The 62,174-nt window shown below is 40.5% G+C and overlaps 5 protein-coding genes and 1 long non-coding RNA gene across 11 annotated transcripts; 3 read left to right on the top strand and 3 right to left on the bottom strand.

Moving 5' to 3' along the window:
* Positions 1–5,293: 5,293 nt before the first annotated feature.
* Positions 5,294–7,006, top strand: kcna10a (potassium voltage-gated channel, shaker-related subfamily, member 10a). The gene has a single exon (XM_076276738.1). It carries the CDS (start codon positions 5,294–5,296, stop codon positions 7,004–7,006), a length of 1,713 nt encoding a protein of 570 aa, XP_076132853.1.
* A 19,857-nt stretch (positions 7,007–26,863) lies between these two features.
* LOC143114783 (apoptosis facilitator Bcl-2-like protein 14) lies at positions 26,864–35,104 on the top strand. 4 transcript variants are annotated; one of them, XM_076276544.1, is made up of 6 exons: positions 26,864–26,971; positions 28,118–28,785; positions 29,273–29,416; positions 29,537–29,616; positions 29,954–30,220; positions 33,703–35,104. In XM_076276544.1, exons 2-6 carry the CDS (start codon positions 28,134–28,136, stop codon positions 33,751–33,753), a joined length of 1,194 nt encoding a protein of 397 aa, XP_076132659.1. In that variant the 5' UTR covers positions 26,864–26,971; positions 28,118–28,133; the 3' UTR covers positions 33,754–35,104. The 4 variants fall into 4 exon arrangements, with proteins under 4 accessions (XP_076132659.1, XP_076132660.1, XP_076132658.1 ...); XM_076276545.1 differs by having other exon boundaries at positions 26,864–26,976; positions 29,540–29,616; XM_076276543.1 differs by having other exon boundaries at positions 26,864–26,976.
* An 832-nt stretch (positions 35,105–35,936) lies between these two features.
* pnpla1 (patatin-like phospholipase domain containing 1) lies at positions 35,937–43,943 on the bottom strand. Its single transcript, XM_076276737.1, has 7 exons — positions 43,808–43,943; positions 38,796–38,969; positions 38,040–38,272; positions 37,889–37,954; positions 37,582–37,791; positions 37,354–37,414; positions 35,937–36,103 (listed from the first exon to the last, which is right to left on the bottom strand). The coding sequence occupies exons 1-7, from the start codon at positions 43,941–43,943 to the stop codon at positions 35,937–35,939; spliced, it is 1,047 nt and encodes a 348-aa protein (XP_076132852.1).
* A 2,155-nt stretch (positions 43,944–46,098) lies between these two features.
* On the bottom strand, positions 46,099–51,466 carry etv7 (ETS variant transcription factor 7). 2 transcript variants are annotated; one of them, XM_076276048.1, is made up of 9 exons: positions 51,218–51,466; positions 50,679–50,769; positions 50,138–50,302; positions 49,776–49,919; positions 48,867–49,013; positions 48,507–48,677; positions 47,725–47,867; positions 47,526–47,626; positions 46,099–47,314 (listed from the first exon to the last, which is right to left on the bottom strand). In XM_076276048.1, the coding sequence occupies exons 1-9, from the start codon at positions 51,251–51,253 to the stop codon at positions 47,173–47,175; spliced, it is 1,140 nt and encodes a 379-aa protein (XP_076132163.1). In that variant the 5' UTR covers positions 51,254–51,466; the 3' UTR covers positions 46,099–47,172. The 2 variants fall into 2 exon arrangements, with proteins under 2 accessions (XP_076132163.1, XP_076132164.1); XM_076276049.1 differs by having other exon boundaries at positions 48,867–48,974.
* LOC143114445 (putative methyltransferase YdaC) lies at positions 50,698–54,651 on the top strand. 2 transcript variants are annotated; one of them, XM_076276051.1, is made up of 3 exons: positions 50,698–50,781; positions 52,277–52,712; positions 53,081–54,651. In XM_076276051.1, exons 2-3 carry the CDS (start codon positions 52,277–52,279, stop codon positions 53,275–53,277), a joined length of 633 nt encoding a protein of 210 aa, XP_076132166.1. In that variant the 5' UTR covers positions 50,698–50,781; the 3' UTR covers positions 53,278–54,651. The 2 variants fall into 2 exon arrangements, with proteins under 2 accessions (XP_076132166.1, XP_076132165.1); XM_076276050.1 differs by lacking the exon at positions 50,698–50,781 and adding an exon at positions 51,844–51,938.
* Positions 54,652–55,071: 420 nt separating this feature from the next.
* On the bottom strand, positions 55,072–56,570 carry LOC143114442 (uncharacterized). Its single transcript, XR_012984916.1, has 3 exons — positions 56,539–56,570; positions 55,277–55,334; positions 55,072–55,126 (listed from the first exon to the last, which is right to left on the bottom strand). It is a non-coding gene; the product is annotated as an uncharacterized LOC143114442 (long non-coding RNA).
* Positions 56,571–62,174: the final 5,604 nt, after the last annotated feature.

The following is a 62,174-nucleotide window of genomic DNA, read 5'->3' as shown; positions in this document are numbered from 1 at the left end:
GGGTTTACAAACACTGGTCAGGCTCAATGACAAGCATTTGGGGTGAACCAATGCAGAATTGCTAAGCTGAAGTCTGAACGTAACTAAATAAAGCATGTTGTCACCATCCACATTGCCTCATTCTGAGAGGAAATTCCTGTCAATTCATCACTGATTAATGCTCCTGTATGGCAAATAATGTGTCATATCATCAACAATTTGTCAAATCACTCTTGATTATGTTGTATAATATGTAATAAACTGTAATGGAAAAGCTGCATACCTTTATATAACATAAACAGTTCTTCTGCAGTGTTAACAGAAATGAGGCAGTTAGTCCCTGCCATTTGTGATGTACGTGATGAAACACATATACCAATGCCCTTTGACACTGCTGCAGAAAGTCCATTATAGCAGCTGCTCTTTTCCATTAAGGATACTAATATTGTTACAGGTTGCCCTACTCACAGCCCCAGGATATAAATAGAGCAAGCTCAGTAGAGGACAGAGGTTGCTCTGTTTTATGGCAGGTCAAACAAAAACCCTGCTGTTGGTCATTACAGTGCCATTATGCAAGCTTTTCCTACTTATCATTGTTTAGTTTTATTCATTTGGGTTGTACATGGTCACATTAAGAAGAGATAAACATATTTATCATCTCCATCTGCTCAGGCCATGTGTAATCTAATATGGAAACCTCACAAAAATGTAAATCCAATGGCAAAATACAATAGTTAGCTAGTGTAAAATGTTCTATTTAGAAAAAGTAAAAAGTAAGACAACCATCTAATATAAAATATTATGAAAGTTTGGGGTCGTGCCACATGTGTTAAGAATGTAGGGCACCGTTTTAGACAGAGGCCCTGGATTGAGTGACTGTGCTTCTCATAGTATCCCCAAGGCTTGAATTTCTCAGTTCTTTTATTTACAGGGCAACAACTTCCATTCCCCTCCTTGCATAAAAAGAAAAGCAGTTCGCCAATAGTTTCCTGTGGTGTTTGCTGTCATCTTCGCTCCCAGTCTCCTCTCAAACCACTTATCACCGCTGATTTAATCATCTTGTTAAAACATTAAGAATTTAGAATGAATTCGTTAGCAATTCAGGCGGTGCAACCTGTAAGTAAGTGGTTCCAGTCTGCAAGGTTTTATGTACAATGTAACCGATCAGGTAGGTTTTGGTGTTGCAGGAGCTAGGATACTTGCTCACTGTAGCCTCATTAAAACACATACAATTATTTAGACTTCAGTGGCCTTCCCTGGCACTGTGCCCAGGCAAAATATAGACTCTCCAAGCTGGGGAGATGTGTTTTTTGTTGTTGTTGTGTCCTGATTATTGATGCGCTTTATTTTCCAAAGTGAGAACAAAGCATGTTGATGTGCATGCATATTGATATGTTTCTTCAGGTGTGGAGATATCAGGCTGCTGTGTAAATCCTAGACCTCGGAAAGTCATCAAATGATCAAGAGCACTGAAATGGGTACCCTGCATCTCAGCCCAGCCAACGTGCCAGGTGAGACCCAAACTTTCTCCACGCCAGGAAAATATGTGTGATGTCCTTGATATGTGTGCATGATTGTGTGTGTGTGTGTGTGTGTGTGTGTGTGTGTGTGTCCAAGCGTGTGTTGAGACGGGAGTTTCTTTGTTTGCGTGTACGTACTTGTTTGTGTGTGCATGTGCTAATGAGTGTGTGCCAGTGAGTGCAAGTGTGTGTGTGTGTGTGTGTGTGTGTGTGTGTTGCCAGCTCCTCAGCTCTGGTTTCCCCTCAGCGTAGAGTTACCCAATGGTGGCTTTAATAGATTAAGCCAAACTGAGCCCAAATAAAGAGATAGGACACGCATGTGGGATCAACCCTTGCACTTCAGGGCTCATCCCAGTGCCACTTGGGTCAGTCCCTTAGCCCAGGAACCCACTCCACTCAGGTGAGGAGGTGTTCGGGCTGAGCCCAGGGCTTTGGCAAGCACCAGGGTTAGGCTACACCATGTGAGTGTAAGTAATGCACCCTCATTCTTTTATTTACTGTACCGATGTGCGTGGTGTTTAGGCAGCTGCCTGTTGTGATTGTGAGCAGGTGTGAGAGAGAGGGTGATGATATGATTTTTTCCATGGGTAGTGTATGGGTGTGTGTGTGTGTGTGTGTGGGCAATTGGCACTGAGAGCTAATGATTTTGCTGTAGTTGGGTGACAGTGTGTGGTGTGTTGATTGGCAGGGCCATTGATGCAGATAAACATTGTAGGATTATTCATAAGTTTGAACTGAGAAACATTTACTGCTGACCCGCTGGCACGCATCCAATCGGAATAGTTTCATGGATTACGTTGCACAGGTATCACTTTTGTATTACGTCAAAGGCTTTATTCAATCCGATAATGGAAACCGTTAAATTAGGACACTGTGGTCTAAGAGTGTGAAATGACTGTGAATATGGTATCAGATGCAAAGCATTTTTCTTTAAACAATCAAACTTTTTTAACCACCTGTCATTTTTTTAGTTGAAAGCTAACAATTCTAAGTATAGTATAGACATTATCTGCTGTATTAATGCTGTAATATTTTGTCTCTTCCCACTATCTTCCCATGTCATCTCATTAAAACTTTCCTGTTGCTAAGTTCCTCAGAAAAAAAAAAAACATTAGCCTGAGTTCCTTGTGACTTCTCTCCAAACAAGCGTGCGTCAGATCCTCTAAATACCTGTATCGTTTCCCTCGGTTCGTTCTCCCTCACTCACTCTCTCTCTCTCTCTCTCTTTCCCTCGAGTGTTTCCTTCTCTGTCTCCCACGCAGAGACTGTAACCCTCTAATCTCGTCCCCTCTGTCTGACCTACATGTTCCCCGTCCTCCCTTCCGGCATCGGAGCAATGGATGATGACTCATTTTTGGTGGCTTTAATTAAACATCTGTTGGCTTCTCTTTTTCTCACTGGCTCTATGCTACTGTCAGATTGGGTGCTGAGTTTAGCCATGTTGATGATGATCTCATAGGCTCTTTTCTCTGCTCTAATTGATATGAGAGAAAATTGTAATAGCCTAATCGTGTCACACAGTTCATTCTTCTGCAATACATACTTCTATGGGTTCAGCTGGACTGCTATTAGAAGAAGAGACTGTATCTTAGAAGCATTCTATCTTAATGACTTCTTAGCATTCTTTCTAGATGACATCTTTATTTGTATTCTTATAAAAGAAATCTGAAAGAAAAAAAAGAGAGTAAGTTAGAAAATAAAAAAGGGGAAATAAAAAAGACTAAGGGGTTGTTGCAGGATTGGCCCAGACCCTGGCAAAACAAGTATATTTCTAATCTACTAGGTGCTTGATAAACAAAGTGTGTGTATGTACACTTGAACTTCATCTGCACTTGTGCAAAACATGTGCTGCTGGTAGACAGCAACTGTTAAACACAACAACCTGATGGCCCAACCCAAAAATTTAAGCAGCAAGCCTCTAGAAGCCTCTGGTTAGAAAACATATTTTTTCTAAAAGCACAAATGTTGATCTGAAGATATATATCTGAATACACAAATACAGTTTCATGACTGGTTTCATGTAAAGAAATGAGAAGTATGCCACTGTCTCAGTGAAGCCTAAACACTTAAATACAGAGAGGTGAGTGGAGATTATTCTCTGAAAAGTTTCTTTGAATCTCTTACTGTTGGTCAATTCCAAAATACCTTACTTATAAAAAATATAAACAGTAATTAGTGGATACTTTAGAAAAGCAAAAGGTGTACACGCAGGAAGAATCTATAGTCAGTAGGTCAGATCTCTAGGTCTCGGGCCACGTGTGTGCTCTTAAGTGGGTATCTGTGTGCAGACCACTTAAATAATGTACAGTAATAATGTATTCAAGAGTCCTTAGAGACAGAGTTCTACTAACCCCACAGTGTTCATGCATCAGTTTAGAGGAGAGTCATTGGAACAGTGAAAGAGGAGTAAATGGAAGCTCTTGAGCCTGTCATAGAGCCTGATGGAGAAACCAGGACTGTGGTGTCAAGTGAATGGCAGTGGTGATGGCTGTGAAAAAAAGGAGGTTGGGAGTTCAGCTGATGGACGTGTCAGAAAAGTCATCGCCGGCTCTGGCGGCTCTCTGAAGTGCAAGATCTAAAGGCTGTTTCAACACACCCGCTCCTGTGTCAGCAGTCTGTGCTGGGGTAGGCCAAGGATGGGGTTTATGGCACTCTCAGATGTCTACGGTGATGGCAGCGTAGACTTTTACTGTCTCCAGCTCCAGAGCCAGACAGAGTAATAGAGAATGGACAGATACAGAAAAGAGGATCTATTTTTATCTATCTGTTTGAGATCTATTTGTCCTGCACGTTTTTTTTTTGTGCTTTTCCCAGAGGCATTCAAAAATATGTGTAAACGGGTAGTATTTTGCAGAGCTATTAACAAATTAATATGAAGAGTGCTTTGAAGGATCAGAGAGAAATGAGTCTAATATCTGTACATTGCAATATACATTACCTTACATTTTTTCCAGATCTTCTCTTTGTTGTACTGAAACGCAGAAATGTGCAGATGCACTTCATTTCATATGTGTTGTTATTAAACCTACATCTAAAAATGTGCACACAATGCTGATGAAAAGGCATAACCCTTTTCACATGCTTTGCCTCGTAAGTCATTTTTGGAAATGCTGTCAGGCTCACACCTCCAGAAATATGTGTCCTCACCCTCTCCCAGCTGCCCTCCTCTGGTTTCCAGAGAGACAAGTATCCAAGGAACGAGTTATTGGCCTCATAAGTGCCTTCAGACGCCATGTTCCAGAGGCAGCTAATGACTCTCTAAGCCACAAAGCCATGACTCGCTCATTCATCCACTCTCTTTCCCTCTCTCTCTCTCTCTCTCTCTCTGTCTTTCTTTCTGTGTCCTACTACTTTTATTCCTCTGTGTCTTGTTTTCACTCACTGACTGTTTATCTTCATGGCTACTCACTCTTTTCCTTACTCTCACTCCCTTTTTTTTCTTTCTCTAACCCTGTCTTCCTAAAAAACTATTTTGGTCTTTAGTCTGTCCCTCTTTCTCACGATCTCACACACTGTCATCTTCTTTCTCTCACTCACTAACAAACACACACACACACACACACACACACACACACACACACACACACACACACAGCCACAGACACATAGACTGTCTGATTTTTCCTTACCTCTCTCTTTACAGATTTTTAGAGAGGCAGTGCCAGCTGAACTGGTGACCATCTGAATGCTGTTGAACTACCTCTTTGCCCTGGTGGAGCGGTTTCTAATCCAGTTTGGGACTACTGAAATCCTACGGCTCTGCGATCCTGGGCCTGAAGAAGGCAACAGGTACCATGGAGGTTGCGCTGGTAGACTTTGAGAACGTGGACGATGTCGACTGCAACATGGAGGACCTCGATGACCCTGAGTACCCAAATGAGAAGACGGCTCTGGCGGTGGACATGCCCGAGTGCAGTGTCGGCAGCAACCACCTGTGCTCCCAGCAGTCCTCACCCAAGGGGAAGCAGAGTCTGCACGGCCAGACCCTGGGGCTGCCCCCCTCGCCCACTCTGCCACCCTGTAACTCGAGGGGACGCGCCAGCTGTGCCAGTCTCATATCCAACTGGAAACTGCTCCTGAACAGCGAGGGCACCCAAAGCGAGACCATCTTCAGCAAGCTGGCCAAGGAGTGCTGCGAGGACCTGTTTGTGGACAAGCGGGGCATGGACCATGGAGAGCAGAAAGTGATCATCAACATCGCTGGCTTACGGTTCGAGACACAGCTAAAGACTTTAGACCAGTTTCCCGACACGCTACTCGGGGACCCAATGAAAAGAATGGACTACTTTGACCCTATGAGAAACGAATACTTTTTCGATCGCAACCGACCGAGCTTTGATGGCATTTTGTACTACTACCAGTCTGGAGGCAAGGTACGCAGACCTGCAAATGTACCCTTGGATGTGTTTGCAGATGAAATGATCTTCTACGAACTGGGGAACGAGGCAATGGAACAGTTCAGGGAGGACGAGGGTTTCATCAAAGAGGCAGAGGTGCCTTTGCCAAGCAATGAGTTCCACAGACAATTCTGGCTGCTCTTTGAGTACCCGGAGAGTTCCAACGCGGCTCGTGGAGTTGCACTGGTCTCTATCTTTGTCATCACCATCTCAATTGTCATTTTCTGCATGGAAACCCTGCCGGAGTTCCGAGATGACCTGGGCGTCCCGCCCACTACTGGTTTGCCCTTGAACCAATCCAAAGGCAACTTCCCCTCCCTGTCCCCACCAAGTGCCACACCCAAAACTATCACCGCCACCTTCTCGGACCCTTTCTTTATAGTTGAGACCGCCTGCGTCATCTGGTTCTTCTTTGAGCTGTTTGTGCGCTTCATTGTGTGCCCCAGCAAAAAGGAGTTCTTCAACAACATCATGAACATCATCGACATCATCTCCATCATCCCATACTTTGTGACGCTGATCACCGAGATGGTAAACAATCCGGACATTATTGCCAGTGCCCAGAACCAAAACATGTCACTCGCCATCCTGCGAATAGTCCGGCTGGTGCGAGTCTTCCGCATCTTCAAGCTCTCTCGACACTCCAAGGGCCTGCAGATTCTGGGCCAGACTCTCAAAGCCAGCATGAGGGAGCTGGGACTGCTCATCTTCTTCCTCTTCATCGGAGTCATCCTCTTTTCCAGCGCCATCTACTTTGCGGAGGTGGACGAGCCAGACACGCAGTTCACCAGCATACCGGACGGATTCTGGTGGGCTGTGGTGACCATGACGACTGTGGGCTATGGCGACATGTGCCCCATAACATTAGGTGGCAAGATGGTTGGGACTCTGTGTGCCATTGCTGGCGTGCTGACCATTGCTTTGCCTGTTCCCGTCATCGTCTCGAACTTCAATTACTTCTACCACCGGGAGACTGAACAAGAGGATAAGCAGCCCGTCGCCGAGGCGACAGACAAGAGCATGAAGTCAGGAGCGGCAGCCAAACTTGGCAGCAACACCTCTCTGAACAAAGCCAATGGTAACTGGCAGAATGATAAGGACAAGTACTGATGACTGAACTAGACATAAGGGGGGATTCACCACTGTATCTCAAGGTATTTAAAAAGGATCAGGCAATTTATTTATTGTTTGTATTTTATAAAGTTGTATACATGACACCAGCACATAAATTGTAGGTTAGACATGGATGTTTTTTTTTAGAGTTTAGAATTTCAAAGAAATCTGCACGTGCTGTGACTGTTCTGTTATCGCTACTACATTAGTTCAATAATTTGTTTAATTATTCAGTATGGAAGCAACATTTGTAACTAGTTAAACTTATCACATGCTCTACCCAATATCAATGGCATAAGGACTTCATCCAGTGTCCTTGCAGAGTAAGAAGTCAGAAAAAGGAAAGATTCCTAAAATTTCAGTTTACGTCTGTCGGTCAAAATACAATACATTATTTGACAAAGTGGCAAGTATAATGATCTAACTACCTATCATTTGCGTTAATGTGTATAATTTATGTGCATTTAATAGTGATTTGATTTACAATAATGTATTGTTGCTTTAACAATGAGTGAAATTACATATCTCATTCATATAATTATTAATTGATTAAGTTAATCAGTTACAGTAATACATAAAGTGCTGTATTTCGTATGATGGTATTTTCTGATGTCATCTTGTTATAGAATCTTGATTTTTGTAATGGCATTCGGCTGTAAGTGGTAAAAGAACGACATTATACTGTTATTTTGGAAATTAACTGTCTCTTAAATGTTGAAAAAGCTTTTTGACTGTTAATTTTCCTCTCGTTTTCTGTTCTTCCTCTATCTGAAGTGCCTTTCATTGTACATAAATATTAAGTACCGTGATGATCTCATTCCTTCACACAGACAAATAGCAAATTAAGGGTAGAAAGAAAGAACTGGATTCTATCTTCTATCATTTCTGTCATCTTAATTAGTTGGAAGGACTCTTATTGGATTGAAACTGACCACTGATCCTGTGGACTAATTCAGATGTCACATTGTCATAAACTGAAGGTTTGTTGTTGGACCTGAGAAAGGATTATATAAACAGAGAGAGTCTGTCATAATTACATGATTTTTTGATAAAAGTTCACTGTAACCCAGGGAGGTGATCCAGTTATGTGTCTGTCCACTATTGTGTTAATTTATTCATCATTTAAGCAAACTATAACAGAAAGAAAGCATACATTTTATCATTGCCTGTGCTCCTTTTTAATTTGGAGATTTTCTTTTGTTTGTTGACAGCAGATTTCAATGGTGAGAATGGAAATGTTTTGAACCTTTGCCATGGGACATCATTTCTATGTTTTTTTTTTTTTACTGGATTATCTCTCTCAACTTCACCACCGGAGATGGGATTACTGAGAACTATTTTGCTTGCATAACAGACATATGTGTTTGGAAGTAGTACTGTATATATCATATATATGCATTGTGTACTTGTTAAGATGCTGCTGCTGTGTCTGCGATAAAATGCAATACATGCTATTTTAAAAGGTTGCCACATTCCTGTGTTTTTATTATTTGACATCTGTCTGTGGCTGGCTCAACATCTTAATAATATATTGTCTGCAATGCAGCCAATGCCAATACACTGGGGGGGACAGGGACATGGGAAAAATGTGGGTATTTCACTGTAGAAGGGGAGTGGAGCCCACAGACCCTGTGCTCCATTTTGCCGATATGCTGCGAGCCCTGAGAGCATAACAAAGTTATGTCACGAGGAGATGGGGACTGAGATCACAGGAAAAGGCAAAGTGCCAGTTACTCAGCCAACATAACAAAATGGGCCACAATTAGTCAGCAGGGGCTTTCATGTTGTGACACAGACCTTGACAAAAACACATGCTGTGGGGTTGGATTGTGGGACAGAGAGTCAGTGTGCAGAGCAGAGTTTTTTTTTTTTTTACTGTTGTTGTCAGGTAGACAAGTGGACATGGTCCTTGCATTGTCATCCATATCTGAGCTCTGAAGAGGGCCTGCCCACAGAATTTAATGTGATCCAGTCGCGGGAGGAGAAGGCATTGATTGTTTCTAAGCAGAGAGAGAGGGGATTATGCAGTGGGAGGGATCTTTAACCTGCTGTTTAATTGTTACTGTCTGTCCTCGTGCTCCGACTATCTGCGGTTTATGACACCACTAAGTGACATATGTATGAAGTGAACTGGCCATAGGCTAGTGACTACTGTCTGGAAGACGGAGATCCCCTTGGAACCCCCAGGCTGCTTGGAAACCCCATTAGCTCTTCATGTTAAGATGCCGTCATTACTATCGGTAACCATTCTCTCCTTTCACTGTAATCCGAGTGCACCTTCATTTTCCCCTCCCGAGTAGGGAGTGTGCATGGAGTGGACCCAATCCTCTGCTACTTACACTCTCCCTCGTCATGCTTCCTGATGCATTGTGGGAGATGTGGCGCAGGCCCAGGTAGTGAAAGGGGATTTGCCCAGTTTGAAAAAGGGGCACTATGTGACTGACAGGCTACCTGATCTAACCTACCTGACCGTCCCTTCGCCTTAGCACCACCAAACAATAGCCTTGCGTTGCATTAGCACACTCTGCCTGCCGATCGCATGGAAAAGATTGAGCTGTCATGCTCTGTTGCCCCCATTATGGGTTTTCATAATGCCCTTATGTGTGTGAGGTAATCTGACAAGGTGCCTGGAATCATGGGCATGATCAGTTAACTCAGTAACTTAAGCCCATATCAGCACACCAGGCTGCTAAGAGGCTAACAGGGTAGGGAACAATGGCCACCGGTCAAAGAAGTAGACCAGTGTCCAGTGGATGTATGAAATATAGCATGACGCATGTGAGTGAAACAGAGCTTGTGGGTGTTAGGGGAGAGCTGTTGAGTGATGTTGTCACTCCTGTGGATTGTGTGCTGTGTATTGTTGAACTGCGCTCACCTCAGCTTCAGGTCAAGGACAATATGTGTTATTATGGCGCCTGAGAAACATTACCACCATGACTGTATGGAATGATACAATGAAGGTTCCATTCCATTCTGTTCCACGTCTGTTGAGTAACACCGTGTACTTTTTTGAATATCACATTAAGCTGCATGCAAGTTCCCAGGATGTTAAAGGAAACAAAAAACACAATGCAATAACCTGTTAAAAGAAAAAAAAAGTGTGAATAGACATTTGATGCCAAACATTTTTGGACATTATTAGGTAACACTTTACTATAGGTTTCTACGTAAGAGTGACATGACACTGTCACAACCCATAACCCTAACTTGTCATGACAAAAACCGAATGACACTTGACAGAAACGAGTGACAGTGAAGTGTTATGTCATAAACCTTTATTACTTGTTTAATGTTTATGACACATTCATGACAGTGTCATGGCATTCTTATGTAGATACCTTCAAGTAAAGTATAACCCATTATTATGTTAGGGATAATGTATTGTCCGCCGGTAATTATCAGAAAATAAGACCCGACAGGGAGAAAAGAACCCCGACGGGCAGCGGCTACTTGCCAAAACGAGAAAATAAACTTAACACAATGGGTCTTTAAAAATTATTTTGCTTCCGCTGACAAAATAAATAGTTTGCAACACAGAGAACTTGACAGTTTTACTAACTGACTTTCACTTTCAATGAAATTCCATTGCAATAAGCGAACGGACTTCTTGCAGAGTGATATGAAAGACGTTAATCAGAAGCACAAAACCCGTTGCCATTGACAGCGGTGATTATATACTTAGCCAGTGATTATATAGATTTAACAGACCCCCGCACGTTGGGAAGGCCCATTCATGTGAATGGAACTTTCTGCACCACTCTGAAGAGCCGTGTAATAATACAGTTATACTTAATTACCTGGCATCAAATTCAGTATGATTGTGATACTTGTGGGGGGTGGGGGTGGAGATAGGGGCGTTGGCACAGGGCAGGGCCCTTGGAGCAGACCACACAGTGTAGAGTTTAAAAAATATATATTTTGCACAAAGCGGTTGACATCAGGGGTTTCAGAATCTCTAAAAAAAAATGGTGTCACATTTACATATTATGCATCATAAAATACACACCAACTGATATCAGATCAGATGGCTAATCACAACAAGACACATACAAAGGAATTACAACACCCTTTGTCTCTCCTCTGAAAACACAAGGAGCTAATTAAAATTGCAACAGCCACTTAATGTTTTAAACCCATATCAATCTGGACTTGTGCAAGTCCTCATGGATCCACACTGTCTCTTCTTTCTTCAGTGAGACTCAAACCTTTATTTTATTTACTTTTTTACACCCGTTTTATTTATCCTTTATTTAACCAATGTAGTCACATTGAGACAGAGGTCTCATCGTCTATGATGCACCGTAACGGAATACATACATGCCCCGAGCGGAATGTGTGAAGGTACCAGATTTCTGACACAGGAAGAAAATCCAGTGTGTTTACAGGTATCTGCCGATGCGCTTGCACCTCCAAAACACAGGACATGTGGGTGCACCGGTGTGCCCATGTAGTGCTGAATCCATGTAAACGGCTCTGTATTCTTTCAGCTGTTGGAAATGATGCAACTCTCACTACATATAATTGTATGGTGGGAGCAGGCTTCACTCAGTCTCTTATTTGTGTTTTTAGAGTACTAGGCCAAATTTATAACTGATAAGAAAGAAGGGAAAAGACTGCTCTTTGCATACAAATGTGTTTATTGTACAGACGCTTTTCAGCGCAGCGCCTTCTTCAGTGTGCTCAAGTCAACTCTCACTACATAACACATCATAATAGAAAGTGAAAGATTGACAAAGATAAGGTCAACTACAAAATAAACAAAGGAATTAAGATATTTAAATTAAAATTATAATTATAAATAAACAAAGGAATTAATATATTTAAATTTAAATTATAATTATAAATAAATAATTAAAAACCTTTCATTTATCTTTTAATTACAGGGTAATTTTAGGTTATTTCTTCTGTTGAGAGACCATTGTATTTTACGGTTGGAATCATGAGGCCAGCAAATCTGTCCTGCAGTATTTAAGCCTCACCTGAAGAGTAATCTATCAGCGGTGTTCATGTTCTGCCTGTGAATGGTTTGTCTTCACGGGCCAATAAAATACTCCCTCTGCTGGTTAGTGTGTTTTATGTGGAGAGATGGAGGACAGAATGTGCAGTGTCCTACCTCCTCCTCTCCATTCTCCTGTGCTGGAGAAGTCATATTAATCATCAAGAGGGGAGTCTACCAACACCCCTGGGGGAAAAGAACAAAGGAGTTCACCTCCTCTTCTCACTTTCATCTCCCTCCCTCTCGCTCACACACACACACACTACACTGTGTCTGTCACTTCCAACGGTGTTATAATCTTAAGTCTTTCACCGACTTGTTAAACTGCTTCACAGAGATTGTATTCTTTAATTCAAACAAGCATTCTAAGCTAAGCGACCTGTTGTTGATGATGCAGAGCCATTAGGGATCACTCAGAATCAGCATTTGAGCAATTTCCCCAACCAAAAGTCAACCAAATGGCTGAATAGACCAATTAACCAAATCACTATAGAGCAGGATTACATGTGGTCTCAAAACTGGGTTCATGAACAGCAATCAATTCATACAACAATAAAGCTTTTATAATAAAAAGCATTTTTTGCCTTTTTATGTGTTTCTTTTTAGCCACGTTTTTCATTCCTCTGACATCTTGGCAGACACTATAAATGAGGATTACTCTTGCTGGCAAATCACACGGCAGATATTGCCAAGTGGTGAGTTGAACAAGACATGATGTAGATTTCTTGACCTGTGAAATACTATGTTCATCTTAGTGAAAGAGCCAAGACTGTAATGAGGTTGTGGTTTCTGCTTTCTAATTATTTTTTTTAAGTGCAGGCTGGGTTTGTGCTTTTTTTTACACAACTTGGTGTAACCACCATTTTGATCATTTGGATTTAGCGAAATCCATGTAGAGCCCATGGACAATTTTAAGATAGCCTACACTCTTAAAAATAATGTGTTGTCTGGACACAAAGATGTGTTGAACGCAAGTTGTGTTGTTTTTAATGCAAGTTACGTTATTATGTTATTACAACACATATTGTGTAACAAAATAAGAAAAGGAAACAACACAAACTATGTTGTCCCTATCTGGACACAGAGATATGTTACAGTAAACACATTCGTTTTAAGAGTGTAAAACTGTAAAGTACAGAAAGGCTAACCCTGGACTGGTGCAGATCCTTTGTTTTGTTCCTTTTAACAGTAGAGTTTCCTGCTGACTCCTGCTGACTTTCAGCTTCTCACTTAGGGGTTTCTTTACCATTGTATTTGAATGAATATGGTCTGGTTCTCTCAAGTGACTGGGACACATAGTAGATAAATCAAAGTCCATCACAGTATACTCTGCCTCTGAATTGTGGATGGTATTAAAGAGAATGTGAAAAGGGGGCAGGTTTGGGACTGAGCCCCTCAGAAAACTTTTGATGCCATTTTACTACAGCAGGGACAGTGGAGGAGTTATTGGCAAATCTCTGTGAGAGCTGGATCAGTACACACTGAGCTGTGTTATGGGTAAAAACATAATTCATTTCTTTCATATACAGACACTGTATACTCATAATACCTCATGGAAAGTTTACTGATAATAAGCTCTCCCCAAAATCATTATACTGAAATCCTACGCTTTCGGAAATCATAATGATCAGAGGCCTGTTGATCATAGTTGACTTTATGAGTAAACGCCTGAGTGTTTAAATGACCTTTCAAAATGTTTGGATTGTCATGTCCTGACGACGTGACACGCCTGTGCATCGCCGCAGTGACCTTTTTCTAGACAGAAGGCCGCCATTATGCTATCGAACACTGGCATCAAAGCTGAATCTGGATGGTGTCTTGTCATTACACAGTCGGCAGATCACGCACACTGTGCGTCAGTCTGAATTATTGATCGGGACTCATGTGCGGGTAATCAAATCAAGCCTCCTGGCATCTCCGCGGCTCTACAATGAGATCCGCGAGATGCCAAAAATAACCTCTCTTGTCACCAGCCTCCCCTCTTCAAAACAAACACATTCTCAACTGCCCTCTACAGCCGCACTGGAACTTTCCATCAAAGTCGCCTCGTTAAAGATGGATTGATGTCATGCATTTTTAATCATTCAACAAGAGCCTTCCATGGCCCTTTGTCAGCCATGCTGCCCAGCTAACCCAGAATCTATCATAAAAGTAATATTTTTTGAAAGTCTTGTATATGGCAAATGGGAACGTCGAGATCATCTTTGAAGATCATTTTAACAGCGAATTAAGTTTTCAGAGAATATAAATGGAAATACTCCTCCTCCCTTTCCCCTATCTATCTCTCTCTCTCTTTTGCCTCTCTCTCTCTCTCATACACACATACACATTTGAAGGCAAGTGAAGGCTGGAGGTTGCTGTTAAATCTAGGCCATCGTCATAATGTTGAATATGAGTGATGGCCACAGTTAAGCCCACTCCGAGGCTGAATTAAAGAGCGGTGTGCCCTGAGATTAGCTACTGGCTACACACCCTCTGCACTTCTATATTTCAATAGGCTTGGATGTCCCTCAAGAATGCCTCATGGGTATTTGCTGTACTGTGTCCCCCACTGCCTGTTTCCCCAGGTACTGTAAAAACATTTGAAAAGAGAAGCCTTGATGGGTGACATTTAAACAAAAACAAATATTACTACTAGCAAACAATAAAACAACATGCATACTCTCTGCCTGAGTGCAGACATAAGGTTAATCTTATCTAGCCACTAGCCACATGAGATTACTCTTCACTGGCTGGCATGCAACCAGACGTTGAAACCAGTGAGGGTTATAGGATCAGGGTTTCTGATTTATAATCATAAAAAAATGCATAAGTGTTTCTTTATAGAGCATTAACAAAACAGTGCATTCGAGGGATTGTCTAAAAAAAGTAACACTACTTATGCCATGTCCTGCAGACAGATTGTCAGAGGCAGGCTGTATGCATCTGCTGCTATGAAAATAAACAAGTGGCAAAGCAATGCACAGCCCGGCACAGGACATAATAAGCAAGACAAGGTCATAAGGGAATTTGTTTCATTTGTTGCAAGTCTGTACTATTCTATAAAACGATATACTTGTGTACGCCATTTGAAAGCTTGAACTCTTGGGACTCCATACATGACAACCTTATTCATGTACAATCTGTATAGTAATTAATCTTACTATGTCTCAATTAAATTTAATCAAAAATGCCTTCCTCCCCCTCTTTCGCCTGTGGTGCTTCCCTACCTTCTAGCTGCAGTGTATATCCTTAGCAATAATGCAGCATATTGGGTCCTGAAATATCCACAAGAATCCATAGAAATAGAATATTCAAGTTGTTTTATCCAATATAAGTTGTGCAAACAGTTGTGAACTGAATAAACCTTTTGGGTAACACTTTATTTGAAGGGGTCTACACAAGGGTGACATGTAACCGTCATAAGAATGACATGACACATGTCATGCACATTAATGACATATTATTGATGTTTATGACTGTTGTCATAATGTGTCATTCGGTTTTTGGAATGTCAAGTTGACATTGTTTGGGTGTCATCATTATGACAACTTGACATTAGCCAAGAAAATGTAACCCGTTTACAATATTGTCATGACGACTTCACATTAGCCAAGATGACATTATTTGAGGGTGTCTCTGTCATGACAACTTGACATTAGCCAAGAAAATGTAAACCGTTGTCATGACAACTTGACATTAGCCAAGAAAGAAATGCAAAATTGACATATAACTGTGTTTTACCTGACTCATCTTCTAGGTTTGTGAAGTGGTGGGCCGGAATAATTTATTGTCATGACACCATTATAATTGTGTCATGAATACTTTCCTTGGCATGATATTGTCATGACAACTTGACATAACTGTGTTTGGCCTGAACACTGAGTGGTGGTGCTGCATAGAGGGGAAACTGCTACACTGATTCTTAGAGAAGAAGACAGAAATCGCAAACAGCAGAAGGACAGCAGAACGATAGTGAGCTGAAGCCATATTTAGATTTTCCACATTGAGAAGAAAAGTTAAAAATAACATTGAAGAGCTAGTTAAAAGGGGTTTTCCCACCAAACCTACTTCTAAGGAAGGAATAACAGCAAAGGGTCGAAATTACGACAAGGAGTTTACTTGTATGAGTTTTCTCCGGTGAGTGTTTTACACGTGTTCGTCATTTATGTTACTAGCAGACATGGCGTGATAGATGTGTTTAATGAGTTAAGCACGTAAAAGTTTTATTTTGCTGTAACTCAGTTGTTTAATGCATTGTGTGGAAATGTATTGATGATACTGCATAAGCTAAAAACCAATCAGAGTTGAACATGAGTTTAATGATTTGAAGTGCTATTTCATGCCATGTTGAAGCCATGTTACTATGTGATATGCTAGTGCTGACGTTTAATGTATGTAGTGAATGTATAGATTAAAAATAAGAATAAGCTACTACAGTTCATGAATATGAGTTATGTTTTCAGATCTGGTCAAATGTATCGAGAGAGTAATTGAATTGAATTGTTGCCCTGCTATGCAGGTTGTTTTTTTGTTTGGATGCATAATTTGAGAGAGTGTTCCATTGGACAAATTTGCCATTGGACACGGAAGGCAGAAGAGCAGGAGGCGCGAATGATAATCTTGCCTGCGACACAAACTGCTTCTACTCACCATTTCTTCATTTCATCGTAGCCTACAGATAAGCGCGAGATCTCACCACTTAAAAAAAAAAAACATACTACCCGGGTAGATGGACTTTGGTTTATTATTTTGGGGTTAATTTATCCGAGCTGTGTCTCAGATTGAAACATCTCAGATGGTTCACTGTACTTTAGGTCAAAGGTAAGTATTCAGGACACTGTCAGGAAACTATTTTGGTGTGTAATAGTTCTTTGTGACAGCTTAATGACAAGTCAAAACTGTACCACTGTAGTTGAGGTCAAGAAAAGTATTCATGACCAATTTATAATGGTGTCATGACAGCCAATTGTTCAGGCCCATCACTTCACAAACCTAGAAGATAAGTCAGGCCAAACACAGTTATATGTCAAGTTGTCATGACAATATCATGCCAAACACCTTGCATTTCTTTCTTGGCTAATGTCAAGTCGTCATGACAATATTGTAAACGGGTTACATTTTCTTGGCTAATGTCAAGTTGTCATGACAAAGACCCGTCAAATAATGTCATCTTGGCTAATGTCAAGTTGTCATAATGATGACACCCAAACAATGTCAACTTGACATTCCAAAAACCGAATGACACATTATGACAACAGTCATAAACATCAATAATGTGTCATTAATGTACATGACATGTGTCATGTCATTCTTATGACGGTTACATGTCACCCTTATGTAGACCCCTTCAAATAAAGTGTTACCACCTTTGGTATACTGCTACACAAGACAACTAATGACCGACACAGACTGAGGGGAGACAGAGGGTTTAAATACACAGGGGTAACAGGGCACAGGTGGACAAGGAACAAGGTAAAACAAGAGACAGGTGGAAACCATAATTAAACTAACAGACTAACAAGGATCAGGTGAGGGGCGGAGACACAGGCATAGGGAACACAGACACATGGCAAAACAAACAAAGGAACACATGGAACAGGACACAGGAAGTAAACAAGAGGAGCAGACATGAAGGAAAACACTAGACAGGGAAAACAAAACAAGACAGGACCCTTACATACACACCAATTAAACCAACAAAAAAATGCAAAAATACTTTTGTGTCATTATTCCATATTTCGTGTAGTCATTCTATATCAGAACCCCTGGCATACTATCAAAATACTAATAATACAACTTCAGAGTGTTACCTTTCATTTGAGACCATGATTATGCTTCCACATCAAGGGGTTCATATACAGTAAGCCTTTTATTGTCAGTATGCATTTTGACTCAGTTGTGTTTCTCAAGTGACACAAGTGACTTAGAGGGCTGAAATGTGGTCAGTTCACAAATGTTTGTAACCTGGTAGAAAGAAAAAACAATATTCTAGCCTCTGTAACTTTGTGCCAGTGCATCACACATTCATTTCTAAGAATTAATTGTAATTCCTAAGAAACTACAGGGTCTCTGTTTTCTAAAGAGGTCAAGCATTTGATGGTAGGCCAAAATAGGTGGGAACAGTGCCCTCCAAAGTAGGCACGTTGGGGGAAAAGCCTAGAAATGGCCCATCCCAGATGAGGTTCAATCAGAGACTTTCTAATGAGGAGACACAGCACTCAAAAAATCCTCCATAGAAATGCATAGCGTTAGTTTGTATCACCAATATGGCAGTTGTCTACACATAACCCCCCGCCACCCCTTCCGTGGTAAAACAGTCGACATGTGAATACATTGTGGCAATCATGTGGTGTGTTGTGAATACATCGTGCCAATCATGTGTTGATATGGTGATCTCGCCGCTGGAGCAAGGTTGATGTCGTGAAGCCTTGTGGGTGCATTTCTGCTGAAATAGATGCCCGATAAGTGCCCAAAAAGTGTTACAATATGGCCGCCGAGTGGAGGGGCATGCCTAAAAGGACTTTGGTTAAATCACAATTCTTTTGGCTTCATCTTTCCTTGTGTTGAATTAGAAATGGAGCACAAACACATCTGTACTGGTGATGTTTGTATTCACATGTGGTTGTGGAGACTGGATCTCTGTGAACTTCAGCATCATGCTGGTCAATCGCCACAGAGTCATCCCTCTGATTCAGTCCAGTCATAGTCATTTCCCGTAGAGCCTGACAAGAACAGCGGGTTGAGGTTTGTACAACCACAGGTGGGACTCACATGTGAAAACAAAGGCAGCGGCAGTCTTCAATTCTCTATCTGGGGGCTTGATTGATTGAGTTTCTTCAGGAGACCGACTGCATCCCAGCTGAGCTACAGTCTGTAATGGATGCAGACTAGCCCCCATCCCCGCAGGCTGTGTTTCACACTGAATCAGCTGCCGTCAGTCAAAATGTAGGTCACGTTTAAAAGGCTCCCACTCCCACTGAAGCAAAAGATGCCACACTTACATGGCTTTGATCATTGCCGTGCATATTCCATCTCATGTTGGAACACACACCACAAGCGGGCCTTCTGGCTGAAGCATTTTATGTGTCAGCAGTTCCTGGCAAAAGTGTTCAAATACAATCAAAACAGAGAATATGGATCAAGTATGTATCTTAGGATGATCCCATGACCTTTGGTATGACCTTCAGTTACGCGCCTGGTGTAGCTAATACCTAAGACAGCACCTCATACCATTTTCCCATCTCACCATGATCGACTAACATTGTGCTCGTATGACACTGTGTCCCAGTGTCACCGCAGACCAACAGACCCCGAACAAATAGCATTTGATCCGTTATCTCTAAAAGAGCCTCTTAGAGACACTGACACCAGCGATGCCTTCAGCTTATGGTGATAAGGGAAATGGAGAGAAACCAGGAAAACGTAATACCTTTAATACTCTACCTCTGTTTGCGCCCTCTCATATATACTTAACCAAGTGGAGATGCCTTGCGGTCATTCACAGCCATGAGCCATGCGTCACTGCTGCTTAACATTTCATAGGTTCCCCAGTTTGCATGGTTCCTCTCTTTCCTTCACCAGTGAGATATAATTGCATGCTCTGCATAGATATTGATGAACAGTATGCAAGAGGCAAATCATGCACTAGCTTGCTCAATGGAAGTTAAAAGAACTGAATGGCAAGGGGGGATTGTGGCCTGTGGGAAATGTAAGCTACTTTCATCAGCGGTAAGGAGTAATAAGAGTAATGAAGGAAGGCAGTCAGGGTGAATGTGCTAGCTACCCAGCACCAGTAGGAGTCGGAGAGGTGAAAGGCCTTATCGAATTCATCACACACCACTCACTTTCCACTCGCCAATAAGGGGGGGGGGGGGGTTGTGTGTGTGAATGCACATGCTTCTGTGTTCTGTGTGTATGTGAGATTATGATTGTTTGTGTTTGAGTTTATTCATTGAGTTTATATGTGTGTGATATTTGTCACAACATGTGCCTGTATAGGTGTGTGATTGTATAAGCATTGTGTACCTACGTATGGGCAATTCGACGGAAAATTGACTTTTTGTCACATCCATAACGCCAGTAAAAAGCCTTGGCATTTGTATGATGTGAATGATAACATTAATTTTTTGTGCATTTTTTCTCATTTACATTCTACAGCCCAAAATATCAAATGCCCAAATTTCATGTAATCATTCACATCATACCATACCGTCACATTTTATTGGCGTTATGGATGTTACAAAAAATGTAATTTTCCATGGATTTGCCCTTATACAGTGTTTTCAATTTGGTTTTGGATTTGTGTGTGTGTGTGTGTGTGTGTGTGTGTGTGTGTGTGTGTGTGTGTGTGTGTGTGTGCGTGTGTGTGTGCGTGTATGAGTGTGTGCATGTGTCTGTGTGTGTATGTGTGTGCACACGCATGGTTATGACCATACACGTGTCCACGAGCGTGACTGAGTGAGAGAGTGAATGTTTCTGCATCAACTCCCATCTGTTTGCTAGTTGTTTGTGTGTGTGACAGAGTGTATGTGTCTGTGTGTGTGTTTGTGTGTGTGTGTGTCTGTAAGTGTGTATGTGTTCTGAAGGGAAGGATGCCAACATCATGGCTCTTCATAACACAACGCTGAGCGGGCAGAGGGTACACACTCAGACACACACACACACACACACACACACACACACATACACACACACACACACACACACACACACACACACACACACACACACACACCCACACACAGAGCATACCCACAGAGGCTGTGAGTAGTATCATGCATCACCCTGCCAATACAGCAAAGGTCACCTTCCTTCCCACACAAGCCCCTCCAGCACCAACGGTACTGAGATCAATGGCCTATCTTCATCCATATGCCCCTCGGATCTTGACTTCCTGTTCATTAGTAATCTCAGGATTCCTTACTGTCCAATGGCCTGTCAGTGCTGCATGATGACCACTACACGTGCCATCTTAACCCAGCCACAATTTGAATGCCCCGTGTGCCTTGTCGAGGGAGGAGAGATTACAGGAAAGGTCATATTCTCATTGTGGATGGCTGGCTGGATCAGCTTCCAAGCCAACCTAAAAAAGGAGCGTGTGTATGTGTGTGCGTGTGTGTGTGTGTGTGTTTTTCAGAAAATGCTGAACGCTTGAACACTTGATGACTGTGTGAAATGGCATCTTAAGGGCACGGCATCTGCCCTGCATTATAATGAGCCGTCTGTATGCCATCCTGTGGAGCATGCGAGATTGTTGGCAAAAATGAACATATGCTCCGAGAGTAAATAAGTGAGATTATGCCTTTTGTTTGGCTCTGGATGAAGCATTTGCTAATCAAATAATATAATATGCCAGATTGCAAAACCAGAAAGCATTTATCACAGAACAACTAGATAGATAGATAGATAGATAGATAGATAGATAGATAGATACTTTATTGATCCTCAAGGGGAAATTCAACTAAATTTAACCCTAACCTGCTAAGATCTAAATTTAACCCTAACCAGCTCCTTGATAATTGAGCCAGCAGGGTTGAATTAAACTCTGATGAATTATTAATGAGCGGAGCATCATGGAGGTGAAAGGTCACAAATGACCTAAACCTAGATGATCTGGCAGAAGTCTGTTTGATTCGGCCTTCTTTGCTTTAAGAGTTCATAGTAAGAACACTGTTGCAGTTGAGTTGTGTGTGTGTGTGTGTGTGTGTGTGTGTGTGTGTGTGTTCTAGTTGTAAAGACAACCAGTAATAATGGGGAGTTAGTTTGTCAGACACGTAGTAAAGGCTCTAATGTGAGATGACACACGAGTCTCTAATTGTGCCATTTGTAGTCCTTCCAGCCTGGGGCTGGACAGGTCTTCACGGGCGTATCTTTCACTGGGTGAAAGCTGACCCACTGCACGGACACTGCAACCAGTGCAAAAGCAACCCCTTCCATAGACTCTCTGACCTCACGTAACCTCAGGTAAACATATGAGTGTGTGTGTGAGTGTTTGTGTGTGCTGAAAGAGTCTGTGAAATCCATGTGGGATTTTGATCTATTTATCTATCTATCTATCTATCCTTTAAATCTGTGTTTTTTCATACTCATGGTAATAGACAATTTTGCTATAGGAAAACCAGTCGATGTGACATGTTTTCAACATCTTACCAACTCATCCTGTCTTGTTTCCTATTTTCATTTTACAGTTTATTGAAAGAGACTGATTGATAAAACACCATCCCGTATCTTGTTTGTTTGATTTTGAGGAACAAACTGATGCAGTTTGTAAGAGTCTAGCAACCAGTCAGTGTGAAAAGACTGTTTCCTAATGCAAAATGTATATTCTGCTCTATTATAATTACAGATTGTTACTAAGAATGACATATATATATTGTAGGCCCATATATTAACTGATGGTCTGCCACTACTATAGGCCTATACTAAGTTATACTATCACTAGTTTCAGAGCCGTCTCAACTCATGAGCTCTAAATAGTTTTGGTTAAGTGTGCCACCTTGTGTACAAAAGATGATATAACATTTAGCTCACCCTTTTCTTTGAGATTGTAAGCAAGCGTAATATGTGTGTTTGTGTGCACTCTAAAATGGCTATAAACAGCATTTGTATCAAGACAACATCATATATTTCTATAAATGTATGTGTCACATGTGTTTAATAAGAAGACACATGTCTACATTGGAAGAGATTTGCAGAAAAAAATAAGTGCTCATAGTATTGAATTTCTCATCAAATCATTGAATTCAGAGTTACAATAGAAAAACAAATCAACACAAACTATTTTTCACTTGAGCAGGGTAAAGGCAGGGAAAAGGCTTCATAAAGAAAAATGTGATACTTTTCCCCCCAGATATATTATTTGCTTTTTGTGGTCTTCCAGGCACAGTTTCACTTCCAACAGGTCAGTTTCTCACTCACAAACACATGAACAAACAGTGAGTGGAAAGCAGACATGGGCAGTATTTTAATTATATGTATTTTAAATACGTATTTAATTACTTTAGCGTATTTTGTCATTTGTATTTTGCAGGATTGGAACAAATCTAATGTAGTTTGTAACAAAATACTTTTGTAGGGATTGTATTTAGAGTATTTCAAATACTTAAATCTGTCATTTTTTCTCTAAAAGCCAACATTTCATCACTCAGTTAAATATGCTAACCATTACAATAAGCTATGTTTATCATAGTCCGGGAGCCAAAGGCCAGAATCATGGTGAACCTGGTTTTGTTGGATAGTTTTTTTGTTTGTTTCTTGTTGCCTAGGGGTTACTCCATAAGAATAGGGTGGGTGCATAGTTCGAATTACAGGGGGTAATGGGGGGTACTATACCCCCCAATAAAGACCCAGTACCCCCCAAAGAGACATAAATATCAGTTTTGGGGGGGTCAGATAAGTTTTCTGATATTGTGAAAAAATATCATTACATTTGGCTACAATACAAGTCAACTCCTTAATGTAAAGCGATTTCAGACACCCCTATAATGGATCGTACCATTTATAACCACCGTGGCGCTAGAAGCAACGGAGATGGAGACTTTTTTTACTGTCTATGGATAGAGAACGACTTCAACTTCTCAACCAAGTGTCAACTTTGAATGACAAAACGCTAGTTAGATTCCTCCAGTAGCCTAGCCTAAATTCGGTTTGCTGCTGTCGTGCATGGGAAAATGTAAGTTGCTAGCAGACGTCTAGCTTGTTGAAAATGTGCTATTTTACAACCTTCATGTATTAACGTGTTTTGTTCTTTCATAGCTCATGTCACATCTTTATACATTTAATTACCGGCTGCTTACCTGCTACTTAGGCCTACCCACTGAGGCTAGTAAAGTGGACCTTGGTTAGTTAGCAAGAATTAAGCAAGAAGCAAGAATTATTATTTTACATTGTAGTGAGGTAAAATCGATTGTCATTTCCAAGGAGATGAACTCCAGTCCATAGCCTAGGTGTCCATTCTCATTTTATCTTGAATAAATGATAGTGCCCTTTTGAAATTAGTTTGGCACAGATCCTGTGTTGTTTTTATATTATGCACAAGAGGGTCTGATGTAGCTAAGCCTACATAACATCAGTGAAACCTGTGGAAACATAAAAAGAGCCAAGTAGCCTAGGCTAAATAGCAGGCCTACATGCTAGTATTTGAATTTGTTTTTAATTGGTTAGTATTGTTTTTACATTCTGGTTATCAGATTCTTGTAGGTTACCACTCTGTAGTTCTTCTGTGGTAGGCTAGTATGTTTTTTTCATAGTATGCTCCTTAATCACATTAAAGATTGCTGAGGTTTCACATATCTCTAGACAATTGTGTTGATTTGATACTGACTGCAATAGACTATAATTGGTTTCTGTTTATACAGTAGGCCTAGAGAGGGTTGGATCTTACCTCCAGGTCTTATGAAATCTAAAAATAAACCAAATCAATGTCATGAAATAGTCAATAGGCTTCTTGTAAGGTATTACTTTTACTAATTAGAATGGTATTTCAGTGCACTTAACTTCTAACTTTTGGGAGTTGATCAAAACAGTTCTCTTTTGGATATATAATATTACATTATTACATTACATTACATTACATTTGGCTGACGCATTTTTAGCCAAAGCGACTTACAACATGGTAACAATTTTAAGTTTTAAAGCGATTCTCAACAATTTTAGGACAATTTAACAATTAGATATTCTGTAGCCTACTGATTATCAGTTTGTCGCATGTTTAGACCTTGTATGTGTGTTGCACAACACATGTTGCACTTGGCGATCATGGTGGGGATTGATATGGTAGTGGACCATGATGGTCCTAGAAGAAGTGAAGGAGCAGTACCCCCCAATTATGGTGGAGTAATTCGCACTCTGGGTGAGTGCCCAATGATATCCCTTGGACAATTCCCTATATTCAGCTCTAAAGTTGACCTAAGTAGCGATTTGTCCATACAAATACTAATTTATTACCCCTTTGGAAGGACAGCGTAAAATGTAAACCCATTTTTCCTTGCAGTGTTGCCACATTGTGACCAACGTAAGTGTTAGATACAACTTTTCTCTTTTACGATCCCCTCTGGACATGTCTGAAGTTGGAAAAAATGAATAGAAAAGTCAACTGAGGGAGCCAAAATGGTCAACATGGGCTGTAAACCCATTTTTTTTGCGCCGCCAATTTAATGTCACCCTATAGACAAGTTAAAAGCATTATATCTGTCTGTTTCATCATCCCCTTAGAACATTGAAAGTAAAAAAAAAGTCACTTACTTCAGGAGCTTGAATTGTCAGGTGTGTCAAGTCAAGACTAAAATGTGAAAACGATACAGATAAGATACTGAGAGAGAACATTAGGACATGGACCCCATATGATGACCTTTGGCCCCATGACCTTGAGTACCTAATAGCTGATGTTCATTCTCACTACAGGACAGTATTAAAAACACTTAATGGATTTGACATGAGGATTTATGCCAGGGAAAACATCCGCCGAGGTAGGCCTATGCAGAAATAATGGAGGAGACGGACGCGAAGACCTCCCCGATGCAGAAAGAGTTTTCTCCACCAAGTTAATTAATTCTGTATATTGGGACACCTTACAGGATGTTATTTTGTTTGTCCCCCATGTTGCCAGTCATTTATGTAAGCAATAGGCATGCATTTATAGCACAAAAAGGGAAATGCAGTTCAGTTTAAAAAGAGGCCGACTTGTTAAATTTGTCGTTCTACATTCATTGGTTACGGAAATTATGGTGGGTTGTTTGCCACGTCAGTGGTTCTCCACTGGTCTGGCTTTGGGACCCACAATTTCCCATGTTCATAAAGTCTATTTTTTTAGCGTTCAGGCCAATGGATATGGTAAGCTACATAGTAAGACATGCAAAGTGCCTGTAGGCCTTCTTGTTTGGAACATGCCGATGTTTGGCATTAGCCTACATTTGTGAAGTCTTCAACTCTTGATGTTACCTTTCAAAGTAGGCTACTCGACAGTCGACAGGTATGACTTTGACAGGGGTGCCTTGTTTCCATGTGGCATTTTAGTTTTGATGGTTTCATGCTCTCATGTGCCATGTGCTCTCACCATATCCGAGCCTACTGTAGGCTACTTCAAATACAGCCTACTTGCGTTTACCACTAAAATTATGTCTAACATGACCTGTCACATAAACATTGTCTATGTCCATGGCAATGACTGATGTAGGCTACGAATAAAGTTTATCAAAATAAAGGTCCAATATTAGATCTGATAAGGTAGCATTTTAAATTGACGATTTCTTTTATTTATTTTTAACCACAAGCTCTGCGACCCACCCAGAACGGTTCCGCGACCCACCAGTTAAGAAACACTGTGCTATGTTACAGTTGATTCCACTGTGGGATGCTGTTTATTTTACCAGATATGGGATGCTGTTTTTTTACCAGATCTACTTCATAGGAGCCCCAATGTACAGAATTAATAGCCCTGCCAGCCAATCAGAAACTAGTAGCCTATTTCTTGTCTCTTGGGGATATGTTTTCAATAATATGCCTTAAAAAGTTGGTATACCATGATTATTGTGTGGATATTTTTGTATTTTCAAATTACTAATTACTTGTATTTTAATTAAATACTTTTTTCAGTATTTTGTATTTTATTTTGTTACATTTTATGAGCCAGTATTTGTAGTTTGTAACAAAATAGTTTTTGATGTATTTGTTCCCACCTCTGATTAGAAGTTAGAACTCAGATGAATGCACTATTTCAAACAGACAGGCATATTTTTCACTTCTGTGAAAACATAGACCTTGAATTTACTAGAAAGATTTCGATGGCATGTAGCCTACTACTAAATGACGATCCTGTAAATTGTGATCAGGGGTGTGGCCTGAGTGATACGTTGTCTGCTGGCCTGGGGGGAAAAAAAGGGACTGTTCGGCGAGATAGAGTTTCACCTACGGCGATGATGTCATTATGAACAGTTACATTGTCGCTTGTGCCGTCTGTGCAGTGGGACGCTTCATGAGAAACTCCAGTAAGGTGAGTTTATGTAAACTATCTGTTTATGATAAAAGAAGTCTGCCGTATTTTCATGTTTTCTGCAAACATAAAGCTAGAAGGACGTAAACTAACTCGTGATCCAGAAAAGTTGATTTTCCATGATGACCATGACCAACCTAGACAGGCTGCTGGAATGTTTTCAAAATGTAGCCTACTAGGCCGGGCATAGCCTATGTTAGTTGTTGAAAAGGTTGGAAATGTTTATTTTGTTCCCATTATCCTTGACAATGGTTGTGTTGACGGTAACACTATGCAAAAAGCCAAACTTCCGCATTCGAACTCCGAAGAAAGTAAATAAAGCGGAATTGATAGTCACTGCCAATGTATGGTGATGTAGGCTAATGTATCCATTTAATTCATAGTGCTTAGTAGATTCTTTTATAGCCCAATTGCAATGTAATAATGCCGCAACAACGCTTTATGGCCACGTTCATGTCGAACACTACGAAGTAGGCCATATGGGTTGCTTGAAGATTACACTGTTTTAAGTAGTAGGCTATATCTCAAGTGATGGATGTGTAACAGTGACGAAAATGCTAGTAATTACCAATCTGTAGGCTACCACGCGAAGTAACGGGTCCTATTAAACAGTTCAACAATACATTCCAGGTAGCTACTATAGCTCGGTGCTTCTCTGTAGTGGGCCCAAGGGGGCCTCAGCGAGCTGGACGAGGGGCCCTGAGATGATGGGGATTAAACAATGAGCCTAATCTATCATGTGAAATACAACCATTTATGCAGAGCGCCTCATAATATTCTCTCAAACTCCTTTCTATCTAACAGTAATACAAATGAGTCATGGGGACATGTGAATGAGGAAATAGAGGTATTTTTTAAGATAATTTGGAAGCAAAATTATTTTTGATCATTTTTATGAGGTGTGTGTGTAGGCTAGTGTGTATAAATGGAATTACAATGACAGGTAGACAGTTTGCATGTCAACTAAAATTGAGCTGGTAGTTTGCTCCTTATTATCAATTAAATATGTAAATTAGAAAGGGGCTTCATTAGTTAACTGTAGACTGGCCTGTATTTCTTGTTGCATGTCATCAATTAAACTTAGCTACCTTGATTCTGCTTGATCTATTTCACACTACTTGTATTTTGTGATTTTCTTTAGATTCAAAGGTGCTGTTATGGAGACAGACAATGTTGCGTCTCCTCCCAGCCCTCAGCTTCTGTTTCTGGGACAGAAGTCCACCAAACGTCTGCTGGAAGTATACGTGAAACGCACTCTCAGTCTAAATGATAACACTGCCAGGCCTCAACGGGTCAAACCTCGGAAATGGGTAATAGTGGACAGCAAAGGCAACCGCATCAGAAAGGCGTCAAGTGACAGCTCAACATATCGTCTGTCACGTGAAATATCACAAACTGAGCCAAAGGAACCGAGCACAGACACAACCAACGACTCTCACCAAACAAAATCAAAGCAAACAGAAATCAAGCCTCAGACACGGAGAATTACCAAAAAGGCATCTATACTGAGGAGTTTTATAAGTCTTTTTTCCAGGAAGAACCATGAAGCCCAAAACAGTGCTTCAGTGCCAGATACCCCTGTGTTCAGTGGGCCTGCGGATGGCTGCTTTGCCACAGATGCATGCCCCCCTGTCCCTGAGATGCCCAAGACAGAGGGGGATGGAAAAACGCTGCGGCATTCTAAATCCATCAAGAAGAGGCTCTCGCTGAAGAAGCTCTCCTTCCGTAGCCACCATGATGCAGAAAAATTGGATTCAGTCCGAAGGCAGAGCAGCCTTGCCCTTGCTGATGTGGTACGAGTGCCGGATGGTAAGCCCAGAATATGGTATGGTTACTAAAGGATGACTCTCTGCAGTTACACTGTAATAGTGGTAATTGCTGAAAATGCTAAAACAAAATGATTGCCCATGCCTTGAATTCTTATGAATTTGTTGTTATTATTGTTATTATTATTATTATTGCACTGTAGCTTGAATGTTATACATCACTTGTTCTGTAAGGCGCTTTGGACACAAGTTTGTGTGCGTGACATCCCACGTCTTTTCTTTGGCCTAGATATATAGTAACTCTCCCATACTTCTGCCAGTGCCAGATGATCTACCATTTTAAGTTTCATATTAGTGTTGTGAAGTTTTTTAATTCTGAAATCCAAAATCAGACTTATAAATTTTTTTTAATTTTCTGAGCAAAAAAAATTTGATTGGCGTGTGTAAGGAAGGTATCCTGAGAATATGAGTGTGAGTGGTTAGAATGAATTAGACATTTTTGTAGTCATGCCTCCTCTGTTTTCCCGAAGCAATTGTCTGTGTGGAGCCCTCAAGTACATACTTTGAGAAGGTGTCAGAGGAGTTCGAGCGCATTGTGAAAGAGGTGAAAGAAAGCCCAACAGAGGAGGAACAATTTTGTGCTGCTATACTAACTGATCCAAGGCCTGCTGAAGGTATTGAGTCACTCATTTCATATATATATGTTTATGTGTGTGTGTGTGTGTGTGTGTGTGTGCACTTAACCTGATGTACGTTTCAGTTACCCTCTGATTAGATGTGATTCTGTATTGCAGCAGCCTCAGACTCCATTGATGACATTATTGAGAGAATGGTCGATCTACTAAAAGAGCACGGAGATGAGATTAATGAAAAGGTACAGTTTCAAATAATCATACATTTGAATGTTTGACAGGTAAGCTGACCTGTGCAAAGATTCACAGGCATTTAAAATAGCCTACTGTTGTGACAAGCGAGGAGTCAAGGCTATTCTTTGGCATTTATATGTGAGACATTGACTTCTCTTTAATCATTGAAGATCCATGCTGACATTAATTAAAGTAGGGAAACCTGAGTACATTCCAAAACTACACATTTAACACAAATTAGAACACTACCCATTCATACCAGTATTCAGAGAAGGATATGGGGCAGAACAAAATCTGCACCCCCAGATGGATGTCTCAAGTAAAGTATATGATCCCATTTCCCAGATTAGGAGGAACAGTAGTGTGAGCTCCTTCTTCCAGAAGCTCAGCTACAATAATTTCCAGCAACTAGCCGATCGCTATGTGGCTGCCATCCCTGATCCACTGCCTCAGTCGACCACAGCTACCCCACAGTTGGTGAAGCTGGCCTTCACCCTGGATTTCACAGCCAAGGTGGCTGGACTGTCCAGCCAAGCCATCGGCCGTGTCATGGGGTTTGGAAACCAGTACATACAGGACCGTTTTACCCAGATGACAAGTGCCAACTGCCTGGTATGTAATATAGATTTGAGTTAAAGGAAAATTCCGGTATTTAGCACTTTGAGTCCCTTTTCTGGTTTGTTTTGGACCGAAATTTTGACGATTGGTCCTGTCTCGACTTTTCTGACTCGTTTTGAATCGCCTTTGACTAGTCAGAGTGGCTGCCTACAGGTATGCTCAAACATGTCCTAAAACAACCCTTAACGTTCATTTTCAAAACTGTGCAACTCACCGAGTGGTTAGTGGTGTTCGTTGATGTTCCAAAACAAGTAGCGTAGCAAAATACAGTTTATGTCGTGTTTTATTTGGCATTTTGTAAAATCCCATTGATTTCTTAATGACTCATTGCACGTTGATATTACTGCGCAACTGTCTATGCTTCAGGCTGAAATATTGAGCAGAAGTTTATACGCGGTTGTGAGGTGTCTGAAAAAATAGTTCCACAATAGCAAATAAGACGGCTGGAAATCATACATTGCGCCGATATATTTGAATTGAATAATCAACGAACACCACTAACCACTCGGTGAGTTGCACAGTTTTGAAAACGAACGCTAAGGGTTGTTTTAGGACATGTTTGAGCATGCCTGTAGGCAGCCACTCTGACTAGTCAAAGGCGATTCAAAACGAGTCAGAAAAGTCGAGACAGGACCAACCGTCAAAATTTCAGTGTCCACCACTCTAGTTCATCCAAAACAAACCAGAAAAGGGACTCAAAGTGCTAAATACCGGAATTTTCCTTTAAAGGTGGATTCCTTACTGGTACTTCTGTACACTTTTCACTCATGTTCAGTGTTTGAGTCTCAAATTGAGCCATAAACACTTCCAGCCAGTCAACACTGTTTCAAGAGCGAGGAAGGTAGGGGTGTAATTATGACCGCCACACTATCGAAGCGGCGGCCACCGGTCATTTATTTTTCTTCTGGATTGTTTTTATTTTTTTGTTTTTCTTCAGTAAATTTGTGTCGAAAGGAGGGTAGGCCGGACACAATTTTCTGTGAATATCTCGAGAACTGTAGGGCTTAGGATGACCAACTTTTTTGCATATGTTGGTCTCAAGGGGCCATGTCAAGCCACCTCATATCCACTCATTTGAGGTATAGCGCCACACACAAACACACACACATAAACACATATGCACACACACGTACGCACGCACACACAGTACACATGCAAGCACACACACACACACACACATGTAGTTAAGCAGACACACACACACACACACACACACACACAGATAAACACAAACACACACACACAGATAAACACACACACCCCCCATTAACCCCTCACACACACTCACAAGCGAACACACACAGAAAAGCACACATACACAAAAACAAACACATACTATACCATACCTGTCAACACTCCCGTTTTTCCCGGGTTTCTCCCGTATTTCAAGGTCATCTCCCAGCACCCTCCCGTTTTGTTATTTCTCCCGGAAAACTCCCGTAATTTGCATGGCCATCAAACTTCATTTTAAAATCATTGATCCATTCAGGTTGCCAGATTGTGTATGAAATAATACACCCTACACATACACGATCACTTAGTTTCAATTTCAACCGTTTTGTCATAGGCTAAAACCTGGCAACCCAAAACCCAAATAAGGAAGCGGGTGCCGACTGCGCAGCCTGAGTCTCGTCGTAAGCAAGCGGGCTAGTTGAATGGCCTACTCCAGAACTAGCTGTTGTGAAATTGTTGGGAATTTAATTGATTAACACATCACATGTACTGTTATTGAGTGTTGTTGATACACTGAACTTGTGCTCTCGGAACCAAATCTGACAGCAAGCAACTTTAGAGTTTTGGAAGTAGACTGCAGGCAGGCAGCTGGCGGATACATAACTGGCATGCGTAAGGTAATGGTAAGGTAAAAGCAACGACCGAAATGCAGTGTTAAAACACGTGTATGAAACGTATTAAATATGCAAACACAGATCCGGTATAAACACTGACCCCCCCCCCCCCCCCCCGAAAAAAAAATCTCCCGTTTTTGGAAAGCTAAGTGTTGACAGGTATGTACTATACTCACACTCATTTACATACACAAAAGTAGCAAGAGTAGGGGATGGAATAAGATACATCTAGTTTGATTGGTAGTTGAGGTCCAACAATCATTTGTGAAAGTGAAACCAAATAACAGACTTCATCTTTAAATGTATTACAAGCTTTCCTTTTCAAGGAAATCGTCATCGTTCCTTCAATGGTCAACGTATTACGAGAAAGAACATTATTTTCAGTACCACAAGTGGGGTAGGATTGGTATTGCACGAAGTTTCCTCTTTCTACTTCCATCTTTTTATTCTTGGAATTGGCCCTATTCGGTTGTTAAGCCAGTCAGTTTTCACAGCCTGTAAATCATCACCACCTTTGTTTTAGGGTAAAAACTACTAAACCCCTTCTACTGCACTTTTTACCCCCCCCCCCCCATAAATGCACAAATTTCACTGCATTTCTTACTTCCAGTAACTATATGCATGTGACAATAAACTTCCTTGTATCCTTGTAAAAATGCTTAACTCCAACAGAGTAATTAGTGTAGCTGTGCAGCCGAATGATATAATCAAAGGTAATGTCCAGGCCTCCATGAAAAATATGATTTCTATGGGGAAAAAACGAGTGGCTCTGGGACCAGTTCAAACCGGAGAAAGAATTATCTGCACATTATTGCATCGTGACTTAACAATCGGATGGGTGAGAATAATGGCTATGATCAAGTTCTCTTACATTTCATCTATTTTATATTCTAAGTACCAGTCAGTCTGTCACGGAAGGATGAGACCAAACGCAAGTGCAGGACTCTTGTATTTAATTTCCAAAACAAAACTTCCACAAGGGCAATTAATAAAACACACAGGAGATACCAGCCAAAACAGAGAACGAGCAATGAGAACAGGAAAGCATATTCAGTAATGGACAGTCTTCGTCGTCTGAACCAAGGCAACACAAAGAGAGGCAAAACAGGAGGGTTTAAATAGGGGTGAGGACAGGTGCAGGGGATTAACTGAAATGAGTGACTCATTAGAAGACCGGGGATGCAGATCTGGTGAGTGGAATCAGGAAATTGGTGTTGGAAGGGGGCAGGGCTGTTACACAGTCAGTCTGTCAGTAAAGGCTCCTGCACACAGTTGCGTGCGTTGCAGTGGTGGAGACGCATCCTGTTCACTTTACATGGACTTACGTCACCCGTTGCCGAACTGAATTGTGGGTCCGTTGCGTTGCGTTGCTCCCGTCGCTCGCGTTGAGAAGTTCAGCTGTTGTTGCACCGACGGGCGGCACCAGCCAATCAAATTACGAACAAGCGAACAACAGACGGCACCAACCAATTAAATTACAGTTATACCTTAAGTCATTTGCATAGCTACCATCGGGAACACCCACTGGCATGCGTTGACGGAACGCAACTGTGTGCGGGAGCCATTAGTCTGTCTGTCTGTATGTCTCTCTAGTTGTGTAGATGACACTTTTTAACTTTTCCCCCCCAGGGCCAGCAATCTCAGAACATGGGAGACCAAAGCCTGATGGATCAAGACTAGAGTCTGTGAATGATGATGCCCACTACCATTCAAGTGCAATACTTAAGCCTTTGAATATTACCTGATATTTAGGTATACAATAAGTCTGAAGTTGCCAAATAATCTTGGTGTGTCCTGAAATGCTGTCAAACAGCATTTGGATATTGCCTGATATTTAGGCATGCATTACGAAAGTGAATTGCAGAATAGTGCAATTGGTGGTGGTCCTCAAATACTATCTTTCACAGTTGTGTTGATGCTGCCAATAATTTTATTACTTGATGTGTAACTGTATTTGCACCTGGAGAAAACCATCCTAAGGATTGCTTTGAATAACTGTATAATGTGGTTATCAAATGAGCTTGATGATTTTATTACTTGATGTGCATCTGTATTTGCACTTTGGGAAAGCCATCCTAAGGATTGCTTTGAATAACGAATGACCGTATAATGTGATTATCAACTAGACAGCTAGACAGGTTTGGACTAATTAAGGGAGTATTCTCTTGCCTTGTGTGCACATCAAATTCCATGGGATATTTTCCTGTGTCTATATATTTAAAAACATTGTTTTAGAATTGTTTTAACAGTGGGGATAATCTGGTCATCATGCAGGGTAATACAACTCGGGTTTTTTATTATGTGTATGTTCTTGACCGCATTCACACTACTGTTGAGTGTCCTATCACAGGTCATACATGTAAGCAATACCTCCATGGTTTGCCTTTTATCAAATATCATAGAGGCATGGAAATAGCTGGAATAGGCATTTCCATGACCTTTCCACAAAATGTAAACTTTTTCACTTTCGAGATTTGACTCGTACTTGAAAAGAATAATTTCTTTATAAGTTGAACAGATATCTGAACCAGCTAATGTTCTGCATCTGATGTGATCAGATGTCTGATCTGAGTAAACGAAATCTCTCAGCTTTAAGATCTACAGTATGTCCTTCTCAGTGGAAAGCCATAGTCTGTAGCCTGGCATAATCAATCACTAGAAATCCAAAGTGTGACGTGCCCAACCACGGTCAGATGATTTTGACATGAAGTGATGCATAATGTAGCAGTTCTGTGCTCGAGAGACAATGAGGGGTTTGTTGACATGATGCAAATCTAGTGTCATAGGACTTACCACCCTGCCTGTTCTCAATATAATTTCACACATGGATTTCACAAATGGAGTGGGTTAGTGAAACTGTGACATTGAAAGATTCATTTAAGAGCAAAACATCGTCTGACTTCCAAACAGTGCACAAGATCACGTTTTGTGATCATTTACGTCTGTCATCTAGTTCTTTATTTGTCTGTGTCGTTGTTGGCTGAACTGTGTTAGTGTCAATATAATAAACAGTCATTTTTTATTAAATGTTTATAGGTCTTCATATCATAATTAATGTGCACAACAGTCAAACTGCACTATGTGACCATAATGCTACCTATAACCTAAAACAGCAGTAGGCCTACTTCACGTCATACACAAATGTTTTATCACACACCTCGGACAGCTACATATAAATAAAATAAAATGAGATACCACTGTAGCACATATGATATAGATGAGATAAGATGGATGTGAAGCACTTCAGTACTTTCTGAACCAGGAAGGCAAATAATCTGTGGGATTCCTTGGTGCCACCTCTTCATTGTGTTCCCAAGCATTTGCAAGAACACTGAGTTAATAAAGCAGCCAGTGTTGCCAAAGGTTTTACATTTGTTTGTTAATGTTAGCTATAGTAGAATTTTGGAGCTGGGTTGTATCTTATGTTATGAGATGAGCCTTGCTTCGTTCTCACCACGCGTGTGTTATTGAACAAGCACAATATAACAGAGGTTTTATTTTATGTGTTCCAAGTGACAATAAATGTCATTGAGCACTGTGGTACTACCGCAGAATGTTTTATCACAAGAAGCAGTGACTTTGTAAGTTATCTTGCATTATCATTGACACGGCCCAAGAGAAAGCCAGTTAATATGGTTATCAGATCATTTTATTTATATGGTACATACTGATCTCCCAGCTGATTTTTCAGTCTGGTTAGTCACACAGGCTGTAGCCCAAAACATACATGTCAGGTTCCTCCGTCTTAAAAGCTATAAAGTGCCATTGTACAACTTAACCTACTGCTGACTTTCCGTTACCCACGCACGTTCTTGCATCGCATTGTACCTCTGGTATCGCCCCCTGGGTAATATTTTACTCTCTTACTTAAGTGTGAACTGGAGGGCACAGACATGACGGTCATCGCTGTCAATAGAGCTTGTCCGAGGCTGAGAGGGAGAGGTTGAAAGCTCCACCTTCAGGACAGAAATGCCGTGGCGTACACGGGACGCCTCAGCAATGCTCTCGTACTCTGTGCGCACCTCAAGAGCTGGGAGCAGAGAGAGCACTGGCAGGAGCCTGTTGGCATTTAAAAAAAAAGTGATTAACCTCATCCTGGATGCTTAGTATCCAACACAAAGGGTTAAAAAGTAACAATATAAGTTTTAAAACAGGCAGGTATATCGGCTTTTCTCTGACCTGTTTCGAAAGTTTTGTTTCATGGTTGATACTATGAAGTTGCTTACAAAGAAAACAATTTGCTTCAGATCTTGCCAGAGCCAAAACACAGCCATGGGAGCAAAGGTGAGCCAACGCTGAAATCTTAAACACATGTGTGCAGTTAACAGCCAGCAAATCTTAAGACCATCTCTTATATTGTATCCGAATATCTTAATAATAAAGACGACAAGAGATCCAGCATCTGTAGAAGTTACTAATGACAGTACCTGTATGTGACCATGAAGATGACCCAGAAAGGGAGGATGCATGAGATCAGCAGGATCGTGAAGAGTCGGATTGGGAAATAGAGGCTGAAGAAACCCATGAGTCCGAATAGACTCATGTCATAGAGAAACACTGAGAAGGGAAATAAAGCATTGATATCTATAGGAGGGGTACTGTTTCACATTTACCGGGGCTGCTTAATAAACAGTGAGGAGATGCAATTCAACATTACTTATTCCTTACTCCATTATATTCCTACAATATACCCATACTGTATAACTGTGAAATATCACTGAACTGAAATATCACTATGATTTTCACCTTCATGTCTCTAGCAATATAGGCTTGGCTCTTTTGTGTTGAAATCACCACTGAGGGTAATGAATAATACAGTAGACAGGGCTCTGAGAGGGTCACTGATGACTCATCTCCATTTGACATGGTATCAGAGAAGGATGCTGAAAAAGGCATACAATATCTTCCAAGCTGAGGATAAGTGAGAGGACAGTTAACTTACCATTTTGAATCCATCCAGGAGTGCTTGAATTCAGGGCTTGTTCTAGAAAGTTTAGGCCCCAGGGATGGTTCCCGAACCTCTGACTGCTTTCCCTGTCCCGGGGATTGGCTTTTGGACATGGTCTCTCATCTCCATTCTCCTCTATTTCATTCTCCTCAGGCAGAGGAAACTTGCCTTCCCTAATACGAGCCATTGTATTTGAGGGAAAGCGAGTCACACAGTTATGGTTTTGCTGGATAACACCTTTTGGGTGACAAAGTTGACAAAAGAATGTTATTAAATGTTATTAAATTACATGTTGCATACTCTGAGAGTATCACAATAAGCGTCACACTCACCATGATGCTGTAGGTACTCTACCGCATCTTGGTACCCATTAACATATGCCTCACTGAGGACCTGAAACACAAAAGGGAACTTTCATACACACACATAGAGAAATAGCCACTAATTCTGATTTACTGGAGAGATATTCCTGGGCCACAGTCTGGGTTTGAATGTCCATTTAAAAGCATTGTATATTCTTCTACACTGCAGCACCAAAAGAGGTTAAAGACAGAAATTACCTTCCAGTCACGTGGATACAGTGCGGTGCCCGCTCTGAACAGGTTTGACAAAGTGGGCTTGAAACAGTGTCCATTTACAACAAAGTCACACAACGGACTAGTGTCATCCTGAGGACAAATATCCATATCTCCAGAAAAAGGTGAAATAGTTATTGTCTGGCCAGCAGTCTGAGTGGGTTGAATATTAGTTAAACCACCATCAACATAGTGCTGAAAAAAAATGTGGTAGTTTACAAATTACATAATTGTGCAAATATTATTAATAGGATTATATCTGTTTAACAGAACACTGAAAAGATTCACACACCACCCCCTTGTAACTTGGCGGTATCACACCACAGTACATTGGAATAAAACAGCTACACAGGAGAGCCTGAAAGTGAAGGGAAAAAATCTTGTCATTTTTCGAGATTTCAGTTTTTGAAAGAAAAAAAACAATTCTATTTCACCAAACACACCTTGACAACGTCCTCATGTGTCTGAAACTCCGACACAATCACATTTTTTCCATCCGGAACTCGTGTCATTGAGATACACAAACGCCCAGAAGCAAGCTTGTGTGATTCAAGTGGAAGACGACGACGAATTGTGTTCTCCATCCACTTGAAAACATTAACAGCGGGGTGAAGAGGCCCAAAAGAATGCTCTCGGACAAGTTTGGCAAACTCAATCACATCGTCCCTTACACCACCTGTAAAGAGTAGATTAAGTATTCAATTATAGGTTTATTGTACTAAAAAGCATTTAGGTCATTGGTTATTCAGGTTATCACTTAAACTTCAACATGCCACGGTCATACCCTGGTGTATTGTGTGAAGAAGTCATATTGTCATATTGTACTGTAAGGTCTCCTTTTGCACTGCAGCTTGAAAGCTTCATGTCAGTCCTCATTTGTAAATGCCTCAGGATAAGTGTCTGCTAGATTAATGAATGTAGGTGCATCTAAAAACATTTGAATATTGTGGAAAAATCCATTGCCCAGTCCAGACTGAGAGATTAAATACTTAGGAAACCATTGCCAGTGTTTTGACCTGAGCTGATTAGAGCTCTTCTCAGGTTGACATTTCTGTATTCTATAAATTCTTCAATATAATATTTAAAGATACTGGATTTTTGATTTCCATGAACTGTAAACCATAATCATCACGATTTTTCCATGACTTTTTCATGACATTCATTTTTTTTAGATGCACCTGTAAATAAGTAACACTTACCCATGCTTGCTCCACACACAACAGCAGCAGCAACTAGGGCACCGGCAGAAGAACCGTAGACCTTTGATGTTCTTTGCGTGATCCAGGTTGTATTTTCCAAGAGACATTGCGAGACGCCGAGTTGGTAGGTTGAAAGAAATCCAGAACCAGAGAAAGATATAGAAAGTGGGGTACCTTCATATAGAGTGACATCGGATAAGGAATACATAGTAAAAGAAATGCTCTGCCACAGATGATCTGTGTATCTGAATTGACTTGAAAGGAAGTCAACTATATTGCTGAAGCTCCAAGGCGTGTCTATTGGAGCTGCAGGCGGAGACGGGGGAAAAAAACTTCAGTCCAATGATGTCTGGAACTGGAACTGTGATAACTGATAACTTCAAACTGATAACTTCAAAGCTAACCATGTTTCAATCTGTGAAGGGGTAGAAGTGTATAATGTATAGCCAGGGGACATTGTCTCCCTGTTTCCCCCACTGGCCTGCTCCCACTAACTTCACAAGTCAAATGTGACAACCCTAGGTCCGCGTCTGTTTTTTCATTTTGCTGACATTAACTTACAGTTTTTTTTGATTGCTTAAGCACATTTTTGTAACTATGGCTTTGCAAAACTCTACACACAAATAGGAAAACCTTTCACCCAATCAGCAAAACATTGTAGTTCTCTTGCAAAAGCTAACACACCTTGCTTAACTCTTCACACCTTCGTAAAAATGGTGTTTTCGTATCAAACAGTAAACACAAGCCATCACAATAGTTAGCACACAATGTGCCAACTACACACTGATGGTATGAATAAAATACACATCTGGCTTTTGCTTTCTCTGTGCACAAGGTAGAAGTATTGGTGTTTATTTACACACATCAAAACAAACACAAGTGTGTTTTTTCAAGTCAAAACACAAAATAGCAATTTCACAAAACAAATCAGTCTACATCGGGTCGTCTCTCTCAAAATTTCGTCTACATCACATGCAATGTTCTAGTCCAAGGCACCGGGGAAAATACATTCTGGAATGCCGTATCCAGGCCTGACATGACAATATCCCCACATGTAGACTTATTTTTTTTGCCTGTAAAAGGGCTATTTCTTTCTCTTCTTCCCCTTCCTCTTCACCCTCCTAATCCTCCTCTTGCTCCTCTTTGTCCTCTTCCTCTAACTTCACCTCCTTGTCCTTGTCATCCTCTCCCTCTCACTTCTTCACCTCCGCATCCTCTTCCTCCTCTTCTTCCTCCTACTTCTTCACCTCCACGTCCTATTCTTTAGCCTCCTCTAATTCTTACTTTTCTCACTCTTCCTGCTCCCTCCATTGTACCCATTGTACATTACCTGTGGCTTATTTATAGTGCTTAGGCTGATTGCAAAGTGAACTAATTATCTAAAACAGTTTTCACATGAGAAAGTGTGCCAGAGAGTTGGCAAAATAGTGAATATAATAGCCATACATGTGTATAGATTTGCTAGGAGTGTGTTGATCATTTGGAAAATTAGTGTAAAGCATGAGTTGTGTTTACAGATCCGCAAAAAGAGTGTTGTGCAGTCAATTGTGCCTACAGTTGTGCAAAGTGTGTGTTACAAAATTGCAAACTAAGTGCAAAGCAGTGTTTGTGCTTTTAGTTTTGCGAACTCAGTGAGTGGTTTTGCTATAAGTATTAATAGTTTTAGAAATTGTGCTATAAGAATCACGGTTGTGTTTAAGCATTCAGAAAAAACGGTAAGTGTCTTTTTTGTCTGTCTGTGTTTTTGGTTGCGGTGTTAAATACATCAGCCTGTATTGCTTGCTGCATGAGTTTTACGGGCATAAGTGGCATGCTCAATTTTTGTCTATGTGTAACTGGATATACTGTCTGTCTGGTGCTAGGAATCATTTGTGTGTGTTCGTCTTCCTTTTTGTCCTGGTGTTCCTGCATAACGTACTGTAAAGTCTGCATACTGTAGCCTACTTTTGCTCCCTTGTGGTGCTGTTATTTAATTATTTGGCAGATGTGGGGTTCTCTTTGAGGAAGGCTAGTGTAGCTGCACATTTGGGGTGTGAAGAACACCCCTCCAGTTAGTCTGTCTTCCTCAGGTAAGCCCCCGTCTTGCTGTATCTTTTGCTGTGTCTTTTTAGCTCCAGTGGAGCTCCGGCCCTGCTTTAGTAAACATTTGTCAATACTTTTATGATAAAATACCAATAATAAATATTGTTGTACTTTGATAACCTCTGAGTCTTTTCGGGTGTTATTGCAGGACTCCCCTCCCTTTTCCCCTTTGGTTATTTAATAAACTTTGACTGATTGGAATTCACGTTGTCTGCTTGGTGCTTTGGAACCTGTGTTGAAACTTTATTAGAAATTCTAGTCCTCCTTGGGTACAAAGCCCAGGATGGTGTAGTCAGGCTACTGTGACTGGCTCACAGCTTCTCTCCTCCTTACTGCTCCTGTCACATACTGTATATAAACATGCATTTGGATCACAAGGACATAATTGTACAATACACTTAAAAAAACTGTGGCTTGGACAATTATGAGTCTGTACTGGCAAGGACTTCATAATAATACTGTAAATCATAGAAGTAAAAAGGCAAGCTGAGAAAATCATGAAAGTAGGTTATTACATTGAGTTTGCAGATTTGATGCAGGCTAGCCAATGGCATTTGCACAGGCATATCCTTGAAAATGAAGAAGCCTATTTACAATAGAAGTACACATTTTTCTGCATGAAAAGAGTCCTTATTTAAAAGCAAGCTTTTCCAATCAAATTGTTTAGCCAATTTATTTGTGGTCTTTTCAGTATCACATGTTGTTGTCGCTGAAAAGTCATATGACACAATGTTTTAGACTTGGATGAAGGAACATAAATAAATTCTCCATAGGGAGGGCAAAATTTCAGGGTCAAATGTGATTATGGGAAGATGTGTTTTTTATTTATACCATCAATGTGTAGTTGGCACATTGTGTGCTTATTATTGTGATGGCTTGTGTTTACTGTTTGATACGAAAACACTATTTTTACGAAGGTGTGAAGAGTTACAGTTTTTTTCTGATTGCTTAAGCACATTTTTTGTAACTATGGCTATTTTTGCAAAACTCTACACAAATAGGAAAACCTTTCACCAAATCGACAAAACACTGTAGTTCACTTGCAAAAGCTAACACACCTTGCTTAACTCTTCACACCTTCGTAAAAATTGTGTTTTTGTATCAAACAGTAAACACAAGCCATCACAATAATAAGCACACAATGTGCCAACTACACACTGATGGTATGAATAAAAAACACATCTGGCTTTTGCTTTCTCTGTGCACAAGGTACTGTAGACTATGTCAGTTTAAGGTCATACTTTTGTCATATTTCTGTAAACATACAGGGATCCAAACTTCAAGTATTAGTGTTAATTTACACACATCAAAACAAACACAAGTGTGTTTTTCCAAGTCAAACCACAATTTCACTTAGACAAAACAAATCAGTCTACATCGGGTCGTCTCTCTCAAAATTTCACCTACATCACATGCAATGTCCTAGTCCAAGGCACCAGGGAAATATGGAATGCTGTATCCAGGCCTGACATGACAATATCCCCACATGTAGACTGATTTTTTTTGCCTGTAAAAGGGCTATTTCTTTCTCTTCTTAACCTTCTTCTTCCCCCTCCTCATCCACCTCTTGCTCCTCCTTGTCCTCTTCCTCTAACTTCACCTCCTTGTCCTTGTCATCCTCTCCCTCTCACTTCATCACCTCCACATCCTCTTCCTCCTCCTACTTCTTCACCTCCATGTCCTATTCTTCAGCCTCCTCTAATTCTTACTTTTCTCACTCTTCCTGCTCCCTCCATTGTACCCATTGTACATTACCTGTGGCTTATTTATAGTGCTTAGGCTGATTGCAAAGTGAACTAATTATGTAAAACAGTTTTCACATGAGAAAGTGTGCCAGAACGTTGGCAAAATACTGAAAATAATAGCAATACATGTGTATAGATTTGCTAGGAGTGTGTTGATCATTTGGAAATTGAGTGTAAAGCATGAGTTGTGTTTACAGTTCCGCAAAAAGATTGTTGTGCAGTGAATTGTGCCAGCCGTGAGTGTTTCCAAGCCAATGAAGTCGTATCCATCAGGTGTGCTAACTTGCACAAGCTGACTTCTCCTACGACTGCAGCTCACTGTGGCCCAGGTGTCTGTGCACTCACTCTCCTTGCTCTGCTTGAGCATTCATTGGCTCTTGTCTCAGACCTTCCCCAAGGTGCAGGATGGAGGACAAAGCACTTTGCTGAAGTGACCTCTTCAATGAGCTTCAGCAGCTATGCATAGAGGCGACAGGTTTTAATATCCTCTATTATGCTACAGGGTTCACATTCATGGTGAAACTACTGAAGCCTATAATTGCCACAGCTGAAATTTTATTTGGAAATGACTTTGGCTGTAATCAAGTGTGTTGTTAAATTTATATTGTGCAAACATTTGAAAGGTAATATTATGATGAAGAAACTTAATTAGAATTAGGTTGGGGTAGGACATCTTCAAACATATTGGTCACGAAGAATATGTCAATGAGGTCATATTCATCAGATATCATAGTCACCTGTCAAAACGTAAATGTCAAACCAAAATGTTATAGCTACTTTGTGGTATACATCGTAGCATCTAGAGAATTTCTGCATAAACAGATTTGGAGACTTTCAGTTTGACTTGGACTTTGGATATTTTCACATAAAGCATCTGTGAGTGATTTCAAATCGGCCGATTGAATTTCATCCGAATTGTAGAAAAGCACAATATTGATTTCTGAATTAAATAATCAGTAATTGGATGTTTTGTTGAGCCAGTTCTTTAAAAAAAAAAAAAACATTGGGGTGAGAGTAGTCTGAATTGGGTTCTGGAAGTTTCTTCAAGCTCATCCATTGCACTTATGCCAGCCGTGAGTGTTTCCAAGCCAATGAGGTTGTATCCATCAGGTGTGCTTGTATCTTGCACAAGCTGACTTCTCCTACGACTGCAGCTCACTGTGGCCCAGGTGCCTGTGCACTCACTCTCCTCAGTCAGGAGATGCTCTGCTTGAGCATTCATTGGCTCTTGTCTCAGACCTTCCCCAAGGTGCAGGATGGAGTGAAAAAGCACTCTGCTAGTGACCTCTTCAATGAACTTCTCCCCACAGGAGCTATGCATAGAGGCGAGAGGTTTTAATATCCTCTATTATGCTACAGGGTTCACATACATGGTGAAACCACTGAAGTCTATAATTGCCACAGCTGAAATTTTATTTGGAAATTACTTTGGCTGTAATCAAGTATGTTGTTAAATTGATATTGTGCAAACATTTGAAAGGTAATATTATGATGAAGAAACTTAATATTACGATGAAGAAACATACTTAAAATCACAAGAACTTGAAAGTGGGCGTGTAATATGTAAATATAGGATGGGTAGGACATCTTCAAACATATTGGTCACGAAGAATATCTGTCAATGAGGTCATATTCATCAGATATCATAGTCACCTGTCAAAAGGTGGCGAAAATAGGGCCCTTTATGTTGAAGTCTTACAGCAAACATCAAAACTATCTTTCTTTAACATTGATGTTGCAATACTAAGTACATCTGAATGCCTACTCTTAGTACATGCCACCTGTATAACACAATCACATTGAAATTACATGAATATTTAATGTAGGCCTAAGCCTAATCAATTTCATTGGCCTTACTTGATCACATTGGGTTATCACAGCATAAATCAATTTTGTTAACCTAAAGAGAGATTCTGGATTAGTTCTAGACATTTCATTCTTGTGCAACCGATGTACATGATAAAATCAAGTAAATCCAGCAATTTTCCCCCCGACTGTGCTAGCGTATTCATTGGCTCTTGTTTCAGACCTTGCTCCTGATAGCGCTGGCAGTCTTTTCTATACCCTTACACTTACAAAGTAAAAATTACTTTCTTTTGTCTGCGTGGACCCTCTCTACAGTATCACAGAAGTTTAATGATATTTTGAGCCTGGTCAGTAACTTAAAGTAGCCTGGTCAGTGACTTAAAGTGAGATATGAACTACTTCCTCTTTGGTGGCTATGCCGTCGATTTTGTTTGGCTGTGACAGGCGGACACTTTCGAAAAACAAAATTCTTCCACTAACTTTTGTGAGACTTGGTCCGAAGATCATGTATGTCAAGTAAAAAATCTGAAAAGGTCTAGGAGCAGGAGCTGGCCACAAAATGGGATGAAGGGAATAAAACAAACAATGGTCTGCTTTAGGAAACACAGTAATTAGAGGGTTTCATACACTAGAACTTTTTTTAAAAAGGAACATTTGTACCAAATGTTTCAGACTTTATTGTCCAAGCAGTTTTGAAAGGAAATGCAATGTGAGGGCATACAAATTATTACATATTCTTTGTACGTAAAAAGTGGAGCACCATGGAGTGGTGGCTAAAGGAGAATATGGAAATTACAGAATACTTTCTAGAGAGATTATATATTCATTTGTGTACATGCATGACAGCGGATCTCCAAGTGTGAATGCGCACAATTATACTTTCTATCCTTGTGGGTTCAGCACTTTACCAATGAATAGAAGTCAGGCAATTTACTTTGACATAGCTAGCTTGCCCCAAAACCTACTGTATTGCTACATGTTATTTAGTTGCAAAGCTATATTCAGGTCTTACTCAAAACTACTCAGATTAACGTTGTTTTGGTCCCAAACGGAAGTTTACTATTATTGTCATCCAGAAATAGAATTTAGGCTGTTCTTAGATCAGAGATGTCCTCTAAATATACAAAATAGATAGGTAGAATAGGCATTGTCAAGTTCAACATAAACAGTGTAAGTGAAAACAGTGCTACAAATTCATCTAGTCTTAATTTGAGGCTGTTATGAACTAACTTGCATGAGTAGCCTTTGTAAAAGTGTGCTATAAACTTCAATCTGGATAGACTAGAGAGAAGTAGATTGTTAAGGTACAGATATACATTTGATGCTTAGAGATCTTGCTACTCCATACTCCCTTTCAATCATAAATTGGAAAATACATGAAGCATTTAAAAACAAATAATTAGCTGTTAGATGCTTATGTAAAATATGACAGCAAATCATTTGTAATTCTGTAACCCTTTTCCATTTAATACCAGTTAAATGGGTTAAGCACAAACCCAACAGTATGTGTGTAGTAGCTGAATACCATTTTTGAGGGAGGCTGAAGGAAGCCACAATGTGGAACTTCAGCCTTGCAACACTGCCCTGAATCGAAAGCAAAGTGGTGTTACTGTATACATATTATTTCTGCTTATTGTCCTTTATCAAAATGAAGGCACATGGCTTTGCTGTGGAGTTTAGAGGATTTATTCTTATTGCAAGGCACTATATACATGCACTTTATCTGTACAGTTAATGTTACATTTTTTACATTCTGTTTACAAAGTATGAAAAATAAAGCTATAATCTCATATGCGAAATATCTTAATTTTAAGTGCATTCAGAATACCTCAATGTCATACTAGACATCTCCTAGAATATTTCCAGGACCTCTAGTGAAGACCAGTTGAAGATTGTCCCCTCGAGAAGATTTTTAAAATGTCCTCTTTCAGATATACTCAAAAAAGTTGTTAAATTCCTTGTGCTATAGAGAAATTCCCACAGTGTCCGATCAAACATCAAGACAATTTAACATTACACAACATGACAGGATACAATAGCAATTCACAACTGGCTGGCAGCAGTCACAAATGCGCCACATGTTGTAAAGGCTGCAAAAGCCTTCCTTCACAGCACAACATGCCAGTAGCCTGAATGCCCAGCAAAAGAACCAAAGCAGCAAAAAACTGACTTGGTGAGCATGCTTATTCCTCGGTGATGTGGGCTCTAAGCAAAGCCAGTGTGAGTGAAATCTGAAAACATACATTAGTAACTTTCTTTAGCTATAGTGCTTTTATAGCTAAACAGCAAAGTAAGACATATCCACTCTCAACAAAACCCTGAGATTAATGCAATCACATCCAACAAAATGAAATAAAATGAGATGAAATAAAAACAGTTCCCTTATATTAAATCTAAGCAAATATAAAACATATTAAAACTTAAAGGGGTTATGTGTAGAATTCTGTAGGTTTCAAGTTGTCTTGAACGCACTGATGGCCGGCAATCTTCCATTAGCTTGCATTGTATTCAATATTCTGCCATTGAGGCACAAAATGAGATGAAGTCTCACTTTGCAAGAGAGATGGCCTGTTTCTGGTAGTAACTTAAGTGGATATGGGCAAATCAAAGCATTGGTGTTTTTGTCTTTACAAAACAGTTCAAATGATCAAAACGTAATTTCTTCACACACATAGCCGCTTTACGATTCTTACAGCAATCATCAGCAGGGATATGAGGGTGTGCTGATATGAAGGGCATCGGTCTCAGCTGGGGGTTGGTGGGTCGGAGACTGAATCCAGGGAGATCTCCAGATTATCCCCCACATAGTCAGGAGAGGAAGGGGTCTCTGGAGACTCTGCCTTGTCCACTCGGCTCTGCAGGATCTCCTGCGGGGTCTTGAGGAATCTGTATTTTAGAATTAGATTTTGGAATTGACAATGTGTCAAATTGAACTGTAAATTTTAGTAATTTTAAAATAACATATCTAGCATCCTCACACAGTTTAAAAGACAAACATATAATCATGATATTGTTCAAATGCATTCCTGTCCTACCACTCTAGTTATGCTGTAACATTAAAAATATTAACAATAGGTCAATTCAACTCTCCACTTACCTGAAAAGAAGTTTTTGACCAGCTTCTTTTTTGATGATATTAAGTTTGTAGTAATGTCGAAGGGCCCTAGACATTTTCTCATAGGTCATATTAACCCTATTCTGAATGAAGAGAGTAAATTCAAAGTCATGAAGATATCAGTAGATTATAATTACTGTCCAACTAAAAGTCTGGTTGCTTTGATGGCCGTTGCACAAACCTTTTGATTCCCCCATAGTCGGGCAAGCCCATTGGGGTCTACTATCCTAAAAACCATGGTTTGTGAATCATCCCACTTTATGAAGCTCTCATACCGATTGTCTGAGAGCAATTGGTAAACATAATCCCATAGGAATCTGCAATCTAAGGGGGAAGGCACATAGAGGATAACAAGACAAATCAAATATTAAACAGCATCATAGGAACACCATATGTGACCTTGCAAGGTGAAACCAGTCGCTTTGGTAAAATTTACAAAATTAAGTTATTGTGCTCACATGAACGGCCATAAACTAAGCTTTCCAACAAATATGTATATCGAGGGTATTGCAAAAAGTATCGCTAAGATAACCGCATCCAAAGTTGGCATGGTTCTTCCGTAACGATACGCCAGAGGAGAAAATCACCTTTTTAAGTAAATTGTCACATGTGGTAGTGTGAGGGCACAGTTATTACAGAGAGATTTAAACAGTCAAAACGTATGTTTTTCCGTAAAATTTGTTCACAATATGAAAGTGTACACTGTATACTGTGGAATTATGCGAAAACGTGAAATTCGCCATTTTAACCCGTACGTTTGTTTATCGGGGATTTTCTCAAAAAAGCACCGTGTGCAAAGAGACTGGTTTCGTCTTGCAGGGTCATATATAAGGAACAGGCTGAAGTAAGGAGTAACAAGTCATGAGCTGCACAAAAGTACTTTCACTTTCTCTTTGTGACAGACAGACAGACCCACCTCTTTCATCTAAAAAAGAGACAGAAATGAAAATGCAGCGCTTGTACCTGCTATCTTCCCATTGGCTTCTGCGGGTTGTGAAGCAATAGCTGGTTGATCTATCCTATTGGACAGATTCAGAGGTTCCTCTCGGCCAGCAGGGTTTATTTCCTCTGTCTGGTGCCCAGTGGTCAGGAACTTTATCTCTCCTGTGGCAAACTGGAGACCTCCTTGGAAGTCTGCGAACAGGAAGGTCAGGAGGCTAAAGCTGAGGGTTTGGCAAACGGCGTCAAAAGTGGATGTATTCAGTTTGGATAGCGAGGGTTAGACAAGTTCTCAAAAAAATAACAACAATTAATTATTATTTGTTTGCATGGCATCTGGGAGGAGTATGGATGTTGCTTTTGTTTAGCCTAAGTGACACTGACCTGGCTGAACCTGCTGCGCAGGGTTGGTGTATGGAAAAGAGGAGGCATCCCCAGCATCCAGGTAGTGGTTAGACGGGGACACGCCTACTGCTCTTGAGTGTGGGTTTACTGGGCAAATAGGAACAGACCTGCTTGAGATTAGAGAGGCTAGGGTTGGAGAGATGACAACATAGAAGAAAGAAAGAAATGTAATAGATACAACTTAAAACATCACAAAGCCAAGTGTTTCCTTCTGTCACCCAGAAACAAAGCAAAAATAAAACTCTTTACTTCCTGGAGCTTTACGGTAGTACAGCTGGTCTAGATTCTTTCAAACAATACTGGGACCTGATAAAGCAATACTAGACTTCCACTTCCTGAACCTGAACTTTGACATTTCCCCTGGTGGTTTACTGGCAAATCCAATACTGGCCAGCCATTTGGAGTCACACCCCCTGGCACAGGTCCTAGCTTGTACTGAGTCAACATCCACACTACAGAAGTCACTCGTTCTTGAAAGAATGTCATTAAAATGGCTGAAGTTGAGTAAGCGAGACTACTATTTTTTTTAAACACTTGCCCTACAATGTCATCATGTGTGTCATATAACATGTAGTGTACATAATGTTTAATCAACTCATTAGTACCGCTTACTTCCTGATGACACACAAGCATTGAATTTCATTGTAGCACAGCTTTTAAATGATAAAGTACATGAGTACAACAAGGCATGTAGAGACCACACCATAAAAACAAAAGAAACATCCTGATGTTGTGCAAGTGCCTTGAACAATATTGCAGGCCTCAAACATATATGCTGACTGTGTAAGTTCTTAGGCAACATTGTATACAAAAAAATCACTGCCTTTTAAGTAAAGTATATTAAACCGATCATAGTCCTATTGTTGTTATCAGAGGTGAGCTACTGACCTATGTAACTGCTTGTCTGTGCATGTGCAGTCAGTAGGTGCCTGGGCGGAAGTGTGGGCCTGTTGAGGTTTTCAGAGCCAGTGGCAGACAGTGCTCCCCTACGCTGCTGTTTCACGTACTGAAGGAGCTCATACAAGACATCACCTACGAGAGGAAAACCAGAGTCAGTCTGTCTCTTCCTGAAACTGCATCACAAATACTAAAAATAGACAATCAGAAAGTTGATATATACAGTAGGCTATAGCCTATATACTTCTAGAGTTGGTTATTGTGAGTCAAACATGTTATATACAGCAGCATTCTTTTACTTCATTCTCTTTAATATATTTTAAAATGAAAAAGAGACGATTAAGGCTGCTAACCTGAACTGGGGCTACGCAGACGGAAGTCTTCTTTGGTGAGGAGACACAGAGCTTTGCCATTCATCTCAAACTTCTCCTGATCCGTTTTACGGAGGGAATACTCCTTCTGGGCCCAGCGCAACCAATGGCTCACATCATTCTTATCCCATAGTGATGGATTTATCCCTATAATTAAGAAAAAATGGCTATGAGGGCATGTTGTATATGGATAAACATACACAATGCAATTCAGTGGATATAATGATATTGTAATAGATATAGCTTTATCTTTATTAACATTTCATAGGTGATAGGCTATGTCAATAGGAAAGGTAATATGTCAAGATGGGTGATATGAAAGGTGATCAATCATCATAAATAGCTGCATTTGGCCAACTGACACAGTCCAGTCATGGACTTACACAGAGCATATATATACAGAGAAGCTAATGTGCATGAGTGGAGTTCCAGTTAGATTAATCTTTGCTGAGTGTGCTATGTAGGACAGTAATGCATAAGGTGGAGATGGGGTATATCATTTTTTTTGTTAGAGGCTACTCACTGAGTCTTCCAGGGAGTGTACAAAGTTCCTCATCTGAGCCACAGACGGGGCTCGCAATGTTTGGACTGCCCATTTGTGCTCCGTTTCCTTGCTAAATCCAGAAGTAAGTTATTAGGATGTCCTGACTAAACGATTGGCAAAAATCGGACATTCTAATGTTTACGAGTAAATACGTAAATAGCTCTGTATCTTTTTATATCCAAATGTTTACTTTAAGTGAGATACGTTTCTGAAAATCGTAAATTACTGAAATAAGGCTTTAACAAATTTGACATTTTAAGTAAATTGATAAAATGACAAATTAAGTAAGTTAGAATATTACAAATGGAGGAAGAAGCCATAGTTATTTTGCTCTTTCTGTTTCACAATGATTCAACAAATAAAAACGAAACAAACTGTGAAGTACTTTGCTAACTTATGAAGATTGCAGAGAATTTCCTTCAGCGTCTTATTTCAAAATGTCTGCATATTTCATTTTTCTATTAAATTATAGGTGTTATAGCCATAGGACAAACCTTTTCCGTGTAGCATAAACTTACCTGGAGTAAAGGTGGCGGTGAGGAACCGTCACTCATATTCCAGAGGTTGGGTAGACTAGCTACACTAGATTAGTCAGTCCAATACTACAATATTTCTTATTTTGACTTTTAGTGATACATTTCACCATTTCCCACATCCAACTCGAATTTGTAAAACTACAAGCTACATGCACATTCTGCAACAGTGCATTCTAGCTGGATCGCATGTTTTTTTTGTAGGCTATCCTTCCGGGAAATGAAATCGAAAGAGACCGGATCTGCTTATGGCGCTGTGTAAGGCACTAAGGCAGTTTCAAGGCTGGATCAAGGTCAACTGTGTCCTCCAATTTCAACATTATCAGACTGTGCCACAACACGATAAATTACTGTAGGATAACCTATAGCCACCTGTATATTATAGGGTATAAATAATGTCTTAATAATTAATTAATTAAAAATAAGATGAGATGTTACTGTTGTTTATTTTACCAAACTCATTTGAAAATAGCAAATAATAATCGGTAACAATATCAAGGCAACAAGAGTCCGTCCGTTTTTGCCATGAGACTAACAATTGAAATTTCAGTCCAAATTGTCTCAAGCTCCAACTGTGCCATCTGCTGGCTCAAGTGCTTTGGTTGCACATTACGCGCAAAGGCTCCTCCTCTTCCTCTTCCTAAACGTCTGGATCAGGAATAGAGGGAGTGAAATCTCACCTGCCATGAGTGAACGTCTTCAAAGAGTAAACTAAACTAAAGTTATTTTCCCTCATCAGTGTATTTATCAATTTAATTTATCATACAGTGCAAAATAATAGCATTTCGTTTATAATATCCTTCATCGTCAACACAAGAGACTACATTGCATGTGATCTGACAACATACCTACTACTAATATGTAACAGTCGTTGCGATAATAACATACCCACAGCTATCAACATAAAATATGCTAGTTGAATTCTGAATGCATTGTAGGCCTACTCTGTCATCTATTATCTTTTTCAGCCGAGAAATCCTCACTCACAATGACCTGTGTTTATCAGAGATTTTCTGTTTTATTCTGCTCCCTGCAACTTTACAGATGTTTCTCCAAAAATTGGGGCCACAACTTGGACGCCCCACACAAAGTGTCGCTGGATGGATAACCGCAAAAGTCCTAACCAAGCGCAACAGAGTCCTGGAGGAGAATGCAGTGAAGCTGTGTGACATCTCACCACAGGACACTGTGCTTGAGTTGGGTCACGGTCCTGGGATAGGCTTGGAAGCAGCTGCAAGGCTCCTCTCTGGACCCAAAGGAAGGCTCCTGGGGATAGACTACTCTGAGTACATGCACCAAGTAGCCAGTGACAAAATGCAGGAGCTCATTGCAAGTGGAAAGGTGACCCTGTACCATTGTGACGTGGCATCCATGCCCATCTCAGAGAGCAATGTGGATAAGGTGTTCCACTGTAACTGCTACTATTTCTGGCCTGATTTGAAGAAAGGTACCTCGGAGATCCATCGCGTGATGAAGCCAGGTGAGTGAAGGGAGGGGCAGAAAAGTTTAATGGTAGCTCCAGAGATGTGCAGGCTAAACATGGATGACAATACTTTTAAAGAAAACACATTTATTTAGTCCACATACATTGTACTGTATGTTGCAGAGGAACATAGTAGGAAGCTGAACAATGAGAGGTTAACATCTCTTTGAAAAACTGATACATTAAAAAGAAGAGGTCAAGAGCAAATCATTGTACAAAATAGATAGATCAAAACGACTAATAGATTGAGGATACACATACAGTATGTATATAATTTGCGGCATGTGTAACTTACATGCGTGTTTAAGGAATTTTCAATGAGTGAAATATAACATTATGTATTTGTTATATAATATCTGTTCCAGGGGGTCTCATGGTGACAACCCTCAGTCTAAACAGCTTGGAACATATGGCGCCTACAAACATTTTCACTGGGGAGAGCTGGCGTCCCGACATGTACATGGAGGCCTTACGGGCCACTGGATTCTCTGATGTCAGAATGGAAAACAGAACAGACAAGTTGTTCACCTTTCAAGTTGTATTTGCCACTGCTTTGAAATAAAAATGGAATTATTGCAACTGTGAAATGCACATGCACAATGTGTTCTAATGCACATGCGCATTTCCATGCCTGCCTTTTTGTCTGTCTGTTATGAATCCACTAAGCACCTTACCACTGCATCAAATTTGCAAAATGTGAAATGTTATACATTCTTAATACATACATTTTCATGTGTGTATTAAGAGATGATGTCACTAGCCAATTTCTTTCATTTGTTTCAGTATTACATAGGATTAAATATTTTTTTCTTTAAAGGGATATTCCACCATTTGGGTAATTACACTCATTTTACACCTCCCCTTGAGTTAAACGATAGACCTCTCCAGAATATATCCCGCCTCCTAACTTCCGTATCCATCCAACTTCCGGGCGTGGATTGTCTATGGGAAATAACATGGCGTTTTGAAAGATCGTACCTGTCAAACTCTGTAGGTGACAAAGTAGAAAAAGCTGCTGGGCAAATTGGCCTACACACTTCTGCCATCTACAGTGTAGTTTCCACTGGATTTTTTGATTTTCGGTGCCGTTTAAGTAGTATAGTATTAATTCGACGAATTAATCGAATTAATTACATACTCAGAATCTAACTGACAACTAGCATAGCAACCTGTAGCTAACACGGATTGCATTGATTAAGTTAAGGTTAGGGTTGAAGTTGTCAACCAAAGACTGTAAAATAGCTTGTTTACAGACTATGTTGTCAACATGATGAATAAGTGTTACGGTATTTAAGGGGGTTTGGGGGGTTTCCCCCCAACTTATTTTTATAAACTGATAGGTAGCGCCAGAGCCATAGAAAAAGAGAGTTGCGACACTCTTTGAAGTCGCCGCCACGCGGTCACGTGGTTCACGTACGCTTCAACAGTTCCAAACAGCTCTTTGCGTGTCGTGTTATTTCAATGGGATAGACAGCAGCGAGTGCGTTATTGAACGTGAAACATTACAACAAACCAAAAACGAGTGTTATTACGTGTTAACATGCTTACATTATAGTGTCAATTATATATTGCGAGTATAATTAGTTTGCAACATCAATCTAAAATATGTTCTTTGGTAGTTCTAACATTGAACGTTTGTTTCCTTGCTGGACATTAGCTGTTATTGGATTCCTACATTTGCCTGTATCACGCTACATATACTTTACTTACATTGTCAAAACGTAGGCTATGCATTTTGTATCCTTTTTGTGTGTGAACATTAGATCCAGTGTCCTTTTCAGTTCGTTTGGTGAGATGGAGATGAAGATGCAAGAATCAATAACAACTTAAATGTGAAAAATTTGATTCATACTGCAAGATAAGACACCCACTGTTTCAATAACACACTTGTAACTCAATAAGCAATCAACTATTTCAATAAAATACTTATAACTTATATTTCAGCCGGCTGGTGAGACTACAGCATGAAAAGGATGACTGATGTTAGGTTTTCAATAGAATTTTTATTAAGTTTTCAATGTGTGTTTAAAACAAGAACAGGAACAAATGCAAAAAAGACTGGGAGGGAGGTATGGTGACACTGCAATGGTGACACTCATTTAGGTTTCCAAAAAATAAAAAGATTTCAGTTTCCAAAGTTTGAACAACAATTGTGTGTGAACTACACAAAAGACACAATGTGGAAGGGATGGGTAGCCCTGTACTCTGTACACCTATAAGAGGGACATGGTAAGGAGGATGCAACATTTGGCTGGAGTCGGGAGTGTTATGGGAGGTGTGGAAGATGCTGGATCAACACAACTCCATTTGTGTAAGGGCCCCATCGTGTGGACCTCAAACATAAAAAATGATATTTTCTGACCATTCCAGTCATATATCGCACACCCTTCTTGTCCTCTGCATCCTTGGTCCTGGATAAGCAGAACAGGCACAGTGGAGAATGGAGGGAGAGAACAAAGCAAGTAACACTCAGTGTATACTTGGGACAACACATTAAGTAAGTAGCAGAAACCTAAGCAAGAGGCCATCTCCAGCAAGAGGCCAGCAAGAGTTTTACATACCCATACACAGCTAACCATTTGCAAGGCTGGTTGGGGGTGCCACAAGTCCACACAAAAACTATAACAATAACAACATGAAGAATGATTTTGTTGGGGATTACTTTCAGAGTGATCTATACCCTATTAACCTGACTACACTTTTCAGTTATCCAAAAAAAGACATTTGTCCTACTTACAAAGATCACTGACCTAATGAAAGGCAATGCCCTCTTGTCACGTCAGTCTCTTCCATGCAAACTTCGCTATGTATTTGACAAATTACTTGGCAGATAAAGCAATCAAAATTACACCAAGAACACCAACACGAAATGTACAATTACTGAAACCTAAATGAACTGAAACCGATCATCAGTTGGAGCAAAACTCCTAGGCTACTATACAGACGCTATACCTACTTTCCCACGACCACGCTCGTGCCACACTCGCCTACTGCTTGTGCCACTGTCCCGTTTGAAACAGTGAACAGTAGTGGCACAGGACTGGGCTGGCAAGGGACACAAGAGCCACGCACCAGTAACAACAACAATAACTTATAATAGTCTAGGTTTTGCTCCTACTGCTTCCCCTGAAATTCATAATTGAAATCCCCTCGTTCACGAGTCGTGGACACTAGCCTATATCATGTCATGTTCAGCCCACGGTTCAGTTCATAACGCCATACAACTCGCCATCTAGCAAGCTAGTCTATATCAGGTTTAAAGACAATAATCACATTAATTTCCTCCATTTTTCACCTGAAGAGCGTTAATCACAAACCCATTGATAACCAGCACATCTGAATATAGTTACCATGCTGTATGGAAAGTATTTTATCAATGTAGCATTTAATATGAGAACAGCTTTCGTGTTCCCCCTCATAGCATGTCTAACGTTAACACTATGTATGTGAATGAGCTGACTAGCTAACGTAAGCTAGTAAGCTAACGCAATCAGGTTTGAAAAATATAGCATTATAAACATAATAAAAATCTGTTGACAACCAACCTATCATCTAAAGTTGCCCTACTACAATAGGCTAACCAAATGTGTTTTGTCTGAAATTCATTATTGACGTAGGAACATTATCTTTAAGCTAGCCTCTCTCCACATCAAGGTTTGCAGGCTAACTTTTGGCTTTAAAATTTCAGTCAACATTTAAGCTATAAATATCAGTTAAACAAGCAGCACAAAATCCTCAAAGAACAATACCAGTATCTACTAGTGCAGTTGGTATAGGAAATGCATATGACAATTAAAAAAACGTTGTACATTCGTCTACTTACCACTGACAATATCAGGCAGAAAGCAATGGAAGTCAATGGGGCTACAGCCATGAATGTCAATGTTTGGAACTGTTGAGCTCAGCATAAAGCGGAAGTAGCGTGGAAAAAGCGCCGCCATTGTTTCCTATGGAAGTCTATGGGAGTGTCGCAACCAGAGCCCGTCTACGGAGAGCCTTGCCACTCCGTATTAAGTCCCATTGTACCGAATTTTGGATGCAGTTCCACCAGAGTTCCACTGGGGGCGATCGCCATGAGTGCAGAATGAATGGGAGTCAATGGAGCTAGACGGCTAAATTTGTCTCTTTCACCTGATTGTCGTTGACAAATCTCAGATTTGATTGTAGTTTGTATAACTTCAACATGGGTTATAGGTCAAAAGTTGAATGAATGAGTACTTATGTCCTTTTGATTTCTTACAGGTTGGGTCGTTGTTGCACATAACACGCTAGCATTGTGCTAATGAATGACATCATTGACACATTTGAAAGGCTTTTTAGAACAATTAAGTGACTTTAAAAAATATAATACTCAACCAAGTGTATTTGCTTTGCCTCCCCTTTCGAATACAATACTCAAATTACTTGAAAAAAAATTATATCCCGAGAAAAGTGGATTTTGAGGGGTACAGCTCCATAGACCTCCATGCATTCTGCACTCGTGGACGAGCGCCCTCATGTGGAACCACAGAAGGAACTGCAACCAGTTCAGAAACCGGAAGTTTTCCGAGAGTGGCAGTTCTCCCCTTATTAGACATTCTCTGGTCGCAACTCTCTTTTTATATGGCTCTGGGTAGCGCTAGCTAGTGCATCCTTGTGAGCCAGAACCAAACTGACAACTAGCATAGCAACCTGTAGTGCTAGATAGCATGGATAGCATTAAGGTAACTAGGTTATCAGGGTAATATAAAATTGAACTGACATAATTAAGGAGTTTAGGACTGTTTATTTGCTGCAGGCTTAAAACATGTCATTGTCAGACATTTAGGTGGGATATTTTATAATTACCCATGGCTGATACTAGCGATAGAAGCCCATCAGTTTTGTCTTTTGATTGTTTAACGTTCTCGTCAGATTTAGCCAGAGGCAGCAACTGTCAATCATGCATAACCCCAGCCAATCACAGACAGAGTAGGGCGTATTCTCATGCATAACCCAGCCAATCACAGACAGAGTAGGGCGGTATTGGCCAATCACAGACAGTCTTCCCCTACCATCCTGGGAAAAAAAATATCGCTTCCCGCAGGCTGCAGCCAAGGGGGCAGGCGAATTCCCGGAAGTAGAAGCATCGATGTAGCGGTGGTTATCAACTCTGCTAACCCCATAGAACGCCCATGTATTTAGGATTTTATTGAACTCCCATAACTTCATATAACATATATTATGTGCCGATATTTTAGCTTCTGTGTTATCTACATAAACAATAAAAGGCAAAACAAGACTGGACTACCTCGTACGTAACGTTAGGTTCCCATAAGAAGAATGTTTAGCATGTCTGGTTGAAGGGAAGCTAACACACTGAAGGGAGATAACCGTATTGTTTGGATAAGAAGCGTAGTCCAGCCAGCACGGAAACTCGTGAGCTATGTAGCCTACAATAGCATTGTATGTTAAGGTAAAGCATAGAGGCAAGTAAACCTAATGAAAAACAGTAGTTTTACCGTTAGGTAGTCTAACGATAATCATTTCAGAGGTTTTCGATGGATTGACCGTAGGTCAGAAAAGTGGAAAGAAGCTAGAAGCTATAACTTTTTTGTTTTGTTTTACCATGACTGTTTTTGAAGATGATCATGTGTGGTAGTTTCAACATTAACACGACTTGATATCACTTGTGAAGATGATATTAATAATAATACATAAATAAATCTTTAACTTTGATGACTTTCAAGGCGAAGGAAGTCTGAGAAGAATTTCTGTGTATCTATCATATGAGTTACAAGATTCAGTTCGATGGCTAACGTCACGAAGTTAAGTGCGAGTCTGCGCAGTACTGGGGGAACCAACTGAGAATGACGGAGTCTGTTCGTCCATTTCTTTTACTGTCTATGGCTGCAGCGAGCTGTACTTGAAACATTTAGTCACTTGTATTTGTCGTCACCAGAGCACCACCCACATACATCTCATTAACAATGCAACTCATTTGCATGTTGTGAACTTGAAAATGAAAAGGAAAATCGAGAAATGGAAAATAAATCACAAGCAGGTGTCAGTTTTCATTTTATTTATCATTTTGGCATACATTGTGCGCATTGTCAGGAAAAGGCAAAGTCAAAGTGAAATTTGCATTTTCTTTTTCCAACTAACATTTTCATTTTTGGCAGTAATATACCAGGATGGTAATGAAAATGAAATGACAAATAGACGTTTTCAATTTATTTTTATTTTTGTCACAAATGTATTGTGTTTATCAGGAAAATTAAAAGCCAAATGTATATATTTCATTTTATTTTTAAATTTGGCAGGATAATTGCACTGACACTTTGAAAATTAAATGGCAAAACGAGTTTTTCATTTTAATTTCACTGTTTTCATTTTAATTTTATTAATGGCAGGAAAAACCCCCAATACAAGTACAGCTCGCTGCAGCCTGCGGGAAGGCGTGGCTTGACATCAAGCCCCGCCCACACCCAACTCAGCCATGTTTTCTTTGCCTACGTCACTCCCCATACGCTTTGGCTTTACTACCGACATACAATCTATGCTACAGACAGCCCGGTAGCGAATTATATAGTATATTAGGCGAGTTCGACTTGCGGCAGATCTGTGCAGATCTGACTTGATGTGATGCATGCTGGGTTGAACACAATGCATACTGGGATGGACGCAATGCTTGCTGGTTAGAAATTCTGTCCGACTTCTGTCAGCCGGGGAGGGACTTACCACCGTGACACCATGTCACATGGCCTTAAAATATTGCGGGAGTCTTAGCCTGCAGACAGATCTTGCAGTTGCCTTCCCTAGCGTTCATGGGCTTCGGAAAAACCTTTTTCCGAGTGAAAACATCATTCCGCGTCATTCACGTCACGTAATGTGTGAGTCAGAGGTCGGAAACTGGGGCTAGATTTTGCTAACAGGGTTGCCCAGTTAGGGGCTCGTCATCACTTTTGTCGTCACTTTGTAGTTCGTTTGTAGTCCATGTGGCCTTTCATATGTCCAACAGTTTTAATGTGAACTTGAAAGCTGCATATCTTTCTTTCACAAGCGTCTTACACTATATTTTAAGCAAATACAGTTGTTTGTTTAGGCTTAGTGAGTGTATGTTTTAACCTTTGTTGTGGCATCCGTGTTTGTCACACATTCCGACGGCAAAGCACATGAACACTTGCTGTCGGAAAGACAAAAGGCGAGTTCGACTTGCGGCAGATCTGACTTGATGTGATGCATGCTGGGTTGAACACAATGCATACTGGGATGGACGCAATGCTTGCTGGTTAGAAATTCTGTCCGACTTCTGTCAGCCGGGGAGGGACTCAAGGGGGCAGGCAAATTCCCGGAAGTAGAAGCAGCGATGTAGCGGTGGTTATCAACTCTCTGCTAACCCCATAGAACGTCCATACATTTAGGATTTTTTTGAATTCCCGTAACTTCATATAACATATATCATGTGCTGATATTTTAGCTTCTGTGTTATCTACATAAACAATAAAAGGCTAAACAAGACTCGACTACCTCGTACGTAACGTTAGGTTCCCGTAAGAAGAATGTTTAGCATGTCCGGTTGAAGGGAAGCTAACGCACTGAAGGGAGATAACCGTATTGTTTGGAGAAGAAGCGTAGTCCAGCCAGCACGGAACCTCGTGAGCTATGTAGCCTACAATAGCATTGTATGTTAAGGTAAAGCATAGAGGCAAGTAAACCTAATAAAAAACAGTGGTTTTACCATTAGGTAGTCTAACGATAATCATTTCAGAGGTTTTCGATGGATTGACCGTAGGTCAGAAAAGTGGAAAGAAGATTAGCTTCAAGGCTAGAAGCTATAACATTTTTGTTTTACCATGACTGTTTTTGAAGATGATCATGTGTGGTAGTTTCAACATTAACACGAATTGATATCACTTGTGAGGATGATATTAATAATAATACATAAATAAATGTTTAACTTTGATGACTTTGAAGGCGAAGGAAGTGTGAGAAGAATTTCTGTGTATCTATCATATGAGTTACAAGATTCAGTTCGATGGCTAACGTCACGAAGTTAAGTGCGAGTCTGCGCAGTACTGGGGGGACCAACTGAAAAATGACTCAGTGCCCTCCCATTGAGAACGACGGAGTCTGTTCGTCCATTTCTTTTACTGTCTATGGAGGGACTTACCACCGTGACACCATGTCACATGGCCTTAAAATATCGCGGGAGTCTTAGCCTGCAGACAGATCTTGCAGTTGCCTTCCACGAGCTGCACGAGCTGAAACACGCCCTCATGACGTCAGTTCAAAGACGTGATAGGGCCATTTGGGAGGAATGTCCTCATGACGATATAACACAGGTTGAAGTTGGTTCTATTTAGGGAGGTGAACATCTGTAGATGACTCAGAAATGACATCGGAAGACAAGGAGTGAATATGGCAAGAGGCAAGCCGAAGTCTGCTGACAAGGGCCCGACGGTAATTGTAAAGCAATTTACAAAAGATTCACTGAACAAAAATGCTGATGTGGTACATGAAAATGTAGCTAAAAATTTGGAGAATGCAATGCAATCAAGCATTTTGGACGATATATTGTCACAAGCTGGCAGAATAGGCAACAGGCCGAAGTGCGTTTTATTTGGAGACTGTTTTGCGCGACAGAGACTGAGTTTGCTGCTGATATTCTGGGGATAGGCCTAGCCAATGTACGACTTTTGCCTTTTAATATATTTGCTGCATTAGATCAGTCTTTCTAGAACAGGCAAGGGCTTTCTAGCCTCACGTCAGCAGCGCTGCATCACCCATATAGCCTACATTAAAACAACCAGCGGATGGTGGGCAGGTGCCGTTTTGAAAATTGGTCAACAAACTTTGGTGCTGATGGATGGCTGATGGATGATAAGTTTTGCTATGCAGTTATGGTTGAAATAATAGCCCATCAGCGCATCTCTAGTGTGTGTGCCTCTCTCGCTCAGAGGGGAGGGAGAGGCTGAGGGTCGATCCAGCATGGATTCTAAACTCTGTGGTGGATAGGATCTACAATTAGGTGTTAATAATATTACCACGCTAGGTCGAAGTACTCCCAAGTGCTATTGCGCCACACATTGTAGTTCTCATGTTTATTCGCTTGGAAAATCGTCACGTTTCATGTTGTGTGCCCTAACATTTTTCATCAACTACTCGTGCAACTGTATTTAAGTAGGTAAAACGTGGAGGTGTTTGAATACTGCTATGTGCCTCTCTCTACGGCCACGGCAGAGCCCGCTAGCATAGCAACATGCTAACACATTCGCGCCGCTCGACAGAGCGTTTGAGTGCACCTACCGACGCGGGAGAGGTACGACTCAACTCGTGAAAGTTACGGTAAGAACATATATCACTACTGATTTTGGGTGGCGTGTTCCTTTAAGACACAAGTTCTTATATGGACAGAGAGAGCAGAGACCCAATTCTCAAGTTCATGCAAACTTTTATTAATGTTTTTGGAAGCAAATCAACCTCCACTGCCCCCCCCCA

The sequence above is a fragment of the Alosa pseudoharengus genome, unplaced genomic scaffold (genome assembly GCF_046254945.1).
Source record: "Alosa pseudoharengus isolate Yale_2024_CS ecotype anadromous, Long Island Sound unplaced genomic scaffold, YU_APseudo_1.1 YU_APseudo_1.1_scf_9, whole genome shotgun sequence".
Classification (NCBI taxonomy): Eukaryota; Metazoa; Chordata; class Actinopteri; order Clupeiformes; family Clupeidae; genus Alosa; species Alosa pseudoharengus.
The sequence above is the reverse complement of the archived record's forward strand: the minus strand, read 5'-3'. Positions and strand labels throughout refer to the sequence as shown.

Coding starts and splice junctions, on each gene's coding strand:
- LOC143114445 (XM_076276050.1), top strand. CDS start 51,918: ATGAGTGAACGTCTTCAAAGA. Junction 51,939..52,276: donor TGAGTGAACGTCTTCAAAGA/GTAAACTAAACT, acceptor GCAACTTTACAG/ATGTTTCTCCAAAAATTGGG. Junction 52,713..53,080: donor CCATCGCGTGATGAAGCCAG/GTGAGTGAAGGG, acceptor TATCTGTTCCAG/GGGGTCTCATGGTGACAACC.
- etv7 (XM_076276048.1), bottom strand. CDS start 51,253: ATGAGTGACGGTTCCTCACCGCCACCTTTACTCCAG. Junction 50,303..50,678: donor TACACTCCCTGGAAGACTCA/GTGAGTAGCCTC, acceptor TCTTAATTATAG/GGATAAATCCATCACTATGG. Junction 47,627..47,724: donor GACTATGGGGGAATCAAAAG/GTTTGTGCAACG, acceptor CTCTTCATTCAG/AATAGGGTTAATATGACCTA.
- pnpla1 (XM_076276737.1), bottom strand. CDS start 43,943: ATGCATAGCTCCTGTGGGGAGAAGTTCATTGAAGAGGTCACTAGCAGA. Junction 38,273..38,795: donor TGTGTGTGGAGCAAGCATGG/GTAAGTGTTACT, acceptor TACTCTTTACAG/GTGGTGTAAGGGACGATGTG. Junction 36,104..37,353: donor AGAGTACCTACAGCATCATG/GTGAGTGTGACG, acceptor CTCTGCTCCCAG/CTCTTGAGGTGCGCACAGAG.
- kcna10a (XM_076276738.1), top strand. CDS start 5,294: ATGGAGGTTGCGCTGGTAGACTTTGAGAACGTGGACGATGTCGACTGC.
- LOC143114783 (XM_076276544.1), top strand. CDS start 28,134: ATGGAGACAGACAATGTTGCGTCTCCTCCCAGCCCTCAGCTTCTGTTT. Junction 29,417..29,536: donor TGATCCAAGGCCTGCTGAAG/GTATTGAGTCAC, acceptor TCTGTATTGCAG/CAGCCTCAGACTCCATTGAT. Junction 29,617..29,953: donor GAGATGAGATTAATGAAAAG/GTACAGTTTCAA, acceptor CCCATTTCCCAG/ATTAGGAGGAACAGTAGTGT.